Here is a 71,408-nt window from a genome sequence, read left to right as displayed (position 1 = left end):
GCTATCTTTTCGAGTTGTCCAAGGGGTGGGAGGCCTCCTGTTGAGTTCAATTTCTGTCCTGGGGCTTTTCCTCCATGATGCACCTGCGAAGTCAGGCCTCCCTTATTGGTGTTACTTGATCCCGGGAGTTCTCTTTGAATCAGCACAGTGGGATCAGTCCTTATTCGAGCGGATGGGATAATCTGTGTCTTTTTGAATTGCGACACGACTCCCCAGGGTCCTCTCGAGTTTCAAGGGGACATAGGCCTCCTCTTCACATTCAACAGGAACATCGGGATTAATTTCCAGACAAAGAAGGGGAATCGATCCTCACCTCGACATGGCGAGTGGAAAACCGGTCTCTTCTTGAGTTGTGGCAGGAACCTCGCTGCTCCTCTCGAGGTTGGTCGGGTATCTCGGGGAACTCTTTGAGTTGCATATAGGGTGCTGAGTATTCTTTCGAGTTTGAAGAGGGAATGTGGGATTTCTCTTAAGATGTTAAGCAATTAGACTATCCCTGCTGCTAGAGCTGCTGCATCCATTCAACTGTGGAAATGCAGGCTAAAAAAAACCCACATCTTTCCGAGAAGTTCTCCATATGGGTTTAGGAACAACACGTTTGCAAAAAAGAGTTGATGACATGCATGTCCATGGAAACTTGACATCTCTCAACAAATGCACTACACATGATTCCTAGACATACATTCCATGCAAAACGGATCACAAATCCAGAAGGAAATGGATCAGACATTAGACATGAGCTCTGAGTCTTCACACACAATACAGAATGTCACTACACAAAGAGCAACCAGGGAACAGTGAACTTTGTCAAATCCAAGATTTGGACTCTGGGAAAGACCTTCTGAAAAATGCAAATGAGACATCCCACGTTGGGAGACAACTGTTTGCATACACAGAACTTAGGTAGGATTTGGCTCTTAATACACAAAACACATGATCACAAACGAGCCTGAAGGAGGGGTCTGAAGGGACACCAGGCGAAGGAAGGGACACGGAGAGTACACCGAATGATGCCCAGCAATGAGGGCCTGAGAAATACGATCTAGCTGCATTTCCCGAGATGCGTGTTACCCTGGACTAGGCCTGTTCTACCTGGAGGCTCAGAGAGATGGACAGTGAGAAAGGGGAAGAGAAATTCTTGGCATTTCTATCACTCACAGCAAACACTTAGAAGGAGAAGGCAAGTATCAACCCCACCGACGGTGACATTCCCTGAAAGGCAATAGCTAGGAGTCCATCTAACCCAGGAGGGAAGCCCCTGTTCTCAGAGAACTGCAAGAGATGGATGAAAGAAGGTGAAGCCCACCAATCCAGTGGAAAATAAGCTGTGCTCACGGATCAAAAGAATTCCTCCTGGTAAGATGATGTCGGTTCCCCCTCCCCCCGACCCCCACCGTGGGGCAATCCAGAGTTTCCACGCTATTCCTCTCAAAATACCAACAGCTGTTCGCAGGGTAATATAACCAAAGAATTCCAAAATGTCTATGGAAATATTAGGAGTCAAAGGAGTCAATGCAATCTGCCGCAAAGTCGTGAAATGGACATCACAGGCTGCCTGATAGCCAATTAGACTATCACACTAGGATCATCAGGACAGCATGGTACTGGGAAGAAATGAAACATGCAGAACCAGATACATGGAATGGAATTGAGGACCCAGAAATAAACCCAAGCTTCTATGGTCAATTCCTCGATGCCAAAGGAGAGTACACAATACGAATGGGAACATGAGCCTCTGCAACAAAAGACAATGGGAATTGGAGATGGTTCCATCTGAAAAATCACATTGGCTTTTGGTCTCATAACACCTCAGATTCAGTGAAACACATCAACACAAAACTGAAGAGATGAAAGTCCTGGAAATAAACAAGGGACATTGGCTCCTTAATGTCAGGGACTTCTCAACATGTGTGGGGGGTGAAGCAAAATTGGGTGTTTTCAAGTCAAGGGAACAGGAAACCAAAGAACACCAATTGGCTTGCATCCATTTGAACAGCTATGCAACAGAAAAGCTAAGCATTCACAAATCAAAATGGTAACAAACTGAACACAAAAGAATATTTGCAAGCAGAATATCGGAGAAGGGGTTATTATGTAAGAGAATGAGAACTCACACCACTAAGTCTCCTAGAACAAACCCCAGACTTAACCCTTCCCCTAACATCAACTCCAACCCCAAACCTTTACCTCACTCAAAATGAAACCCTAAAGCCTCAGCCTAGGCCAAAAATATACATGTGTACATGCCTTCACAGGCATGCGAGCATCCACAGGAGAGACACAGAGTGGAAGAGACAGACTGAATTTGGAAAGGTCAAGAAAGAGAGGAAACGAGGGAGAGAGACTGAACAATGCAGAGAGGAAATGAGTCGATTTCACAGAATTTGAATGAATCTCTCTTGAATTTGGAAAAAATGACTGTGCCTATTCTCTTGAAAGTGGTAAAATGACCCACGATGATGGGACTCAAAGACAAGGATGCGGGGAGCCACTGTTGGGGAGGCCTCCCCTCCCCTCGAGGCTGAATGGGACACTTGAGTAGGACGAGGAAGGTTGATATCAGAGGGGGCGATGTCTGAATATGACTTTCTGGTCCTCCCAATCCGGGGGTCAAGAAATAGGCAGGAAGGGAACTGCCTTTTCCCAGGTAACATAGCCCATCCAGGCCTGATTCTGCCCTTTTCTGTGTTAAGTCAGCCCTGTGTTGAATCCATCCTTTGGGAAGTCTCAGTGTCCAAGTTCCATGTGAGAGCGGCCCAAAGTTTGAACAGGCACTGGAGCTGTTCATAGGTTGACAGACCTAGGCAGGAAATGGGAGAGTGAGCCCCACTCTGCAGATGGAGAGACAGGAAACCCTGCAGGGCACATTGCTTGCCCAGGGCCACATCCCTTCTGAGAAGAAGAAGCCTGGGTTGAAAGCAGCTGTGTCCTCAGAGCTCAGGCCCTGGCTGCCCCCAGGTCTCCCCAAGGCTGTGGGGTAGGCTCTGTGGGTGTCACTGTGCCTGCACGTGGCCTAAGGAAGTGGGGGAATAGCCAGAAACACAGAGGTTCCCTTCGGGAGCTTTGTGGAAGGGACCTCAGCCACGAACCAGGAAATGACGTCATTTCCTGGCAACAGAACCCAACAGAACCCGCAACCCGTGTATCCAGGCCTGGCCAGTGGAGAGGAGCCCCTGGCCAGATCGCTTGCTGTCAAGATGTTTTGCTGTTTGCCCCTGCCCAGAGGCCGGGTCCTCAGGCGAGCTCATCGGCCAAGTGTGTGGGAATGCAGTCGACACTGGCTCAGGGGTCCCCCGAGAGGCCTCTGGCCTTTGCCCGAAGGGACAGAAAGGTAACAGGGGAGCCCCAGGCCTGGTCCGGCCACCTCTCCCATCTCACTCGGGGAAGCCTGAGGCCTTTCCCTGTGTGTGGATGGGGGTTTCTTGGGGTGTGTCTGCCTCAAGCACACCCAGCAGCATGTGGGTCAGGAGCCCGTGGGATGCTTGTGTCCACACCCCAGGGGAGAGCAGGCTGGGTGGCATGGGCAGAGTCCGGGCAGAGCTGGCTGCCCAGGCTGACTTCACGCCCTCATGGGGGTCTCCGACGTCCCGGGTGGGTATCTGAGACACACGTCTCTCTGGTCTTTCTGGGAGTAGAAGGGCAGGCGGGCAAAAGCAGCAGCCATCCTGGCCAGGCTCAGCTCAAAAATATTGAAGCGGGGCTGCCTGATGGTTACTGTAATTGCAGATCGTCTGAGGGGCACACCACATCCACCTCCCAGAGGGAGGGATCAGAGCACCAGCCCCCTGCCTGGGAGGCCCAGTGCAGGCTCCAGGTGAGCGTGGTCATGGAGGGCTCAGAACACCTGGTGATTAGGAGGAGGCAGGCAAGACTTGCTGCCCAGACGCCACCCAGCACACACCCCGGGGCCCAGTCTCAGGCTGCCATGGAGCTCTGCACAGCCGGCTGTGACCCAGAGCTCCGAGATGCCCTGCCTCGGATGCAGCAGGAAGACCTGGAACTCAATACAGCAGAGCACAGAGGTGAGTTGGCTGGGGCTAATGCCTGTGAGCGTGGGGACGCAGTGCTGAGCCACACAGGGAGGAGTCCCACAGAGCTGGGGCTGGGCCTGGATCAAAGGCTGGTCTCATACCACCCATCTTGGAGACTTCACAGAAGACTCCGATGCTGTGACTTCTTAGCGAATCTCTAGGAAGCTTTTGAGCCCACTTAGGCACATGGCAAGGTTGGCCTGTGGCAAATTTTTCTTCTCCCATGGCTCTAGCTCTGGACATCACACTCAGCCAGCCTCCACGTCCAAGACCTGTCGCTAAGGAGGTGGGAGCTCAAGGAGCAGGACCCAGGGATCCACTGAGGGGAGATCGAGACCTGAGACGTCCCTCCCAATGTCATTGGGCCAGTCAGGTACTGGCCAGCACCCTCAGCACATCCGAAATCTGTGCCTGCACGACCGCCAACCCCAGGCACCGATGTCCCACACCACCTTCCAGAAACTCCACCTCCATGTGCACTTGCACCTACTCGGGCTTTGGTGGCAGAACCCAAGTCAGGGCCTGAGTGACTACTTTCGCAGCGGCAGCCTGACCTGCCTCCTACCAAGGACTGAGACGCCCACCATGACTGTCCCAACCTTGCAGGGAGAACAGGACCCTGCTCTGGAGAGAAGCCCAGAGCCCTTTGGCAACCACAACATCCAGGGGCACGGTTGGCTCTGCAAGCTCCATCCCTGTGTGTTCCCCATGGACACCGTCCACTCCCTCCCCATCCAGGGGAGATTTACATTCCTTACCCTGAGCTGATTTTCATCAGGGTCCTAGGCATTTTTCTCCTCATCCGAAATGCAGTACTTGGATGCAATCTTAAAAACGACAGAATGATTTCTGTTCGTTTCCAAGGCAAACCATTCAATATTACAGTAATCCAGGCCTATGCCCCAACCAGTAACACTGAAGAAGCCGAAGTTGAACGGTTCTATGAAGACCTACAAGACCTTTTAGAACTAACACCCAAAGAAGATGTCCTTTTCATTATAGGGGACTGGAATGCAAAAGTAGGAAGTCAAGAAACACCTGGAGTAACAGGCAAATTTGGCCTTGGAGCATGGAATGAAGCAGGGCAAAGGCTAATAGAGTTTTGTCAAGAGAACGCACTGGCCATAGCAAACACCCTCTTCCAACAACACAAGAGAAGACTCTACACGTGGACATCACCAGATGGTCAACACCGAAATCAGATTGATAACATTCTTTGCAGCCATAGATGGAGAAGCTCTATACAGTTTGCAAAAACAAGACCAGGAGCTGACTGTGGCTCACATCATGAACTCCTTATTGCCAAATTCAGACTTAAATTGAAGAAAGTAGGGAAAACCACTAGACCATTCAGGTATGACTTAAATCAAATCCCTTATGATTGTACAGTGGAAGTGAGAAATAGATTTAAGGGACTAGATCTGATAGATAGAGTGCCTGATGAACTCTGGACGGAGGTTCGTGACATTGTACAGGAGACAGGGACCAAGAGCATCCCCATGGAAAAGAAATGCAAAAAAGCCAAATGGCTGTCTGAGGAGGCCTTACAAATAGCTGTGAAAAGAAGAGCAACAAAAAGCAAAGGAGAAAAGGAAAGATATAAGCTTTAGAATGCAGAATTCCAAAGAATAGCAAGGAGACATAAGAAACCCTTCCTCAGAGATCAATGCAAAGAAATAGAGGAAAACAACAGAATAGGGAAAACAAAGAGATCTCTTCAAGAACATTAGAGATTCCAAGGGAAGATTTCATGCAAAGATGGGCTCGATAAAGGACAGAAATGGTACGGACCCAACAGAAGCAGAAGATATGAAGAAGAGGTGGCAAGTATACACAGAAGAAGTGTACAAAAAAGATCTTCACGAGCAAGATAGTCACGATAATGTGATCACTGACCTAGAGTCAGACATCTTGGAATGTGAAGTCAAGTGGGCCTTAGAAAGCATCACTACGAACAAAGCTAGTGGTGGTGATGGAATTCCAGTTGAGCTATTTCAAATCTTGAAAGATGATGCTGTGAAAGTGCTGCACTCAATATGCCAGAACATTTGGAAAACTCAGCAGTGACCACAGGACTGGAAAAGGTCAGTCTTCATTCCAATCCCAAAGAAAGGCAATGCCAAAGAATTGTCAAACTACTGCACAATTGCACTCATCTCACTCGCTAGTAAAGTCATGCTCAAAATTCTCCAAGCCAGGCCTCAGCAATATGTTATCCGTGAACTCCCAGATGTTCAAGCGGGTTTTAGAAAAGGCAGAGGCACCAGAGATCAAATTGCCAACATCCGCTGGATTATGGAGAAAGCAAGAGAGTTCCAGAAAAACATCTATTTCTGCTTCATTTACTATGCCAAAGCCTTTGACTGTGTGGATCATAATAAACTGTGGAAAATTCTGAAAGAGATGGGAATACCAGACCAACTGACCTGCCTCTTGAGAAACCTGTATGCAGGTCAGGAAGCAACATTCAGAACTGTACATGGAACAACAGACTGGTTCCAAATAGGAAAAGGAGTACGTCAAGGCTGTATATTGTCACCTTGTTTATTTAACTTATATGCAGACCACATCATGAGGAACTTTGGGCTGGAAGAAGTACAAGCTGGAATCAAAATTGCTGGGAGAAATATCAGTAATCTCAGATATGCAGATGACACTACCTTTATGGCAGAAAGTGAAGAGGAACTCAAAAGCCTCTTGATGAAAGTGAAAGAGGAGAGTGAAAAGGTTGGCTTGAAGCTCAACATTCAGAAAACAAAGATCATGGCATCTGGTCCCATCACTTCATGGGAAATAGATGGAAAAACAGTGGAAACAGTGTCAGACTTTATTTTTGGGGCCTCCAAAATCACTGCAGATGCTGAATGCAGCCATGAAATTAAAAGACACTTACTACTTTGAAGGAAAGTTATGACCAACCTTGATAGTATATTGAAAAGCAGAGACATTACTTTGCCAACCAAGGTCCGTCTAGTCAAGGCTATGGTTTTTCCCGTGGTCATGTATGGATGTGAGAGTTGGACTGTGAAGAAAGCTGATCGCCCAAGAATTGATGCTTTTGAACTGTGGTGTTGGAGAAGACTCTTGAGAGTCCCTTGTATCGCACGGAGATCCAACCAGTCCATTCTAAGGGAGATCGATCCTGGGTGTTCATTGGAAGGACTGATGCTAAAGCTGAAACTGCAATAATTTGGCCACCTCATGTGACGAGTTGACTCACTGGAAAAGACTCTGGTGCTGGGAAAGGTTGGGGGCGGAAGGAGAAGGGGACGACTGAGAATGAGATGGCTGGATGGCATCACCGACTCTGTGGACATGAGTTTGAGTGTACTCCGGGAGTTGCTGATGGATAGGGAGGCCTGGCGTGCTGTGATTCATGAGGTCGTGGGGAGTCGGACACGACTGAGCGACTGAACTGAACTGAACTGACTGATAGCTTTCTGTATATTTTGCTCATAAGTGTGTGTCAATAAAATTTTCTTCCTTGATGCCAGTTGGGAATATGAAGGCCTTCACAATGCTGTGTAAGCATCAACATTGTCTACATTTGGACACCCTCATTCTATCCTCCCCCCTCACTTCTAGCAAAGCCTGTATTCATTGCAAGCAGTCCCCGTTCCACTCTCCCCCGCCTGACAACATTGAGTCTTCCTCTCTCTGCATTTCTTCCCATTTTTGGGGGTTCAACAATCAATGCCAATCACTAAAATGAGAGGAAACTGGATTTTGCTCTGACTGAAGGTGAACGTTATAGTCTTTCAGTATTGTTAGTCTTGGCATCCCCATGAATTTTACCATCCATGGAATTCTCTAGGCCAGAATCCGTGAGTTGGTAGCTTTTCCCTCCTCCAGGGGATTGTGCTGACTCCCCACATATTGGAAGACCAAACTGGAGAATTCTGGTTTCTATGTCATTTGAAGGATACTTTGGGTATCTGAAAGGACCGTGTAGGTCCTTTCAAAATGTCATCGGCCAAACGAAGCTCTCTCAGCAAATGTGTTCAGAATCTCCAGGTAGGCATTGCTGTTGTAAGTGGGACACCTCAGGCACAAGAGAAAGGCTGAATTCTTCCGCCGGCACAAACAAACTCACAGCAATAAACCAGGAAGGAGAAATGAAAGATAAACCCACACCAACAAAGGGACAAGTGTTCCTCAGAACACAAGGCCAGAGAAAGACCTACCATCCTTGTGGCCCCCACATGCTCAAGAAAATCAGTGCTTGGGAAGGAAACAGAAGAAACATGCACAAGTCCAATGAGAGGCAATGCACATGGCTAGTATAGCTCAGAGACAGCCTGACGCTTCGCATGTATACACGGGCAAAGGGAAACAGTGCAGGTGGCGGTGGTCATCATCTCAGAGCTAGGTGCTCAGGATGGTGATAACCAGCCTTTGGGACTCAAAGAGGGAGCAGAGGGCCGAGCAGAGCCCACAGACATCTCTCTCACTCTCTAGCAGAAGAGTGTGCCAGACCCATCAAAGTCCCACAGAAGCATCTCTTGATGATCAGTGTCCAACCTCAGGGTGGATCCCACTCCACTTCTGGCACGGTTGTTCCTCTCCTTTGAGATGCTCACCTCTGTCGATCCGAAGCTTCAGGCAAGCTGGGCGCCTGTGGAGACGAAACTCCCTTCAGCTGCTCACACAGACAAGGGCACACAAGGATGCCTGTGGCCTCTGGCTCACGGATGGAAGATCAGTGCCCTGTCAACCGGAAATGGGGATCGGTGCTGAAAGGGAGGCCGCACCAGACTCCCCTTTCACTGGACACAGCGTCCCTGATGCTAGAGCTGCTGAATCCAATCATCTGTGGAAATGCAAGCTGAAAAACACCCATCTTTCCGAGAAGGTCTCCAGAAGAGTTTAGGAACAATGCATTTGGAAACCAGAGGGGATGACATGCATGTCCATGAAAACTTGACACCTCTCAATAATTGCACTTCAAATGATTCCTAGACATATGTTCCATTCCAAACGGTTCACAAATCCAGAAGGAAATGGAGCAGACATTAGACATGAGCTCTTAGTTTTCACACACAATACAGAAAGGCACTACACAAAGAGTAACCGGGGAACACAGTGAAATTTTTAAAATCCAAGATTTGGCCCATTTTTTGATTGGGTCACTTATTTTTCTGGAATTGAGCTGCAGGAGATGATTGTATATTTTGGAGATTAATCCTTTATCAGTTGCATCATTTGCTATTATTTTCTCCCATTTTGAAGGCTGTCTTTTCACCTTGCTTATAGTTTCCTTTGCTGTACAGAAACTTTTGATTTTATTTAAGTCCCATTTGTTTATTTTTGCTTTTATTTCAAATATTCTGGGAGGTGGGTCATGGAGGATCCTGCTGTGATTTATGTTGGAGAGTGTTTTGCCTACGTTCTCCTCTAAGAGTTTTATAGAATCTGGTCTTACATTTAGCTCTCTAATTTATTTGGAGTTTATTTTGTTGTGTGGTGTTAGGAAGTGTTTTAGTTTAATTCTTTTACAAGTGACTGACCTGTTTTCCCAGCACCATTTGTTAAAGAGACTGTCTTTTCTCCATTTTATATTCTTGCCGCCTTTATCAAAGATAAGGTGTCCATAGGTGCGTGGATTTATCTCTGGGCTTTCTATTTTATTCCATTGATTAATGTTTCTGTCTTTATGCCAGTAACATACTGTCTTGATGAATGTGGCTTTATAGTAGAGCCTGAAGTCCAGCAGGTTAATTCCTCCAGTTCCATTCTTCTTCTTCAAGATTGCTTTGGCTATTCGAGGTTTTTTGTAATTCCATACAAATTGTGAGATTATTTGTCTAGTTCTGTGAAAAATATCATTGGTAGCTTGATAGGGATTGCACTGAAAGTATAAATTACTTTGGATATTATACTTATTTTCACAATATTTATTCTTCCAATCCACGAACATGGTATATTTCTCCATTTATTAGTGTCCTCTTTGGTTATGTTCACTAGTGTTTTATAGTTTTCTATGTACAAGTCTTTTGTATCCTTAGGTAGATATATACCTAAGTATTTAATTCTTTTCGTTGCAACAGTGAATGGAATAGTTTCCTTAATTTCTCATTCTATTTTCTTATTATTAGTGTATAGGAATGCAATGGATTTCTCTGTGTTGATTTTATATCCTGCAACGTTACTGTATTCATTGATTAGCTCTAGTAGTTTTCTGGTAGAGTCTTTAGGGTTTTCTGTGTACAGGATCATGTCATCAGCGAACAGTGAAAGTTTTATTTCTTCTTTTCCAATTTGTATTCCTTTTGTGTCTTTTTCTGCTCTGATTGCTGTAGCCAAACCTTCCAGAACTATGTTGAATAGTGGTGGTGAGAGTGGGCACCCTTGTCTTGTTCCTGACTTTAGGGGAAATGTTTTCAGTTTTTCACCGTTGAAGATAATGTTTGCTGTACGTTTGTCATGCATAGCTTTTATTATGCTGAGATATGTCCATTCTATTCCCACTTTCTGGAGTGTTTTTATCATAAATGGATGTTGTATTTTGTCAAAGGCTTTCTCTGCATCTATTGAGATAATCATATGATTTTTATTTTTCAGTTTGCTAATGTGGTGTATTACGTTGATTGATTTGCGGATATTGAAGAACCCTTGCATTCCTGGGATAAAGCCCACTTGGTCATGATGTATGATCTTCTTAATGTGTTGTTGGATTCTGATTTTTAGAATTTTGTTAAGGATTTTTGCATCTATGTTCATCAGTGATATTGGCCTATAGTTTTCTTTTTTTTGTGGGATATTTAGCAGGTTTTGGGATTAGGGTGATGGTGGCCTCATAGAATGAGTTTGGAAGTTTCCCTTCCTCAGCAATTTTCTGGAAGAGTTTGAGTAGAATAGGTGTTAGCTCTTCTCTAAATTTTTGGTAGAACTCAGCCGTGAAGGCGTCTGGACCTGGGCTTTTGTTTGCTGGAAGATTTCTGATTACTTCCTTTAGATCCGTGCTTGTGATGGGTCTGTTCAGATTTGCTATTTCTTCCTGGTTCAGTTTTGGCAAGGTGTACTTTTCTAGGAATTTGTCCGTTACTTACAGGTTATTCATTTTATTGCCATATAATTGCTAATAGTATTCTCTAATAATCCTTTGTATTTCTGTGTTGTCGGTTGTGATCTCTTCATTTTCATTTCTAATTTTATTGATTTTGTTCTTCCTCCTTTGTTTCTTGATGAGTCTGGCTAGTGGTTTGTCAATTTAATTTACCTTCTCAAAGAACCAGCTTTTGGCTTTGTTGATTTTTGCTATGGTCTCTTTTGTTTCTTTTGCATTTATCTCTGCCCTAATTTTTACGATTTCTTTTCTTGTACTAACCCTGGGGTTCTTCATTTCTTCCTTTTCTAGTTGCTTTAGATGTAGAGTTAGGTTATTCAGTTGACTTTTTTCTTGTTTCTTGACGTGTGCCTCTATTACTGTGAACTTCCCCCTTAGCACTGCTTTTGCAGTGTCCCAGAGGTTTGAAGTTGTTGTGTTTTCATTTTCATTCATTTATATGCATATTTTGATTTCTCTTTTGATTTTTTCTATTATTTGTTCATTATTCAGCAGCGTGTTGTTCAGCCTCCATATGTTGGCATTTTTAATAGTTTTTCTCCCGTAATTGAGATCTACTCTTACTGCATTGTGGTCAGAAAAGATGCTTGGAATGATTTCAATTTTTTTGAATTTATCAAGGCTAGATTTATGGTCCAGGATGTGATCTATCCTGGAAAAGGTTCCGTGTGTGCTTGAGAAAAAGATGAAATTCATTGTTTTGGGGTGAAATGTCCTATAGAGACCTATTAGGTCTAACTGGTCTATTGTATCATTTAAAGTTTGTGTTTCCTTGTTAATTTTCTGTTTAGTTGATCTATCCATAGATGTAAGTGGGGTATTAAAGTCTCCCACTATTATTGTGTTATTGTTAATTTCCCCTTTCATACTTGATAGTAATTGTCTTACATTTTGTGGTGTTCCTATGTTGGGTGCATAAATATTTATAATTGTTACATCTTCTTCTTGGATTGATCCTTTGATCATTATGTAGTTTCCTTCTTTGTCTCTTTTCACAGTCTTTGTTTTTAAATCTATTTTATCTGATGTGAGTATTGTAACTCCTGCTTTCTTTTGGTCTAAATTTGTGTGGAATATCTTCCTCCAGCCCTTCACTTTCAGTCTGTATGTGTCCCTCGTTTTGAGGTAGGTCTCTTGTAGACAACATATATGGGGGTCTTGTTTTTGTATCCATTCAGGCAACCTTTGTCTTTGGTTGGGGCATTGAACCCATTTATGTTTAAGGTGATTATTGATAAGTATGATCCCGTTGCCATTTTCTTTATTGTTTTGGATTCTAGTTCATATACCCTTTCTTTGTTTCCTGTCTAGAGAAGATCCTTTAGTATTTGTTGGAGAGCTGGTTTGGTGATGCTGAATTCTCTCAGCTTTTGCTTGTCTGTAAAGCTTTTGATTTCTCCTTCATATTTGAATGAGATCCTTGCTGGGTATAGTAATCTGGGCTGTAAGTTACTTTCTTTCATCACTTTAAGTATGTCTTGCCATTCCCTCCTGGCCTGAAGGGTTTCTGCTGAGAGATCAGCGGTTATCCTTATGGGGATCAACTTGTGTGGTATTTGTTGTTTTTCCCTTGCTGCTTTTAATATTTGTTCAAAGACATAAAGATGGCTAACAAACACATGAAAAAATGCTCAACATCCCTCATAATCAGAGAAATGCAAATCAAAACCACAATGAGATACCATTTCACACCAGTCAGAATGGCTGCTTTCCAAAAGTCTACATGCAATAAATGCTGGTGAGGGTGTGGAGAAAAGGGAACCCTCTTACACTGTTGGTGGGAATGCAAACTACTACAGCCACTATGGAGAACACTGTGGAGATTCCTCAAAAAACTGGAAATAGAACTACCATATGATCCAGCAATTGCACTCCTGGGCATACACATGGAGGAAACCAGAATTGAAAGAAACACATGTACTCCAATTTTCATCGCTGCACTGTTTATAATAGCCAGGACATGGAAGCAACCTAGATGTCCATCTGCAGATGAATGGATAAGAAAGCTTTGGTACATATACACAATGGAATATTTTTCAGCCATCAAAAAGAATGCATTTGAATCAGTTTTAATGAGGTGGATGAAATTGGAGCCTATTATACAGAGTGAAGTAAGCCAGAAAGAAAAACACCAATACAGTATACTAACACATATATATGGAATTTAGAAAGATGGTAACATTAACCCTGTATACGACACTGGAAAAGCGACATAGGTATATAAAACAGTCTTTGGGACTCTATGGGAGAGGGTGAGGTGGGATGATTGGAGAGAACGACATTGCAGCACATATATTATCATATGTGAAATGAATCACCAGTCCAGATTCGACACATGATACAGGATGCTTGGGGATGGTGCATGGGGATGACCTGGAGGGAGGATATGGGGAAGAGGGAAGTGGGAGGGGCTTTCAAGAAAGGGATCACATGTACACCCGGAGCAGATTCGTCTCAATATATGGTGAAACCAACCAATATATTAATGTAAGGCAATTTGCCTCCAATAAAATAAATTAAAAAAAAATAAAATCCAAGATTTGGACTCTGGGAAAGACCTTCTGAAAAACGCAAATGACACATCCCAAGCTGGGAGACAACATTTTACAGACACAGAACTTTGGCAGGATTTGGCTCCTAATACACAAACGACATGAACACAAACGAGCCTGAAGGAGAGGTCTGAACGGACACAAAGCGAAGGTAGGGACACGGAGAGTACACTGAATGATGCCCAGCACTGAGGGCCTTAGAAACACGGTCTAGCTGGACTCCCCGAGCCCCATGGGTCCCTGAACTAGGCCTCTTCTACCTGGAGGCTCAGAGAGATGGACAGTGAGGAAGGGGAAGAGAAATCTTTGGCATTTCTAACACTCAGAGCAAATGCTTTGAAGGAGAAGTCAAGGAACAACCCCACCGACAGTGACATACCGAGAAAAACAATAGCTAGGAGTCCATCTAACCCAGGAAGGAAGTCCCTCGTCTCATAACTGCAAGAGATGGATGAAAGAAAGTGAAGCCCACAAATCCAATGGAAAATAAGCTGTGCTCACGGAGCAGAAGAATTCCTCCTGGTAAGATGATGTCAGTTCCCCACCCCCCTTATCCCCACCGTGGGTCAATCCAGAGGTTCCACACTATTCCTCTCAAAATACCAACTCCTGCTCTCAGGACATTATAACCAAAGAATTCCAAAATGTCTATGGAAACACAAAGGAGACAAAAGGGTCAATGCGATCTGCAGCAAAGCCATGAAATGGACATAGCAGGCTGCCTGATAGCCAATTTGATTATCACACCAGGATAACAGGACAGCATGGTACTGGGAAGAAACGAAACACGCAGAACCAGATCCATGGAATGGAATTGAGGGTCCAGAACTAAACCCAAGCTTCGATGGTCAATTCATTGACGCCAAAGGAGGGGAGGCGATGAGAATGGGAACAAGAGCCTCTTCAACGAAAGGACGTGGGAAATGGAGATGGTTCCATGTAAACAATCACATTGGCTTTTGGTCTCAGAACATGTCAGATTCAGTGAAACACATCAACACAAAGCCTGAAGTGATGAAACTCCTGGAAATAAGCAGGGGCCTTAGGGTCCTCCTTGTCAGGGATTTCTCAACATGTGTGTGTGGGCGGGAAGCAAAATTGGGTCTCTTCAATTCAAGGAAACAGGAAACCAAGGGACACCCACCAGCTTCCATCCACTTGAACAGCTTGGCAACAGAAAAGCTAAGCATTCACAAATCAAAATGGTAACAAACTGAACACACAAGCATATTTGCAAGCAGAATATTGGAGAAGGGGTTATTATGTAAGAGAATGAGAACTCACATCACTAAGTCTCCCAGAACAAACCCCAGACCTAACCCTTCCCCTAACACCAACTCCAACCCCAAACCTTTACCTCACTCAAAATGAAACCCTAAAGCCTCAGCCTAGGCCAAAAATATACATGCGTACATGCCTTCACAGGCATGCGAGCATCCACAGGAGAGACACAGAGTGGAAGAGACAGACTGAATTAGGAAAGGTCAAGAAAGAGAGGAAACGAGGGAGAGAGACTGAACAATGCAGAGAGGAAATGAGTCGATTTCACAGAATTTGCATGAATCTCTCTTGAGGTTGGAAACAGCGACAGTGAATATTCCCCTGCCAGGGGGTAAATGACCCACGATGATGAGACTCAAAGACAAGATTGCGGGCAGCCACTGTTGGGGCAGACTCCCCCAACCCTCGAGGCTGAGTGGGACATTTGAGTAGGACAGGGAAGGTTGATATCAGAGGGGGGGATGTGTGAATATGACCTTCCGGTCCTCCCAAATCGGGGGCCATAAATAGGCAGGAACGGGACTGCCTTTTCCCAGGTCCCAGAGCAAATTCAGGCCTGATTCTGCCCATTGTATGCTATGTCAGCCCTGTGTGGAATCCATCCTTTGGGAAGTCTGTGTCCAAGCTCCAAGTGAAAGCAGCCCAAATTTTGAACAGGCACTGGAGCTCCTCGTAGGCTGAAAGACCTAGTCAGGAGACAGGAGATTGTGACCCACTCTGCAGATGGAGAGACGGGAAACCCTGTGGGGCACATGGCTTGCCCAGGGCCACAACACTTCTGAGAAGAAGGAGCCTGTTCTGAAAGGAGCTGTGTCCTCAGAACTCAGGCCCTGGCTGCACCCAGATCTCCCCAAGGCTGTGGCATGGGCTCTGTGGGTGTCACTGTGCCTGCACGTGGCCTAAGGGCATGGGGAAACAGCCAGAAAACCAGAAGTTCTGTTTGGGAGCTTTGTGGAAGGGACCTCAGCCACGAACCAGGAAATGATGTCACTTCCTGGCAACAGAACCCAACAGAACCCGCAACCTGTGTATCCAGGCCTGGCCAGCAGAGAGGAGACCCTGGCCAGATCACTAGCTGTGAAGATATTCTGCTGTTTGCCCCTGCCCAGAGGACGGGGTCTCAGGCTAGCTAACAGGCAGAATGCGTGGGAACGCGGTTGACACTGGCTCAGGGCCCCCGCCGAGAGACCTCTGGCCCTTTGCTGAAGGAAAAGAAAGGTAACAGGGGAGCCCCAGACTGGGTCCGGCCACCTCTCCTGTCCCACACGGGGAAGCCTGAGGCCTTTCCCTCTGTGTGGATGGGAGTTTCTTGGGGTGTGTCTGCCTCAAGCAAGCCCAGCCGCATTTCAGTCAGGAGCCCATGTGCTTCTTGTGTCCACACCCCAGAGGAGAGCAGGCTGTGTGGCATGGGGAGTGTCCGGGCAGAGCCAGATGCCCAGGCTGACCTCATGCCCTCAGGGGATTCTCCATCCTCCCGGGTGGGTATCTGAGCAGACACTCGTGTCTCTGGTCTTTCTTGGAGCAGAAGGGCAGGCAGGCAGAAGCAGTAGCCATCCTTGCCAAGCTAACCTCAGAAATATCGAAGCAGGGCTGGCTGATGGTCACTGACATTGCAGACCGTCCCACCCGAGGTGGCCTCTGAGGGGCACACCCCATACACCTCCCAAAGGGAGGTTTCAGAGCACCAGCCCCCTGTTCGGGAGGCCCAGTGCAGGCTCCAGGTGAGGGTGGCCATGGAGGGCTCAGCCCAACTGGCGATGAAGAGGAAGTGGGCAAGGTCTGCTGTCCAGACTCCACCCAGCACACACCCTGGGACCCAGTCTCAGGCTGCCACGGAGCTCAGCACAGTCGGCTCTGATGCAGAACTCCGAGAAGCCCTGCCTCGGAGGCAGCAGGAAGACCTGGAGCCCAGCACGGAAGAGCACAGAGGTGAGTTGGCTGGGGCTACTAACTGTGAGTGTGGGGAGGCGGTGCTGAGCAACACAGGGAGGTGTCCCCCAGAGCTGGGGCTGGGCCTGGAACGAAGGCTAGCCTCACACCACCCATCCTGGAGACTGCAGAGAAGACTCTGATGCTGGGCCTTCTTAGAAAATCTCTAGGAAGCTTTCGTGCCCACTTAGGCACATGGCAAGCCTGGCCTGTGGCAAACTTTTCTTCCCCCACAGCTCTAGCTCTGGCCGTCAAACTCAGCCAGCCTCCATGTCTAAGACCTGTCCCTACGGAGGTGGGAGCTCCTGGTGCAGGACTCACGGATCCACTGAGGGGAGATCGAGACCTGAGACGTCCCCTCCCAATGACACGGGACCAGCCGGGTATTGGCCACCACCCTCAGCACATCAGATCTCTGTGCCTGCACAACACCCAGCGCCAGGCCAAGATGTCCCACCCCGCCTTCGAGAAACTCCACCTCCATGTGCACTTGCACCTGCTCAGGCTTTGGCGGCAGAAACCGAGTCAGGGCCTGAGTGACCAACTTAGGAGCAGAAGCCTTCCCTGCCTCTTACCAAGGACTCAGACTCCCACCATGACTATCCAACACTTGAAGGGAGAACAGGACCCTGCTCTGGATAGAAGCCCAGAACCCTTTGGCAACCACATCATCCAGGGGCGCAGTTGGGTCTGCAGCCTCCATCCCTGTGTGTCCCCCGTGGACGCCGTCTACTCCCTCCACACCCAGGGGAGATTGATTTTCCTCCCCCAGAGCTCATTTTCATCAGGCTCCTAGGCATCTTTCTTCTCATCTTTTATGTCTTTTATGTCTTTCTGTATATTTTGCTCGCAAGTGTGTGTCAATAAGTTTTCCTTCCTTCGGAATATGGAGGCCTTTACAATGCTGTGTAAGCGTCACCGCTGTCTACATTCAGACACCCTCATTCTATCCCCCCCACTTCGCAGCAAAGCCTGGATTCATGGCAAGCATTCCCCGTTCCTCTCTCCCCCGCCTCTCAACATTGAGTCCACTTCTCTCTGCATTTCTTCCCATCCTTTCGGGGTTCCCAATCAACGCTATTCACTGAAATGATAGGAAACTGGATTTTGCTCTTATTGAAGGCGAAAGTTATAGTCTCTAAGTATCGTTAGAGTCTTGGCATCCCTGTGAATTCTACAGTCCATGGAATTCTCTAGGCCAGAATCTTGGGTGGGTAGCTTTTCCCTTCTCCAGAGGATTGTTCTGACTTCCCACATATTGGAAGACCAAAGTGTGAAGTAGCCTTTGGGGATCTGAAAGGACTTGTAGGTCCTTTTATAATGTTATCTTCCAAATGAAGCCCTCTCGGCTAATATGCTCAGAATCTCCAGGTAGGCAGTGCTGTTGTAAGTGGGACAGCTCAGGCACAAGGGAAAGTCTGAGTTCTTCTGCCGGCACAAACAAACTCACAAGAATAAACCAGGCAGGAGAAATGGAAAGATATACCCACACCAACAAAGGAACAAGTGTTCCTGAGAACACAAGGCCAGAGAAAGACCCACCATCCTTGTGGTCCCCACATGCTTGAGAAAATCAGTGATCAGGAATTAAAAAGAAGAAACATGTGCAGGTCCAATGAGAGGCAATGCACATGGCTAGTGTAGCTCAGAGATGTCCTGACTCTTCGCATGGTCACATGGGCAAAGGGAAACACAGTGCAGGTGGCGGTGGTCATCATCTCACAGCTAGGTGTACAGGATGATGACAACCAGCCTTCGGGATCCAAAGAGGGAGCGGAGGGCCTAGCAGAGCCCATAGACATCTCTCTCACTCTCTGGCAGAAGAGATTGCCGGACCAATCAAAGTCCCACAGTAGCATCACTTAATGATCAATGCCAACCCTCAAGGTGAATTCCACTTACTTCTGGCACGGTTTCTCCTGTCCTCTTAGATGTTCACCTGTAGCGATCCAAAGCTGCAGACCTGCTGGACGCCTGTGGAGTAGAACCTCACTTCAGCTGCTCACACAGACAAGGGCACACAAGGATGCCTGTGGCCTCTGGCTCACAGATGGAAGATCAAAGCCCTGTCAACCTGAACTGGGGACCAGTGTTGAAAGGGAGGACGCACCCGACTCCCCTTTCACTGGACACAGCGTCCCTGATGCTAGAGCTGCTGAATCCATTCAACTGTGGAAATTCATGCTGAAAAACACCCATCTTTCCGACAAGGTCTCTAAAAGGGTTTACGAACAACGCATTTGGAAACCAGAGGGGATGACATGCATGTCCATGAAAATTGACACCTCTCAACAAATGCATTTCAAATGATTCCTAGACATATGTACCATGCAAAACGGTTCATAAATCCAGAAGTAAATGGAGCATACATTAGACATGAACTCTGAGTCTTTACACACAATACAGAAAGGCACTACACAAAGAGTAACCAGAGAACACAGTGAACTTTGTCAAATCCAAGATTAGGACTCTGGGAAAGACCGTCTGAAAAACGCATAAGGCACCTCCCATGCTGGGAGACAACTCTTTGCATACACAGAGTTTAGGCAAGATTTGGCTCCTAATATGCAAACGACATGAACACAAACTAGCCTGAAGGAGAAGTCTGAAGGGACACCAGGCGAAGGAAGGGACACAGAGAGTATACCGAATGATGCCCAGCACTGAGGTCCTGAGAAACACTGTCTAGCTGCACTCCCCAAGCCCCGTGGGATCCTGGACTAGGCCTCTTCCACCTGGAGGCTCAGAGAGATGGACAGTGAGCAAGGGGAAGAGAAATCCTCAGCATTTCTAACACTCACAGCAAACGCTTAGAAGGAGAAGGCAAGTATCAACCCCACCGACAGTAAATTCCCTGAAAGGCAATAATTAAGAATCCATCTAACCCAGGAGGGGTGCCCCTCTTCTCAGAGAACGGCAAGAGATGGATGAAAGAAGGTGAAGGCCACCAATCCAATGGAAAATAAGCTGTGCTCATGGATCAGAAGAATTACTCATGATAAGATGATGTTACTTCCCCCTTCCCCGGACCCACACCGTGGGGAAATCCAGAGGTTCCACGCTATTCCTCTCAAAATAAAAACGGCTGCTCTCAGGGCATAAAAACCAAAGAATTCCTAAATGTCTATGGAAACACTATGGTGTCAAAAGAGTCAATGCAATCTGCCGCAAAAACCTGAAATGTATATAGCAGGCTGCTGATAGCCAATTAGATTATCACACTAGGATCATCAGGACAGCATGGTACTGGGAAGAAATCAAACATGCAGAACCAGATCCATGGAATGGAATTGAGGGTCCAGACATAAACCCAAACTTCTATGGTCAATTCCTCGATGCCAAAGGAGGGGAGGCGATTATAATGGGAATAAGAGTCTGTGCAACGAAAGACCGTGGAAATTGCAGATGGTTCCACCTGAACAATTACGTTGGCTTTTGGTCTCAGAACACGTCAGATTCAGTGAAACACATCAAAGCAAAGCCTGAAGTGAAGAAACTCCTGGAAAAAAGCACAGGACATAGGCTTTTAATGTCAGGGACTTCTCAACATATGTGGGTGGAAAAGCAAAGTAGGGTCTCTTCAAGTCAAGGAAACAGGAAACGAAAGGACACCCACGAGTTTCCGTCCACTTGAACAGCTTTGCAACAGAAAACCTAAGCATTCACAAATCAAAATGGTAACAAACTGAACACAAAAGTATATTTGCAAACAGAATATCGGAGAAGGGGTTCCTACGTAAAAGAGACTGAGAACTCACACAACTAAGTCTCCCAGAAAAAAACCCAGACCTATCCCTTCCCCTAACACCAACTCCAACCCGATACCATTATCTCACTCGACACGAAACCATAAAGACTCACCGTAGGTCAACACTATACATGTTTACATGCATTCACAGACATGCGAGCATCCAAAGGAGAGACACAGAAAGGAAGATACAGAATGAATTTGGAAAGATCAAGAAAGAGACGGAACGAGGGAGAAAGACTGAACAATATAGAGAGGAAATGAGTCAATTTCACAGAACTTGCATGAATCTCTCTTGAGGATGGAAACAATGACAGTGCCTATTCCCCCTGTAAGGGGGAAAATGACCCAAGTTGATGAGTCTCAAAGACAAGGATTCGGGAAACCACTGTTTGGGCAGCCTCCCCCAGGCCTCGAGGCTGAGTGGGACACTTGAATAGGACGAGGAAGGTTGATATCAGAGGTCGCAATTTGTGAATATGATTTTCCGGTCCTCCCAATGCAGGGGTCAAGAAATAGGCAGAAAGGGGACTGACTTTTCCCAGGTCCCAGAGCCCATCCAGGACTGATTCTGCCCCATTCTGTGCTAGGTCAGCCCTGTGTTGAATCCGTCCTTTGGGAAGTCTCAGTGTCTAAGTTCCATGTGATAGCAGCCGAAAGTCTGAACAGGCACTGGAGCTGTTTGTAGGATGACAGACCTAGGGAGGAGATGGAAGAGTGACCCCCACTCTGCAGATGGAGAGACTGGGGAAACCAAGGGGGGCACATGTCTTGCCCAGGACCACATCACTTCTGAGAACAGGGAACCTGGGCTGAAAGCAGCTGTGTCCTCAGAGCTCAGGCCCTGGCTGCACCCAGGTCTCCCAAAGGCTGTGGGGTGGGCTGAATGTGTTTCACTGTGCCTGCACGTGGCATAAGGGCATGGGAGAACAGCCAGAAACCCAGAGGTTCCCTTGGGGAACTTTGTGGAAGGGACCTAGGCCACGAACAAGGAAATGATGTCATTTCCTGGCAACAGAACCCACAACCCGTGTATCTAGGCCTCCTCAGCGGAGAGGAGCCCCCAGCCAGATCGCTTGCTGTCAAGATATTCTGCTGTTTGCCCCTGCCCAGAGGCCGGGTCCTCAGGCGAGCTCACAGGCAGAGAGCGTGGGAAGGCCGTCGACCCTGGCCCAGGGCCCCTCCGAGAGTCCTCTGGCCCTTTGCCCGAAGGAACAGAAAGGTAACAGGGGAGCCCCAGGCCGGGTCCTCCCACCTCTCCCGTCCCAACTGTGGAAGCCTGAGGCCTTTCGCTGTGTGTGGATGGGGGTTTCTCAGGCTGTGTCTGCCTCAAACAAGCCCAGCCACAGGTGGGTTAGGAGCCCGTGGACCGCTTGTGTCCACCGCCCAGGGGAGAGCACGCTTGGTGGCATGGTGAGCGTCCAGGCAGAGCCGTGTGCCCAGGCTGACCTCAAGCCCTTGGCGGGGGGTCTCCATCCTCCCTGGTGGGTATCTGAGCAGGCATTCATCTCTGTTCTTTCTGGGAGCAGAAGGGCAGACGGGCAGAAACATTAGACATCCTGGCCAGGCTCAGCTCAGAAATATCGAAGCAGGGCTGGCTGATGGTCACTATCATTGCATAGCGACCCACCCGAGGTGGCCTCTGAGGGGCACACCCCATGCACATCCCAGAGGTAGGGTTCAGAGCACCACCCCGTTACCAGGAGGCCCAATGCAGGTTCCAGGTGAGCATGGCCAAGGAGGGCTCAGCCCAACTGGCAATGAAGAGGAGGCAGGCAAGTCCTGCTGTGAGAAACCACCCAGCTCACAAACCGGGGCCCCGTCTAAGGCTGTCACGGAGCTCAGCATAGCTGGCTCTGACACAGAGCTCCAAGAAGCCCTGCCTCAGAGGCAACAGTAGGACCTGGAGCCCAGAACGGCAGAGCTCAGAAGTGAGGCGGCTGGGCTTCTGCATGTGAGTGTGGGGAGGTGGTGCTTAGCCACACATGGAGGAGTCCTACAGAGCTGGGGCTGGACCTGGACCAAAGGCTGGCCTCAAACTACCCATCTTGGAGACTGCAGAGAATATTCCGATGCTAGGCCTTCTTAGCGAATCTCTAGGAAGCTTTCGTGCCCACTTAGGCACATGGCAAGGCTGGCCTGTGGCAAACTTTTCTTCTCCCCCAGCTCTACCTCTGGCCGTCAAACTCAGCCAGCCTCCACGTCTAAGACTTGTCCCTACAGAGGTGGGAACTCCAAGTGCAGGACCCAGGGATACACTGAGGGGAGATGGAGACCTGAGACGTCCCCACCCAAAGATACGGGGCCAGCTATGTACTGGCCAGCACCCTCAGCACATCGGATCTCTGCATGCATGACGCCCAGCCCCAGGCCCTGATGTCGCACCGCGCCTTCCAGAGCCTCTACCTCCACCGGCACTTGCACCTGCTCGGGCTTTGGCGGCAGGACTAAAGTCAGGGCCTGATTGACCACCTGCACAGAGGGAGCCTGTCCTGGCTCCTGCCCAGGACTCAGATGCCCACCATGACTGTTCAACCCCTGCAGGGAGAACAGGCCCCTGTTCTGGACAGAGGCCCAGAGCCCGTTCGGCAAATACCTTATCCAGGGGTGCAGTTGGCTCTGCAGCCACCATCCCTGTGTGTTCCCCATGGACGCATTCCAATTCCTCCCCACCCAGGGGAGATTGACTTCCCTTCACCTGAGCTCATTTTCATCAGGCTTCTAGGCATCTTTCTTCTCATCTTTTATGTCTTTTATGGCTTTGTGTATATTTTTCTCACAAGTGTGTGTCAATAAATTTTCCTTCCTTGATGCCATTGGGAATATGGAGGCCTTCAATGCTGTGTAAGGATCACCACTGTCTACATTCGGACACCCTCATTCTCCCCCCTCCCCAACTTCACAGCAAAGCCTGGATTCATAGCAAGCACTGCCCGTTCCTCTCTCCCCCGGCTGACAACATTGAGTCTATTTCTTTCTTCACTTCTTCCCATTCTTTCGGGGTCCCCAATCAATGCCAATCACTGAAAAGATAGGAAACTTTATTTTGGTCTGACTGAAGGTGAAAGTTATAGTCTCTCAGTATCGTTCGAGTCTTGGCATTCCCATGAATTCTACAGTCCATGGAATTCTCTAGGCCAGAATCCTGGAGTTGGTAGCTTTTCCCTTCTCCAGGCAATTGTTCTGACTCCCTATATGTTGGAAGACCAAACTGGATTATTCTGGTTTCTATTTCATTTGAAGTAGCCTTTGGGTATCTGAAAGGACCATGTAGGTCCTTTCAAGAAGTCATCTGCCTAACGAAGCCCTCTCGGCAAATGTGCTCAGAATCTGCATGGTAGGCAGTGCTGTTTCAGTGGGAAACTGCAGGCATAAGGGAGAGTCTGAGTACTTCCACCGGCACAAACAAGGGCTGACCTAGCACAGAATGGGGCAGAATCAGGCCTAGATGGGCTCTGGGACCTGGGAAAAGGCAGTCCCCTTCCTGCCTATTTCTTGACCCCCTCATTGGGAGGACCGGAAATGTCACATTCAGCCATCACTTCCTCTGATATCAACTTTCATCCTCCTGCTCAAGTGTCCCACTCATCTTCGAGGGGTGGGGGAGGCTGCCGCAAAAGTGTCTCCCCGCATCCTTGTCTTTGAGCCTCATCAACTTGGGTCATTTTCCCCTTTGCAGGGGGAATAGGCATTGTCATTGTTTCATAACTCAAGAGAGATTCATGTACATTTTGTGGAATCGACTCATTTCCTCTCTCCATTGTTCAGTCTCTCGCCCTCCTTCTGTCTTCCTTGAGCTTTCCAAATTCAGTCTGTCTCTTCCTTTCTGTGTCTCTGCTGTGGATGCTCGCGTGCCTGTGAATGAATGTAAGCATGTATATTGTTGACCTAGAGTGAGGCTTCAAGGTTTCCTTTCCAGTGAGGTAAAGGTTTGGGGATGGAGTTGAGGTTAGGGGAAGGGATAGGTCTGGGGTTTGTTCTGTGAGACTTAGTCGTGTGAGTTCTTGTCTTTTTTACTTAGGAATCCCTTCTTCTATATTCTGCTTGCAAATATTCCATTGTGTTCAGTTTGTTACCGTTTTGATTTGTGAATGCTAAGCTTTTCTGTTTCAAAGCTGTTCAAGTGGATGGAAGCTAGTTGATGTTGTTTGGTTTCCTGTTTCCTTGACTTGAAGAGACGCAATTTTGCTTCCGCCACCACACACATGTCGTGAAGTCCCTGACATTAAGGAACCTATGGCCCGAGCTTATTTCCAGGAGTTTCATCACTTCAGGCTTTGCGTTGATGTGTTTCACTGAATCTGAGGTGTTATGAGACCAAAAGCCAATGTGATTATTCAGATGCAACCATCTCCAATACCCACAGCTTTTCGTTGCAGAGGCTCTTGTTCCCATTCATATCGCCTCCCCTCCTTTGGCATCATTGAAGTGACTATAGAAGCTTGGGGTTATTTCTGGACCCTCAATTCCATTCCATGGATCTGGTTCTTCATGTTTGTACCATGCTTTCCTGATGATCCTAGTGTGATAGTCTAATTGGCTATCAGGCAGCCTGCTATGTACATTTCAGGGCTTTGTGGCAGATTGCATTGACTATTTTGACTCCTTTCTGTTTCCATAGACATTTTGGAATTCTTTGGTTATAATGCCCTGAGAACAGCCTTTGGTATTTTGAGAGAAATAGCATGCAACCTCTGGATTGCCCCACGGTGGGGGTTGGGGGGATGGGGAAGTGACATCATCTTACCAGGAGGGATTCTTCTGATCCGGGAGCACAGCTTATTTTCCATTGGATTGGTGGGCTTCACCTTCTTTCATCCATCTCTTGCAGTTCTCTGAGAAGAGGGGCTTCCCTCCTGGGTTAGATGGACTCCAAGCTATTGCCTTTCAGGAAATGTCACTGTCGGTGGGGTGGATCCTTGCCTTCTCCTTCTAAGCGTTTGCTGTAAATGTTAGAAATGCCAAGGATTTCTCTTCCCTTTCTTCACTGTCCATCTCTCTGAGCCTCCAGGTAGAACAGGCCTAGTCCAGGGTCCACAGGGGCTCGGGGAGTGCAGCTAGATCATGTTTCTCAGGTGCTCAGTGCTGGGCATCATTCGGTGTACTCTCCAGGTCCCTTCCTTCGCCTGCTGTCCCTTCAGACCTCTCCCTCAGGCTCCTTTGTGTTCATCTCACTTGTGTATTAGAAGCTAAATCTGCCTAAGCTCTGTGTATGCAAACAGTTGTCTCTCAGCTTGGGATGTGTCGTTTGCTTTTTACAGACCATTTTTCCCAGAGTCCAATTCTTGGTTAGACAAGTTCACTGTGTTCCCTGGTTACTCTTTGTGTAGTGTCTTTCTGTATTGTGTGTGAAGACACAGAGCTCATGTCTAATGTCTGCTTCATTTCCTTCTAGTTTTGTAAACCATTTTCCATGGAACGTATGTCTAGGAATCATTTGAAGTGCATTTGTTGAGAGGTGTCAAGTTTCCGTGGACATGCATGTAATCCCCTCTGGGTTCCAAATTCGTTGCTCCTAAACTTTTTAGGAGAATTTCTTGGAAAGATGGGTGTTTTTCAGCTTGCGTTTTCACAGTTGAATGGATTCAGCAGCTCTAGCAGATGGGGTGCTGACTCCAATGAAGGGAGTCGGGTGCGGCCTCCCTTTTAGCACAAATACCCAGGTCGGATTGTCAGGGGGCAGATCTTCCATCTGTGAGCCACAGGCCACTGGCATCCTTGTGTGCCCTTGGCTGTGTGAGCATCTGAAGGGAGTTTCGTCTCAGCAGGCGCCCAGCAGGCCTGTGGCTTCAGACTGCCAGAGGTAAGCATCTCAGAAGACAGGAGCCACTGTGCCAGAAGTGGAGTGGGATCCACCCTGAGGGTGGGCACTGATAGTCAATAGATGCCCCTATGGGACTTTGATGGGTCCAGCACACTCTTCTCCCAGATAGCGAGAGAGATGTCTATGGGCTCTGTTAGGCCCTCCACTCCCTCTTGTGGTCCCGAAGGCTGGTTGTCACCATGATGAGCACCTAGTTCTAGATGATGACCACTGCCACCTGCATTGTGTTTCCTTTTGACCGCATGTCCACGCAAAGCGTCAGGCTGTCTCTGAGCTACACTAGCCATGTCCATTGCCTCTCATTGGACCTGCATATGTTTGTTCTGTTTCCTTCCCAATCATACATTTTCTCGAGCATGTGGGGACCACAAGGATGGTGGGTCTTTTTCTGGCCTTGTGTTCTGAGGAAGAGTTTTCCCTTTGTTGGTGTGGATTTATCTTTCCATTTCTCCTGCCTGGTTTATTGTTGTGAGTTTGTTTGAGCCGGGAGAAGATCTCAGCATTTCCTTGTGTCTGAGGTGTCCCACTTACAACAGCACTGCCTACCTGGAGATTCTGAGCAGTTATCGAGAGGGCTTCGATGGGCTGATGACATCTTGAAAGGACCTACACTGTCCTTTCATATACCCAAAGGCTCCTTCAAATGACATAGAAACCAGAATTCTCCAGTTTGGTCTTCCAATATGTGGGGACTCAGAACAATCCCCCGGAGAAGGGAAAAGCTACCCACTCCAGGATTCTGGCCTAGAGAATTCCATGCACTGTAGAATTCATGGGTATGTCAAGACTCTAACAATATTGAGAGACTATAACGTTCACCTTCACTCACAGGAAAATCCAGTTTCCTTTCATTTCAGTGATTGCATTGATTGGGGACCCCGAAAGGATGGGAAGAAATGCAGAAAGAAGTAGACTCAATGATGTCAGGCGGGGGAGAGAGGAATGGGCAGTGCTTGCCATGAATCCAGGCTTTGTTGGGAAGTGGGTGGGGGGATAGAGTGAGGGTGTCCGAGTGTAGACAGTGGTGATGCTTACACAGCATTGTGAAGGCCTATATATTCCTAAATGGCATCAAGGAAGGAAAATTTATTGACACACACTTGTGAGCAAAATATACAGAAAGCCATAAAAGACATAAAAGATGAGAAGAAAGATGCCTAGGAGCCTGATGAAAATCAGCTCAGGGGAAAGGAAGTCAGTCTCCCCTGGGTGGGGAGGGAGTGGACGGCATCCACAGGGAACACACAGGGATGGAGCCTGAAGAGCCAAACGCGCCACTGGACGAGGTGTTTGCTGAACGGGCTCTGGGTCTCTGTCCAGAGCAGGGGCCTTTTCTCCCTGCAGGGGTGGGACCGTCATGGTGGGTGTCTGAGTCCTTGGCAGGAGCCAGGGCAGGCTGCCCTTTTGCAGGTGGTCACTCAGACCTTGACTCAGGTTCTGCCACCAACGCCCGAGCAGGTGTAAGTGCACATTGAGGTGGAGGATCTGGAAACGGGGTGGGACATCGGGTCCTGGGGCTATGGGTCGGGCAGGCACAGAGATCCGATGTGCTGAGTGTGCCTGCCAATACCCGGTTGGCCACATGTCTTTGGGAGGGTACGTCTCAGGTCTCTAACCCCCCTCAGTGGATCCCTGGGTCCTGCACCTGGAGCTCCCACCTCCGTAGGGACAGGTGTTGGAGGTGGAGGCTCGCTGAGTTTGACGGCCGGAGCTAGAGCTGGGGGAGAAGAAAAGTTTGCCACAGGCCAGCATTGCCATGTGCCTAAGTGGGCAAGAAAGTTTCCTAGAGATTCGCTAAGAAGGCCCAGGATCGGAGTCTTCTCTGCAGTCTCCAAGATGGGTGGTGTGAGGCTAGCCTTTGGTCCAGGCCCAGCCCCAGCTCTGGGGGACTCCTACCTGTGTGGCTCAGCACCGAATCCCTACACTCATGTTCAGCAGTCCCAGCCGCCTCACGTCTGTGTTATGCCGTTCTGGGTTTCAGGTCCTCCTGCTACCTCAGGTGCAGGGCTTCTCAGAGTTCTGGGTCAGGGCCGGCTTTGCAGAGCTCTGTGGCAGCCTGAGACTGGGCCCCTGGGTGCATGCTGAGTGGTGTCTGGGTAGCAGGCCTTGCCCGCTCTGTCTTCATCTTCAGTTGGGCTGAGCCCTCATTGGCCACGCTCACTTGGAGCCAGCACTGGGCCTCCCGGGCAGGGGCTAGTGCTCTGAGCCCTCCTTCTGGGAGGTGGATGGGGTGTGCCCCTCAGAGGCCAACTCGGGTGGGACGCTCTGCAATGATAGTGACCATCAGCCAGCCCTGCTTCGATATTTCTGGGCTGAGGCTGGCCAGGATGGCTGCTGCCTCTGCCTGTCTTGCCTTCTGCTCACAGATAGAGCAAAGACAAAGATCTGCTCAGCTACCCACCCGGGAGGACAGAGACACCCCTGAGGGTGTGAGGTCAGCCTGGGCACGTGGCTCTGCCTGGACACTCCCCATGCCACCCAGCCTTCTCTCCCCTGGGGTGTGGACACAAGCGACCCATGGTCTCCTGACCCACATGCGGTTGGGCTTGCTTGAGGCAGACACACCCCGAAAAACCCCCACCCACACACAGCGAAAGGCCTCAGGGTTCCCCGGGTGGGACAGGAGAGGTGGCCGGATCTGGCCTGGGGATCCCGTGTTACCTTTCTGTTCCTTCGGGCAAAGGGCCAGAGGACTCTCGGTGGGGGGGTGCTGAGCCAGTGTCAACCGCGTGCCCACACAGTCTGCCTGTGAGCTCGCCTGAGGTCCCGGCATCATCTGGGCAAGGGCAAGCAGCAGAACATCTTGACAGCAAATGATCTGGCTGGGGGCTCCTCTCCGCTGGGGGGGACTGGATACCCGGTTTGTGGGTTCTGTTGGGTTCTGTTGCCAGGAAGAGACATCATTTCCTGGTTCGTGGTCGAGGTCCCTTCCACAAAGCTCCCCAAGGAAACCTCTGGGTTTCTGGCTGTTCCCCCACGTCCTTAGACCACATGCAGGCACAGTGAAACCACACAGCTCACCCCACAGCATTGGGGAGACCTGGGTGCAGCCAGGGCCTGAGCTCTGAGGACACAGATGTTTTCAGCCCAGGACCTTCTTCTCAGAAATAATGTGGCCCTGGGCAAGGCATGTGCTCCGCTGGGTGACACAGTCTCTTGATCTTCAGAGTGAGGAACACTCTCCCATCTGCTGCCTAGGTTTGTCAGCCTACGAACAACTCCAGTTCCTGTTCATACTTTGGGCCTCTTTCACATGGAGTTTGGACACTGAGACTTCCCAAAGGACAGATTTCACACAGGGCTGACCTAGCACAGAATGGGGCAGAATCAGGCCTGGATGGGCTCTGGGACCTGGGAAAAGGCAGTCTGCTTCCTGCCTATTTCTTGACGCCCGCATTGGGAGGACCGGAAGGTCATATTCAGACATCGCCCCCTCTGTTATCAACCTTCCTTGTCCTACTCAAGTGTCCCACTCAGCCTCGAGGAGTGGGGGAGTCTGCCCAAACAGTGGCTCCCCGCATCCTTGTCTTTGAATCTCATCATCTTGTGTCATTTTATCACTTGCAGGGGAAATACGCACTGTCAATGTTTCCAACCTCAAGAGAGATTCATGCAAATTCTGTGAAATCGACTCATTTCCTCTCTTTCTGGTTCAGTCTCTCTTCCCCGTTCCGTTTCTTTCTTGACCTTTCCAAATTCAGTCTGTCTTCCTCTCTGTTTCTCTCCTGTGGATGCTTGAATGCATGTGAATGTATGTAAGCATGTAAACTGTTGACCTAGGGTGAGGCTTTAGTGTTTCGTGTAGAGTGAGTTTAAGGTTTGGGGTTGGAATTGGTGTTAGGGGAAGGGCTAGATCTGGGGTTTGTTCTGGGAGACTTAGTGGTGTGAGTTCTCAGTCTCTTTTACGTAGGAACCCTTCTCCGATATTCTGATTGCTAATATTCTTTTTTGTTCAGTTTGTTACCATTTTGATTAGCAAATTCTTAGCTTTTCTGTTGCAAAGCTGTTCAAGTGGATGGAAGCTGGTGGGTGTCCTTTGGTTTACTGTTTCCTTGACTTGAAGAGACCCAATTTTCTTCCACCCCCACACACATGTTGAGAAGTCCCTGACATTAAGGCGCCTATGGCCCATGCTTATTTCCAAGAGTTTCATCACTTCAGGTTTTGCATTGATGTGTTTCACTGAATCTGACGTGTTCTGAGACCAAAAGCCAATGTGATTGTTTAGATGGAACCATCTCCAATTCCCATGGCCTTTCCTTGCAGAGGTTCTTTTTCCCATTCGTATCACCTCCCCTCCTTTGGCGTCGAGGAATTGACCGTAGAAGCTTGGGTTTACGTCTGGAACCTCAAATCCATTCCATGGATCTGGTTCTGCGTGTTTGATTTCTTCCCAGTACTATGCTGTCCTGATGATCCTTGTCTGAGGGTCTAATTGGCTATCAGTCAGCCTGCTATGTCCATTCCAGAGCTTTACGGCAGATTGCATTGACTCTTTTGAGTTCTTTGTGTTCCCATAGACATTTTGGATTCTTTGGTTATAATGCCCTGAGAAAAGCCGTTGGTATTTTGAGAGAAATAGAGTGGATCCTCTGGATTCCCCCACGGTGGGGGTGCGGGGGAGGGGGAATTGATATCATCTTACCAGGAGGAATTCTTCTGATCCTTGAGCACAGCTATTTTCCATTGGATTTGTGGGATTCACCTTCTTTTATCCATCTCTTGCAGTTCTCAGAGAAGAGGGGCTCCCCTCCTGGTTTAGATGGACTCCTAGCTATTGCCTTTCAGGGAATGAAACTGTCGGTGGGGTTGATAATTGCCGTCTTCTAAGCGTTTGCTGTGAGTGTTATAAATGCCAAGTATTTCTCTTCCCCTTCCTCACTGTCCATCTCTCTGAGCCTCCAGGTAGAACAGGCCTAGTCCAGGGTCCCACCGGCCTCGGGGAGTGCACCTAGACCCTGTGGATCAGACCCTCAGTTCTGGGCATCATTTGGTCTACTCTCTTCGCCTTTGGCGTCCCTTTCTTCGCCTGGTGTCCCTTCAGACCTCCCCTTCAGGCTCCTTTGTGTTCATGTCATTTGTGTATTAACAGCCAAATCCTGCCTAAGCTCAGTGTATGCATACAGGGTCCTGCCACCTATCCCATCCCACTCGGGGAAGCCTGAGGTATTTCCCTGTGTGTGGAAGGGGTTTTCTCGGCGTGTGTCTGACTCAAGCAAGCCCAGCTGCATGTGGGTTTTGAGCCCTTTGACTGCTTGTGTCCAAACCCCAGCGGAGGGCAGGCTGCCTGTCATGGGGAGCGTCCAGTCAGAGCTGGTGGACCAGGCTGACCTCATGCCCTCAGGTGTGTCTCCGTGCTCCTGGGTGGGTATCTCAGCATATCTTTGTCGCTGCTCCTTCTGGGAGCAGAAGGGCAGACGGGCAGAAGCAGCAGCCATACTGGCCAGTCTCAGCTCACAAATATCAAAGCAGGGCTGGCTGATGGTCTCTATCATTGCAGAGCAACCCACCCGAGGTGGCCCCTGAGGGGCACACCCCATTCACCTCCAAGAGGGAGGGCTTAGAACACCAGCCCCCTGCCCGGGAGGCCCAGTCCAGGCTCCAGGTGAGCGTGGCCACGGAGGGCTCAGCCCAACTGGCAATGAAGACGGAGCAGGCCAGGCCTGCTACACAGACACCACCCAGCACGCACCCCGGGGCCCAGTCTCAGGCTGCCACGGAACTCAGCAGAGCCTGCCCTGACCCAGAGCTCTGAGAAGTCCTGCCTTGGAGGTAGCAGTAGGACCTGGAACCCAGGAGGGCAGAGCAAATAGATGAGGCGTTTGTGGCTGCTGCATGTGAGTGTGGGGAGGTAGTGCTGAACCACACAGGGAGGTGTCCCCCAGAGCTGGGGCTGGTCCGGGACCAATGCCTGGCCTCACACCACACATGTTGGAGACTGCAGAGAAGACTCCGATGCTAGGCCTTCTTATAGAATCTCTAGGAAGCTTTCGTACCCACTTAGGCACATGGCAAGGCTGTCCTGTGGCAAACTCTTCTTCTCCACCAGCTCTAGCTCTGACCGTCAAACTCAGCCAGCCTCCAAGTCCAAAACGAGTCCCTACAGAGGTTGGAGCTCCAGGTGCAGCACCCAGGGATCCACTGAGGGGAGATTGAGACCTGAGACGTCCCCTCCCAAAGAAATGGGGCGAGCCGGGTACTGGCTAGCACCGTTAGCACATCCGAACTCTGTGCCTGCACGAACCAGAGCCCCAGGCTCCGATGTCCTACCCCGTTTTCCAGAACCTCCACCTCCACGTGAACTTACACCTGCTCAGGCTTTGGTGGCAGAACCCGAGTCAGGGCCTGAGTGACCACCTGCAGAGGGGCAGCCTGCCGTGTCTCCTGCCAAGGACTCAGACGCCCAACATGCCTGTCCCACCCCTGCAGGGAGAACAGGCCCATGCTCTGGACAGAGATCCAGAGCCCTTTCATCAAAAACCTCGTCCAGGGACGCGGTTGACTCTGCAGCCTCCATCCCTGCGTGTTGTCCTTGGCAGCCGTCCACTCGCTCCCCACCCAGGGGACTTCCCTTCCCCTGAGCTGATTTTCATCAGGCTCCCAGGCATCTTTCTTTTCATCTTTTACGTCTTTTATGGCTTTCTGTATATTTTGCTCGCAACTGTGTGTCAATAAATTTTCCTTCCTTGATGCCATTTGGGAATATGGAGGCCTTGACAATGCTGTGTAAACATCACCACTGTCTACATTTGGACACCCTCATTCTATCCCCCCCAGTTCCCAGCAAAGCCTGGATTCATGGCAAGCACTCCCCGTTTTTCTTTCCCCGCCTGACAACATTGAGCCTACTTCTCTCTGCATTTCTTCCCATCCTTTCGAGGTCCCCAATCAATGCCAATCACTGAAATAAAAGGAAACTGTATTTTGCTCTGACTGAAGCCGAAAGTTATAGTCTCTCGGCATTGTTAGAGTCTTGGCATCCCCATGAATTCTAAAATCCATGCAATTCTCTAGGTCAGAATCCTGGAGTCGGTAGCTTTTCCCTTCTCAGTGGATTGTTCTGACTCCCCACATATTGGAAGACCAAACTGGAGAATTCTGGTCCCTTTGTCATTTGACGTAGCCTTTGGGTATCTGAAAGTACCATGTAGGTCTTTTCAAGATGTTATCTGCCAAACGAAGCTCTCTCGGCAAATGTGCTCAGAATATGCAGGTAGGCAATGCTATTGTAAGTGGGACACCTCAGGCACAAGGGAAATGTTAAGTTCTTCCGCTGGCACAAACAAACTCACAACAATAAACCAGGCAGGAGAAATGGAATGATAAACCCAAACCAACAAAGGGAGAAGTGTTTCACAGAACACAAGGTGAGATCCACCATCCTCGTAGTCCTCACATGCTCGAAAAAATCAGTGATCGGGAATGAAACAGAAGTAACATGTGCAACTCCAATGTGAGGAAATGCACATGGCTAGTGTAGCTCAGAGATGGCCTGATGCTTCGCATGGACACGCGGGCAAAGGGAAACACAGTGCAGGTGGCGGTTCTCATAATCTCAGAGCTAGGTGCTCAAGTTGGTGTCAACCAGCCTTTGGGACCACAAGAGGGAATGGAGGGCCAGCAGAGCCCATAGACATCTGTCTCGCTCTCTGCCAGAAGAATGTGCTGGACCCATCAAAGCCCCACTGGAACATCTCTTGGCGATCAGTGCCCACCCTCAAGGTGGATCCCATTCCACTTCTTGCACGGTTGATCCTGTCTTCTGAGATGCTCACCTCTGGTGGTCCAAAGCCACAGGCTTGCTTGGTGCCTGGGCAGACGAAACTCCCTTAAGCCGCTCACACGTCCAAGGGCACACAAGGATGCCTGTGTCTTCAGGCTCAATGATGGAAGATCAGAGCCCTCTCAACCAGACTTGGGGATCAGTGCTGAAAGGGAGGCCGCACTTTACTCCCCCTTTCACTGGACAAAGTGTTCTTGTTTCTAGAGCTGCTGAATCCATTAAACTGTGGAAATGCAAGCTGAAAAACACCCATTTTTCCGAGAAGGTCTCCAAAAGAGTTTAGGAGTGACACATTGGAAACCAGAGGGTATGACATGAATGTCCATGGAAAATTAACACCTCTCAACAAATGCACTTCAAATAAGTCCTAGACATACGTTCCATGCAAAATGGTTCACAAATCCAGAAGGAAATGGAGCAGACATTAGACATGAGCTCTGAGTTTTCACACACAATACCAAAAGGCACTACACAAAGAGTAACCAGGGAACACAGTGAACTTTGTCAAATCCAAGATTTGGGCTCTGGGAAAGACCGTCTGAAAAACACAAACAACATATCCCAAGCGGGAAGACAACTGTTTGCATACACGGAACGTAGGCAGAATTTGGCTCCTAATACACAAACGACATGAACACAAGCTTGAAGGAGAGGTCTGCAGGGAAACCAGGCGAAGGAAGGGACATGGAGAGTATATCGAATGATGCCCAACTATGAAGGCCTGAGAAACACGGTCTAGCTGCCCTCCCCAATAGCCGTGGGACCCTAGACTAGGCCTGTTCAAACTGGAGGCTCAGAGAGATGGACAGTAAGGAAGGGGAAGAGAAGTCGTTGGCATTTCTAATACTAACAGCAAATGCTTAGAAGGAGACGGCAGGTATCAACCCCATCGACAGTGACATTTCCTGAAAGCCAATAGCTAGGGGTCCATCTAACCCAGGAGGGAAGCCCCTCTTCTAAAAGAACTGAAAGAGATGGATGAAAGAAGGAGAAGCCCACCAATCCAATGGAAAATAAACTGTGCTCCAGTATCAGAAGAATTTCTCCTGGTAAGAAAATGTCACTTCCCCCTGCCCCCGACCCCCAACTTGGGGCAGTCCAGAGGTCGCATGCTATTCCTCTCAAAATACCAATGGCTACACAAATACAAAGGATTATTAGAGAATACTATCAGCAATTATATGGCAATAAAATGAATAACCTGGAAGAAATTGAAAAATTCCAAGAAAAATACAACTTTACAAAACTGAAGCAGGAAGAAATAGAAAATCTGAATAGAGCCATAACAAGCTCCGAACTCGAGGCTATAATAAAAAAACTTCCAGTAAACAAAAGCCCTGGTCCAGACGGCTTCATGGCTGAGTTCTACCAAAAATTTAGAGAAGAGCTAACACCTAATCTACTCAAACTCTTCCATAAAATTGCTGAGGAAGGGAAACTTCCAAACTCATTCTATGAGGCCACCATCACCCTAATCCCAAAACCTCGTAAAGATCCCACAAAAAAGAAAACTACAGGCCAATATCACTGATGAACATAGATGCAAAAATCCTTAACAAAATTCTAGCAATCAGAATCCAACAACACATTCAGAAGATCATACATCATGACCAAGTGGGCTTATCCCAGGAATGCAAGGATTCTTCAATATCCACAAATCAATCAACGTAATACACCACATTCAGTTCAGTTCAGTTCAGTCGCTCAGTCGTGTCCGACTCTCCGCGACCCCATGAATCACAGCACGCCAGGCCTCCCTGTCCATCACCAACTCCCGGAGTTCACTCAAACTCATGTCCACAGAGTCGGTGATGCCATCCAGCCATCTCATTCTCCGTCGTCCCCTCCTCCTCCCGCCCCCAACCTTTCCCAGCATCAGAGTCTTTTCCAGTGAGTCAACTCGTCGCATGAGGTGGCCAAAGTATTGGAGTTTCAGCTTTAGCATCAGTCCCTCCAATGAACACCCAGGATTGATCTCCTTTAGAATGGACTGGTTGGATCTCCTTGCAGTATAAGAGACTCTCAAGAGTCTTCTCCAACACCACAGTTCAAAAGCATCGATTCTTCGGCGATCAGCTTTCTTCACAGTCCAACTCTCACATCCATACATGACCACGGGAAAAACCATTGCCTTGACTAGACGGACCTTGGTTGGCAAATTAATGTCTCTGCTTTTTAATATACTATCAAGTTTGGTCATAACTTTCTTTCCAAGGAGCAAGCGTCTTTTAATTCCATGGCTGAAATCACCACATTAACAAACTGAAAAATAAAAATCATATGATTATCTCAATAGATGCAGAGAAAGCCTTTGACAAAATACAGCATCCATTTATGATAAAAACCCTCCAGAAAGTGGGAATAGAAGGGACATATCTCAGCATAATAAAAGCTATATATGACAAACCCACAGCAAACGTTATCCTCAACGATGAAAAACTGAAAGCATTTCCCCTAATGTCAGGAATAAGACAAGGGTGCCCATTCGCACCACTACTATTCAACATAGTTCTGGAAGTTTTGGCTACAGCAATCAGAGCAGAAAAAGACATAAAAGAAATACAAATTGGAAAAGAATTAAAACTTTCACTGTTCACTGATGATGTGATCCTCTACACAGAAATCCCTAAAGAATCTACCAGAAAACTGCTAGAGCTAATCAATGAATACAGTACAGTTTCAGGATATAAAGTCAACACACAGAAATCACTTGCATTCCTTTACACTAATAATGAGAAAATAGAATGAGAAATTAAGGAAACTATTCCATTCTCTGTTGCAACGAAAAGATTTAAATACTTAAGAATGTATTTACCTAAGGAAACAAAAGACTTGTACACAGAAAACTATAAAACACTAGTGAACATAATCAAAGAGTACACTAATAGATGGAGAAATATACCATGTTCGTGTATTGGAAGAATAAATATTGTTAAAATGAGTATAATATCTAAAGTAACTTATACGTTCAATGCAATCCCTGTCCAGCTACCAACGATGTTTTTCAAGGAACTAGAACAAATAATCTCACAATTTGTATGGAATTACAAAAATTCTCGAATAGCCAAAGCAATCTTGAGGAAGAAAAATGTAACTGGGGGACTTAGCCTGCCGGACTTCAGGCTCTACTACAAAGCCACAGTCATCAAGACAGTATGGTACGGGCATAAATACAGAAACATAGATCAATGGAACAAAATAGAAAGCCCAGCGATAAATCCACGCACCTATGGATACCTTATCTTTGACAAAGGAGGCAAGAATATAAAATGGAGAAAAGACAGTCTCTTTAACAAGTGGTTCTGAGAAAACTGGTCAGCCACTTGTAAAAGAATAAAACTAGAATACTTCCTAACACCATATACCAAAATTAACTCAAAATAGTCTAGAGAGATAAACGTAAAACCAAAAACTATAAAACTCCTAGAGGAGAATGTAGGCGAAACACTCTCTGACATAAATCACAGCAGGATCCTCCAAGACCCACCTCCCAGAATATTGGAAATAAAAGCAAAAATAAACAAATGGGACCTAATTAAAATCAAAAGCTCCTGGACAGCAAAGGAAACTATAAGCAAGGGGAAAAGACAGTCTTCAGAATGGGGGAAAATAATAGCAAATGAAACAACTGATAAAGGATTAATCTCTAAAATATACAAGCAGCTCCTGAAGCTCAATTCCAGAAAAATAAATGAGCCAATCAAAAAATGGGCCAAAGAATTAAACAGATATTTCTCTAAAGAATTCATAAAGATGGCTAACAAACACATGAAAAAATGCTCAACATCTCTCATAATCAGAGAAATGCAAATCAAAACCATAATGAGATACCATGTCACACCAGTCAGAATGGCTGCTATCCAAAAGTCTACATGCAATAAATGCTAGAGAGGTTGTGGAAAAATGGGAACCTTCTTACACTGTTGGTGGGAATGCAAACTAGTACAGCCACTCTGGAGAACAGTGTGGAGATTCCTCAAAAAACTGGAAATAGAAATGCCATATGATCCAGCAATCACACTCCTGGGCATACACACCGAGGAAACCAGAATTGAAAGAGACACATGTACTCCAATGTTCATCGCAGCACTGTTTACAATAGCCAGGACATGGAAGCAACCTACATGTCCATCTGCAGACGAATGGATAATAAAGCTTTGGTACATATACACAATGGAGTATTACTCAGCCGTTAAACAGAATGCATTTGAATCAGTTCTAATGAGGTGGATGAAATTGGAGCCTATTATACAGAGTGAAGTAAGCCAGAAAGAAAAACACCAATACAATATACTAACGCATATATATGGAATTTAGAAAGATGCAAATAATAACCCCATATACGAGACAGCAAAAGAGAAACAGATGTATAAAACAGTCGTAGGGATTCTGTGGGAGAGGGTGAGGATGGGATGGTTTGGGAGAATGGCACTGAAACATGTATATTATCATATGTGAAACGAATCCCCAGTTCAGGGTCGAGGCATGTTACAGGATGTTCAGGGCTGGTATGACCCAGAGGGAAAATAAAGGAAGGAGTGAGGTGGGAGGGGGGTTCGGGATAGGGACCTCATGTACACCCGAGGCGGATTAATGTCAATGTATGGCAAAACCAACCAATATAATATTGTAAAATAATTAGCCTCCAATTAAAAAAAAAAAAAACGGCTGTTCTCATGGCATTATAACCAATGAATTCCAAAATGTCTATGGAAACACAAAGGAGTCAAAAGAGTCAATGCAATCTGCCACAAAGCCCTGAAATGGACATAGCAGGCTGCTTGACAGCCAATTAGACTATCGCACAAGGATCATCAGGACAGCATGGTACTGGGAAGAAATCAAACACGCAGAACCAGATCCATGGAATGGAATTGAGGGTCCAGACATAAACCCAAGCTTCTACCGTCAATTCCTCGACACCAAAGGAGGGGAGGTGATACGAATGAGAACAAGAGCCTCTGCAATGAAAGGCCGTGGGAATTGGAGATGGTTCCATCTAAACAATCACATTGGCTTTTGGTCTCAGAACACGTCAGATTCAGTGAAACACATCAACGCAAAACCTGAAGTGATGAAACTCCTGGAAATAAGCACAGGCCATGGGCTCCTTCATGTCATGGACTTCTCAACATGTGTGTGTGGGGGGGGAAGAAAATTAGGTCCCTTCAAGTCAAGGAAACAGTAAACCAAAGGATACCCACGGGCTTCCATCCACTTGAACAGATTTGCATCAGAAAAGCTGAGCATTCACAAATCAAAATGGTAACAAACTGAACAAAAAAGAATATTAGCAAGCAGAATATCGGGGTTCCTACTCATCTCCCAGAACAAACTCCAGACCTATCCCTTCCCCTAACACCAAATCCAACGACAAACCTTTAACTCACTCGACACGAAACCCTAAAGCCTCAAACAAGTTCAACAACATACATGCGTCCATGCATTCACATGCATGCGAGCATTCAGAGGAGAGACACAGAGAGGAAGAGACAGACTGAATTTGGAAAGGTCAAGAAAGAGAGGGAACGAGGGAGAGAGACTGAACACTGGAGAGAGGAAATGATTCGATTTCATAGAATTTGCATGAATCTCTCTTGTGGTTGGAAACAATGACTGTGCTTTTCCCCCAAGGGGGAAAATGACTCAAGATGATGAGACTCAAGGACAAGGATGCGGGGAGCCACTGTTGGGGCAGACTCCCCCAGCCTTCGAGGCCAAGTGGGGCAATTGAGGAGGATGGGGAAGGTTGATATCAGAGGGGGTAATGTCTGAATATGACTTTCCGGACCTCCAAATGCAGGGGTCAAGAAATAGGCAGAAAGGGGACTGCCTTTTCCCAGGTCCCAAAGCCCATCCAGGCCTGATTCTGCCCCATTCTGTGTTAGGTCAGCCCTGTGTGGAATCCATCCTTTGGGAAGTCTCAGTGTCCAAGCTCCATGTGATAGCGGCCCAATGTTTGAACAGGCACTGGAGCTGTTCGTAGGCTGACAGACCTAGGCAGGAAATGGGAGAGTGACCCCCACTCTGCAGATGGAGAGACTGGGGAAAACCTGCAGGGCACATGCCTTGCCCAGGGCCACTTCACTTCTGAGAAGGAGCCTGGGCTGAAAGCAGCTGTGTCCTCAGAGCTCAGGCCCTGGCTGCACCCAGGTCTCCCCAATGCTGTGGGGTGGGCTGTGTGTGTCACTGTGCCTGCACGTGGCCTAAGGGCATGGGGAAACAGCCAGAAACCCAGAGGTTCCCTTGGGGAGCTTTGTGGAAGGGACCTCGGCCATGAACCAGGAAATGATGTCACTTCCTGGCAACAGAACCCAACAGAACCGGCAACCCTGGTATCCAGGCCTCCTCAGTGGAGAGGAGTCCCCAGCCAGATCACTTGCTTTCAAGATGTTCTGTTGTTTGCCCCTGCCCAGAGGCCGGGGCCTCAGGCGAACTCACAGGCAGAGAATGTGGGAACGTGGATGACGCTGGCTCAGGGACCCCAGAGAGGCCTCTGGCCCTTTGCCCTAAGGAACAGAAAGGTAACAGGGAGGCCCAGGTCGGGTCCGGCCACCTCTCCCGTCCCACATGGGGAAGCCTGAGGCCTTTGCCTGTGTGTTGATGGCGGTTTCTCGGGGTGTGTCTGCCTTAAGCAAGCCCAGCCGCATATTGGTCAGGATCTCGTGGGTGGCTTTTGTCCACACCACAGGGGAGAGCAGGCTGGTGGCATGGGAAGCATCCGGGCAGAGCTGGCTGCCCAGGCTGACCTCACTCCCTCAGGGGTATCTCTGTCCTCCCGATTGCGTATCTGAGCAGACACTCATCTCTGCGCTTTCTGGGAGCAGAAGGGCAGATGGGCAGAGGCAGCAGCCAACCTGGCCAGGCACAGCTCAGGAATATCGAAATAGTTCTGCTGATGGTCACTGTCATTGTAGAGCGTCCCACCCGAATTGGCCCCTGAGGGGAACACCCCTACCACCACCCTGAGGGAGGGTTCAGAGCACCAGCCCCCTGCCCAGGAAGCCCAGTACAGGCTCCAGGTGAGCATGGCCACGGAGGGCTCAGGAAAACTGGCGAAGAAGAGGAAGCAGGCAAGGCCTGCTGCACAGACACCACCAAGCACACACTCCGGGGCCCAGTCTCAGGCTGCCACGGAGCTCAGCACACCCGGCTCTGACCCAGAGCTCCGAGAAGCCCTTCCTTGGAGGCAGCAGGAGAGCCTGGAGCCCAGCAGTGCAGAGCACAGAGTTGAGGCTCCTGGGGCTGCTGCATGTGAGTGTGGGGAGGCGGTGCTTAGCCACACAGGCAGGAGTCCCCCAGAGTGGGGCTGGGCCTGGACCAAAGGCTGGCCTCACACCACCCATCTTGGAGACTGCAGAGAAGACTCCGAAGCAGGGCCTTCTTAGCGAATCTCTAGGAAGCCTTCATGTCCCCTTAGGCTCATGGCAAGGCTGGCATTTGGCAAACTCTTCTTCTCTCCCAGCTCTAGCTCTGCCCATGAAACTCAGCCAGCCTCCACGTACATGACCGGTCCCTACAGAGGTGGGAGCTCCAGGTGCAGGACGCAGGGATCCAATGAGAGGAGATCGAGACCTAAGACAACCCTCCCAAAGCTACGGGGCGAACCGGGTACTTGACAGTCCCTTGAGCACATCGGAACTCTGTACCTGCACGACTCCCAGCCCCAGGCCCCGATGTCTCACCATGCCTTCCAGAACCTCCACCTTCACATGTACATGCACCTGCTTGGGCTTTGGCGGCAGAACCCGAGTCAGGGGCTGAGTGACCACCTGCACAAGGGCAGCCTGCCCTGGCTGCTGCCAAAGACTCAGACGATCACCATGACTGTCCCACCCCTGCAGGGAGAACAGGTCCCTGCTCTGGACAGACTTCCAGAGCCCTTTCAGCAAACACATCGTCCAGGGGCGCGGTTGGCTCTGCAGCCTCCATCCCTGTGTGTTCCCGGTGGACGCCGTCCACTCCCTCCCCACCCAGGGGAGATTGACTTCCCTTCCCCTGAGCTGATTTTCATCAGGCTTCTAGGCATCTTTCTTCTCATCTTTTATGTCTTTTATGGCTTTCTGTATATTTTGCTCACAAGTGTGTGTCAATAAATTTTCCTTCTTTGATGCCATTTGCGAAGATGGAGGCCTTCACAATGCTGTGTAAGCATCACCACTCTCTACATTCTGAAACACACATTCTATCCCCCTCCCACTTCCCAGCAAAGCCTGGATTCATGGCAAGCACTCCCCGTTCCTCTCTCCCCCACCTGAAAACATTGAGTCTACTTCTCTCTGCATTTCTTCCCATCGTTTCGGGGTCCCCAATCAATGCCAATCACTAAAATGAGAGGAAACTGGATTTTGGTCTGACTGAAGGTGAAAGTAATAGTCTCTCAGTATTGTTAGAGTCTTGGCATCCCCATGAATTCTACAGTCCATGGAATTCTCTAGGCAAGAATCCTGGAGTTGGTAGCTTTTCCCTTCTCCAGGGGATTGTTCTGACTCCCCACATATTAGAAGACCAAACTGGAGAATTCTTGCTTCTGTGTCATTTGAAGGAGACTTTGGATATCTGAATGGACTGTGTAGGTCCTTTCAAGATATCATCTGCCAAATGAAGTCATCACAGCAAATGTGCTCAGAATCTCCAGGTAGGTCGTCCTGTTGTAAGTGGGACGCATCAGGCACAAGTGAAAGGCTGAGTTCTTCCGCCGATACAAACAAACTCGCAACAATAAACCATGCAGGATAAAAGGAAAGACAAACCCACACCAACAATGGGAGAAGTGTTCCTCAGAACACAAGGCCAGAGAAAGACAAACCATGCTTGAGGTACCCACATGCTCGAGAAAATCATTTAACAGGAAGGAAACAGAAGAAACATGTGCAGGTCCAATGACAGGCAAAGCACATGGCTAGTGTAGCTCAGAGATGGCCTGACACTTTGCATGGACACGTGGGAAAAGGGACATACATTGTAGGGGGAGGTGGCCATCATCTCAGAGCTAGGTGCTCAGGATGCTGACAACCAGCCTTCGGGACCACAAGAGGGAGGGGAGGGCCTAGCAGATCCCATAGACATCTCTCTCGCTATATGGGAGAAGAGTGTGGTGGACCCATCATAGTCAAACAGGAACATCACTTGACGATCAGTGCCCAACCTCAGGGTGGAATCCACTCCACTTCTGGCACGGTGGCTCCTGTCCTCTGAGATGCTCACCTCTGGCGGTCTGAAGCTGCAGGCCTGCTGGGCGCCTTCGGAGACGAAACTCCCTTCAGCTGCTCACACAGCCAAGGGCACACAAGGATGCCTGTGGAATCTGGATCACAGATGGAAGTTCAGAGCCCTGTCAACCTGAACTTGGGATTGGTGCTGAAAGGGAGGCCGCACCCAACTCCCTTTTCACTGGACACAGCGTCCCTGAGCTAGAACTGCTGAATCCATTCTTCTGTGGAAATGCAAGCTGAAAAACACCCATCTTTCCGAGAAGATATCCAAAAGAGTTTAGGAGCAACACATTTGGAAACCAGAGGGGATGACATGCATGTCCATGGAAACTTGACACCTCTCAACAAATGCACTTGAAATGATTCCTAGACATATGTTCCATGCAAAACGGTTCACAAATCCAGAAGGAAATGGAGCAGAGATTAGCATGAGTTCTGTGTCTTCACACACAATACAGAAAGGCACTACACAAAGAGTAACAAGGGAACACAGTGAACTTTCTCAAATCCAAGGTTTGGACTCTGGGAAAAACAGTCTGAAAAGTGCAAATGGCACATCCCAAGCTGGGAGAAATCTGTTTGCATACACAGAGCTTAGGCAGGATTTGGCTGTTAATACACAAATGACATGAACACAAATGGGCCTGAAGGAGACACCAGGAGAAGGAAGGGACAGGGAGAGTACACCGGATGATGCCCAGCACTGAGGCCTGAGAAATACGGTCTAGCTGCATTCCCTGAGCCCCGTGGGACCCTGGAATAGGCCTGTTCTACCTGGAGGCTCAGAGAAATGGACAGTGAGGAAGGGGAAGAAAAATCCTTGGCATTTCTAACACTTCCAGCAAACGCTTAGAAGAAGGCAATTATCAAGCCCACCGACAGTGACATTCCCTGAAAGACAATAGCTAGGAGTCCATTTAACCCAGGAGGAAAGCCCTTCTTCTCAGAGAACTGCAAGAGATAGATGAAAGAAGGTGAAGCCCAACAATCCAATGGAAAATAAGCTGTGCACACGGATCAGAGGAATTCCTCCTGGTAAGATGATATCACTTCCCCCTCCCCCCAACCCCCACCTTGGGGCAATCCAGAGTTTCCACGCTATTCCTCTCAAAATACCAACGGGTGTTCTCAGGTCATTATAACCAAAGAATTCCAGAATACCTATGGAAAAACAAAGGAGTAAAAATAGTCAATGCAATCTGCCCCAAAGCCCTGAAATGTACATAACAGGCTGCCTGATAGCCAATTAGACTATCACACTAGGATCATCAGGGCAGCATGGTACTGGGAAGAAATCAAACACGCAGAACCAGATACATGGCATGGAATTGAGGTTCCAGAAATAAACCCAAGCATCAACGGTCAATTCCTCAATGCCAAAGGAGGGGAGGCGATACGAATGGGAACTAGAGCCTCTGCAAGGAAAGGCCGTGGGAATTGGAGATGGTTCCATCTGAACAATCACATTAGCTATTGTTCTCATAACATTTCAGATTTAGGGAAAAACGTCATTACAAACCTGAAGTGATGAAACTCCTGGAAAGAAACAAGGGCCATTGGCTCCTGAATGTCAGGGACTTCTCAACACGTGTGTGGGAGGGGGAAGAAAATTGGGTCTCTTCAAGTCAAGGAAACAGGAAACCAAAAGACACCAACTTGCTTCCATTCACTGAACAGCTTTGCATCAGAAAAGCTAAACATTCACTTATCAAAATGGTAACAATCTGAACACAAAAGAATATTTGCAAGCAGAATATCGGAGAAGGGGTTCCTTCATAAAAGAGACTGAGAACTCACACCACTAAGTCTCCCAGAACAAACCCCAGACATATCCTTTCCCCTAACACGAACTCCCACCCGAAACCTTTACTTCACTTGAAATGAAACCATAAAGCCTCAACCTAGGTCAACAATTCCCCAGCAATCAATGCAAAGAAATAGAGGAAAACAACAGAATAGTAAAAACAAGAGATCTTTTCAAGAAAATTAGAGATATCAAGGGAACATTTCATGCAAAGATGGGCTCGATAAAGGACAGAAATGTTATGGACCTAACAGAAGCAGAAGATATTAAAAAGAGGTGGCAAGAATACACAGAAGAACTGTACAAAAAAGATCTTCAAGACCAAGATAATCACAATGGCGTGATCACTCACCTGGAGCCAGACATCTTGGAATGTGAAGTCAAGTGGGCCTTAGAGAGCATCACTACAAACAAAGCAAGTGGATGTGATGGAATTCCAATTGAGCTTTTCCAAATCCTAAAAGATGATGCTGTGAAAGTGCTGCACTCAATATGCCAGCAAATTTGGAAAACTCAGCAATGGCCACAGGATTGGAAAAGATCAGTCTTCATTCCAATCACAAAGAAAGGCAATGCCAAAGAATGCTCAAACTACAGCACAATTGCACTCATCTCACACACTAGTAAAGTCATGCTCAAAATTCTCCAAGCTAGGCTTCAGCAATATGTGAATCAAGAACTTCCAGATGTTCAAGCAGGTTTTAGAAAAGGCAGAGGCACCAGAGATCAAATTGCCAACATCCGCTGGATTATGGAGAAAGCAAGAGAGTTCCAGGAAAACATCTATTTCTGCTTCATTGACTATACCAAGGACTTTGACTGTGTGGATCACAATAAAATGTGGAAAATTCTGAAAGAGATGGGAATCCCAGACCACCTCACCTGCCTCTGGAGAAACCTGTATGCAGGTCAGGAAGCAACAGTTAGAACTGGACATGGAACAACAGACTGGTTCCAAATAGGAAAAGGACTACGTCATTGTTGTATATTGTCACCCTGCTTATTTAATTTCTATGCAGAGTACATCATGAGGAACTCTGGGCTGGAAGAAGCACAAGTTGGAATCAAGATTGCTGGGAGAAATATCAATAACCTCAGATATGCAGATGACACCACCCTTATGGCAGAAAGTGAAGAGGAACTCAAAGGCCTATTGATGAAAGTGAAAGCGGAGAGTGAAAAGGTTGTCTTGAAGCTTACCATTCAGAAAACAAAGATCATGGCATCTGGTCCCATCACTTCTTGGGAAATAGATGGAGAAACAGTCGAAACAGTGTCAGACTTTATTTTTGGGGGCTCCAAAATCACTGCGGATGCTGATAGCAGCCATGAAATTAAAGGACGCTTACTCCTTGGAAGGAAAGTTATGACCAGCCTAGATAGCATATTAAAAAGCAGAGACATTACTTTGCCAACCAAGGTCCGTCTAGTCAAGGCTATGGTTTTTCCCGTGGTCATGTATGGATGTGAGAGTTGGACTGTGAAGAAAGCTGATCACCGAAGAATCGATGCTTTTGAACTGTGGTGCTGGAGAAGACTTTTGAGAGTCCCTTGGACTGCAGGGAGATCCAACCAGTCCATTCTAGAGGGGATCAATCCTGGGTGTTCATTGGAAGGACTTATGCTAAAGCTGAAACTCCAACACTTTGGCCACCTCATGTGACGAGTTGCCTCACTGGAAAAGACTCTGATTCTGGGAGCGATTGGGGGTAGGAGGAGACAGGGACGACAGAGAATGAGGTGGCTGGATGGCATTACCGACTCGATGGACATGAGTTTGAGTGAACTCCGTGAGTTGGTGATGGACAGGGAGGCCTGGCGTGCTGTGGTTCATGGGGTTGCTAAGAGTCGGATACGACTAAGCGACTGAACTGAACTGAACTGAAGGTCAACAATATACATGTGTACATGCATTTCTCAGGCATGCAAGCATCCAGAGGAGAAACACAGAGCGGAAGAGACAGACTGAATTTGGAAAGTTCAAGAAAGAGACGGAACGAGGGAGAGAGACTGAACAATGCAGAGAGAAAATGAGTCGATTTCACAGTATTTGCATGAATCTCACTTGAGTTTGGGAAAAGTAACAGTGCCAATTCCCCCTGAAAGGGGGAAAATGACCCAAAATGATGAGACTCAAAAACAAGTATGCGGGGAGCCACTGTTGGTGCAGGCTCCACCACGCCTCGAGGCAGAGTTCGACATTTGAGTAGGACGAGGAATGTTGATATCAGAGGCGGCGATGTCTGAATATTATCTTGCGGTCCTCCCAATGCTGGGGTCAAGAAATAGGCAGGAAGTGGACTTCATCTTTGAAGGTCCCAGAGCCCATCTAGGCCTGATTCTGCCCCATTCTGTGCTAGGTCAGCCCTGTGTGGAATCCATCCATTGGGACGTCTCAGTGTCGTAGCTCCATGTGAGAGCGGCCCAAAGTTTGAACAGGCACTGGAGCTGTTCGTAGGTTGACAGACCTAGGCAGGAAATGGGAAAGTGATCCCCACTCTGCAGATGGAGAGACTGTGGAAACCCTGCGGGGCACATGGCTTGCCCAGGGCCACATCACTTCTGAGAAGAAGGAGCCTGGCCTGAAAGCACCTATGTCCTCAGAGCTCAGGCCCTGGCTGCACCCTGGTCTATTAAGGCTGTGGGTTGTGCTGTGTGAGTGTCAATTTGCCTGCACATGTCCTGAGGGCATGGGGGAACAACCAGAAACACAGAGGTTCCCTTGGGGAACTTTGTGGAATGGACCTTGGCCACAAAAGCAGGAAATGATATCACTTCCGGGAAACAGAACCCAACAGAACCCGAAACCCGGATTTCCAGGCCTCCCCAGCAGAGAGGAGCCCCCAGCCAGATCGCTTGCTTTCAAGATGTTCTGCTGTTTGCCCCTGCCCAGAGGCCAGGGCCTCAGGCAAGCTCACAGGCAGCGTGTGTGGGAACGCGGTTGATGCTGGCTCAGGGCCCCCAGAGAGGCCTCTGATCCTTTGCCCGAAGGAACAGAAAGGTAACAGGGGAGACCCAGGCGAGGTCAGGCCACCTCTCTCGTCCCATATGGGGAAGCCTGAGGCCTTTCCTTGTGTGTGGATGGGGGTTTCTTGGGGTGTGTCTGCCTCAGGCAAGACAGGCCGCATATGGGTCAGGAGCCCGTGGGTCGCTTGTGTCCACACCCCAGGGGAGAGCATGCTGAGTGGCATGGGGAGTGTCCGGGCTGAGCCGTGTGCCCAGGCTGACCTCACACCCTCATGGGGGTTCTCCGTCCTACCCGGTGGGTACTGAGCCGACACCCGAATCTGTTCTTTTTGGGAGCAGAAAGGCAGACGGGTAGAAACTTTAGACATCTTGTCCAGGCTCAGCTCAGAAATATTGAAGCAGGGCTGGCTGGTGGTCACTATCATTGCATAGCGTCCCACCCGAGGTGGCCCCTGAGGTGCACACCCCATCAACCTCCAAGAGGGAGGTTTCAGAGCACCACCCCCTGCCCTGGAGGCCCAGTGCAGGCTCCAGGTGAGCGTGACCACGGAGGGCTCAGGCGAACTGGCGATGAAGAGGAAGCGGGCAAGGCCTGCTGCTCAGACACCACCCAGCACACACCCAGGTACCCAGTCTCAGGCTGCCACTGAGCTCAGCACAGCCAGCTCTAAACCAGAGCGCTGAGAAGCCCTGCCTCGGAGGCAGCAGGAGGACCTGGAACCCAACACAGCAGAGCACAGAGGTGAGGCGGCTGGGGATGCTGCATGTGAGTATGGGGAGGCGGTGCTGAGCCACACAGGGATGAGTCCTCAAGAGCTGAGGCTGGGCCTGGACCAAAGGCTGGACTCAAACCACCCATCTTGGAGACTGCAGAGAAGACACCAATGCTGGGCCTTCTTAATGCATCTCTAGGAAGCTTTCATGCCCACTTAGGCACATGGCAAGGCTGGCCTGTGGCAAACTCTTCTTTTCCCCAAGCTCTAGCTCTGACCGTCAAACTGATCCAGCCTCCACTAACAAGACCTTTACCTACAGAGGTGGGAGCTCCAGGTGCAGGACCCAGGGATCCAATGAGGGGAGATCGAGACCTGAGACGTCCCCACCCAAAGACACGGGGCAAGCCGGGTACTGGCCAGCACCCTCACCACATTGGATCTCTGTGCCTGCAGGACCCCAAGCCCCAGGCCCTGATATCCTACCGCACCTTCCAGAACCTCCACTTCCCCGTGCACTTGCACCTGCTTGGGCTTTGGCGGCAGAACCCTAGTCAGGGCCTGAGTGACCACCTGGGCAGGGGCAGCCTGCTCTGGCTCCTGCCAAAGACTCAGACGCACACCGTTTCTGTCCCTCCCCTGCAGGGAGAACAGGCCCTAGTTCTGGACATAGACTCAGAGCCCTTTTGGCAAATACCTGGTCCAAGGGTGCGGTTGGCTCTGCAGCCTCCATCCCTGTGTGTTCCCCGTGGATGCCGTCCACTCTCTCCCCACCCAGGGGAGATTGAATTCCCTTGCCCTGAGCTGATTTTCATCAGGCTCCTAGGCATCTTTCTTCTCATCTTTTATGTTTTTTGTGGCTTTATGTATATTTTGCTCATAAGTCTGTATCAATAAATTTTCCTCCCTTGAAGCCATCTGGGAATATGGAGGCCTTCACAATGCTCTGTAAGCATCACCACTGTCTACATTCAGACACCCTCATTCCATTTCCCCCACTTCCCAGCAAAGCCTAGATTCATGGCAAACACTCCCCATTCCTCTCTCCCCCTCCTGACAACATTGAGTCTACTTTTCTCTGCATTTCTTCCCATCCTTTTGAGGCCACAATCAATGCCAATCACTGAAATGAAAGGAAACTGGATTTTCCTCTGACTGAAGTTGAAAGTTGCAGTCTCTCAGTATTGTTAGAATCTTGGCATCCCCATGAATTCTACAGTCCGTGGAATTCTCTAGAGCAGAATCCTGGAGTGGGTAGCTTTTCCCTTCTCCAGGGGAGTTTCTGACTCCCCACATATTGGAAGACCAAACTTTAGAATTCTCGTTTCTATGTCATTTGAAGTAGCCTTTGGGTATCTGAAAGGACAGTGTAGGTCCTTTCAAGATGTCATCTGCCAAACGAAGCCTCTTGGCAAATGTGCTCAAAATCTCCAGGTAGGCAGTGCTGTGGTAATTGGGACTCCTCAGGCACAAGGGAAATGCTGAGTTCTTCTGCCGGAACAAACAAACTAACAACAATAAACCAGGCAGGAGAAATGGAAAGATAAACCCACAGCAACTAAGGGAGAAATGTTCCTCAGAGCACAAAGCCAGAGAAAGACCCACCATCCTTTTGGCCCCCATATCCTCGAGAAAATCAGTGATCGGGAAGGAAAGAGAAGAAACATATGCAGGTCCAATGAGAGGAAATGCACATGTCTCGTGTAGGGCAGAGATGGCCTGACACTTCGCATGGACACGCGGGCAAAGGGAAACACAGTGCAGGTGGCAGTGGTCATCATCTCAGTGCTAGGTGCTCCAGATGGTGACAACCAGCCTTCGGGACCACAAGAGGGAGCCGAGGGCCTAGCAGAGCCCATAGACATCTCTCTCGCTCTCTGGGAGAAGAGTGTGCAGGACCCATCAAAGTCCCACAGGAGCATCTCTTGGCGATCAGTGCCCACCCTCAGGGTGGATCCCACTCCACTTCTGGCACGGTTGTGTCTGTCTGCTGAGATGCTCACCTCTGGCGGTCCAAAGCCACAGGCTTGCTGGGCGCCTGCCGAGACTAAACTCCCTTCAGCTGCTCACACAGCCAAGGCCAAACGAGGATACCTGTGGCCTGCGGCTCACAGATGGAAGATCAGAACCCTATCAACCCAACCTGGGGATCAGTGCTGAAAGGGAGGCTGCACCCGAGTCCCTTTCCACTGGAAACAGAGAAAGTCTGATTGGTTATTGTTCATCGGGAACATCCAGAAAGTTTAATTAGTGGATAGGGGCGACCTGTACGTGGAGTGCAGAATTTCATGGTTTTTCTCGAATTGCGGCTTGAAGCTTCGAGGTCTTCTCGAGTTACGACGGGAACCACTGTGACTCGCTAGTTTTGCCTCATGGAAGTCAGGTCTTCTGTCATGTTGTAAGTGGAACTTCGTGATTCCTTTCGAGTCATTGCAGGGCATGAGGGTCACATTTAGTCTTGAGAGGGTAAACTCAGTTTTCCTCTCCAGTGGCCACAGGGATCTTGGGGTTGCTATGAAATTTCCCCTGGGGAGTCAGACCTAGTCTTCGTTGAGGAGGGAACTAAGATTTCCCCCCAAGTTGTAAAAGGATTATCAGGCCCGCTATCTGTTTGAGCGGGAAATTTGGGCTTTTTCCAGAGGCTAAGCGGGGGATTAATGCCTCCGATCACGTTAGGAGTTGATACTCCGTGTTCCACTGGAGCTGCTGCAAACACAACATGACTCATCTCTAGTTGAGTGTGAACTCGGAGTTCCTTGACCTTGCTGCAGTATCTATTGGGTTGCCCTCGAGTGTCAATAGATGTGACAGGACTCATCAAGTGGTGTGAGTGGAAGTTGGGATTCCTCTTCATTTGTAAGTGGAAGGTCCCATTATCTTCAGCTGAGGTGTGATCACAGGCCTTCTCTTAAATTGTGGTGGGGAAATTCAGTTTTCTTCTCTCATCAGGATGGGTATCTCTGGGCGACCCTTAAGTTGCATCAAGGAAGTCAAGCCTCATATCGAATTTGGAAAAGGAACTCGGGACTTCTGTCTATGTGTTTCAGGAAAAAAAGATTACCTCATCTTGCTTTGAAAGAGGAATCTCGAGGTTTTGCTCGAGTTGCTATGGGAAGTTTGGTGATCCACTCGAGTAACGACGGGAATATCAGGGAGCCTCCCGTGTTGTCTCTGGGAAGTCAGAACTCCTTTCCATTTGCAAGAGGAAAATTAGGATTCCTTGGCATTGCTGCAAAGAAAGAGGTCTGCATCTAGATTCGCGTTGGTTTAACTCAGCATTCCTCTCCAGTAGCAACAGAGTTCTTAGGATTGCTCTCAAATTTCACCTGGGGTGTCAGGCCTCCTCTCGTTTTCAGACTTGGAACTCCGCTTCCTTCTCGATTTGTAAAAGGGGTGTTAGGCCACAGTGGAGTTGAATTTGTACCTGGAGATTGTATTGAGAATGCTCGGGGAGTCAGGTCTCCACTCGTCTTGTGAGTTGAACCTCGAGGATACATTTGAATCTGTTCAGTGGAATCAGACAATATCTCGAGTGGGTGGGGACACCGGTACCTTTTCCAATTGTGTTTTGAAACCCTGTGGATATTCCCGAGTTTCAAGGTGGTACTGGCCTCCTTGTAATGTGCCACGGGAATGTCCGGATTCCATTCCAGACATAGCAGTGGGATCGACTGTCATCTGGGAAAGAGAACTGGAAACAGGGCACTTTGTCAGTTGTGGCAGGAAACTCGGTGTTCTTCTTGATTGGGATGGGGTAGGTCGGTGTAATTTTTCAGTCACATAAAGGATGTTAAGAACCTTCTGGAGTTTCCAACGGGAATGTGGGACTGCCCTTGAGAATCTGAAACGGAAATGCTCCTTATCTCGCCTTTAGGGCAAAATCTTGTTGTTTCTCTCGAGTTGCGGAGGGAAGCTTGGTATCTCTCTCCAGTTGCGAAGGGAACCTAGGAAATCGCTCATGTTGCTTCAGGGAATTCAGGTCTCCTGTCATCTTGGAAGCGGTACTTCGGGATTACTCTTGAGACGTGGAATGGGAATAGGGCCTCCTCTGCTGTTGAGTCGGAAAAACGTGTGCTCCTCTCCAGTGGGGACAGCTATGTCGGGTAGTTTTTGAGTCGCATAAAGGGTGTTACGTACCCATTCGAATTTCAAGCGGGAATGTGGGATTTCTCTTGAGACTCTGCAATGAAAAATTTCCTCATCTGGCATTGAAGGGATAATCTTGTGGTTTTTCTCGAGTTGCGGTTGGAAGCTTGGGGTTCTTCTCGAGTTGTGACGGAGACCTCAGGAACTCTCTCGTGTTGTCCCATAGAAGTCAGGTCTCCTATCATGTTGGAAGGGAAACCTCGGGATTCCTCTCTAGGCACAGCAGAGGAATAGGGCCGCATCGAGCGTTGAGTCGGTCAACTCTGTGTTCCTCTCCAGTGGCGACAGGGATCTCGGAGTTGCTACGAAGGTTTTACTGGGGGGTCAGGTTTCGTTTCGATTTGAGGCATGGAATTCTGCTTTCCTTTCGAGTTATAAAAGAGGAATCTGTCCTCGTGTCGTGATCAGGCCGTCCATTAGGGCTTTTTCTATAGCCTCATCATGGGTGTCAGGTATCCTGTCCTCTTGTGATGTCATGGTCGGTTTTACCTTGGAGCTTTGCTAGATCCTCAGGACCTACCTCGCTTGGAGGGGGAACTCATAGCAGTGGGTAGCTTGTAGTCTCTCTCGAGTTATGACAGAGACCTCAGGAACTCGCTCGTTTTGCTTCTTAGAAGTCAGGTCTCCTTTCGTGTTGCAAGGAAAGCTTCGGGATTACCCTCGATGTGTGGAATGGGAATAGGGCCTCATCTAAGAATGAGTCTGTATATTGTGTTCTCTTCTCCTGTGGGGACTGCTATGTCAGGGAATTTTGTGTCGCATAAAGGGTGTCAAGTACCCCAACGAGTTTCAAGCGGGAATGTGGGATTTCTCTAGAGACTCTGCAGCAGAAAATTTCCTCATCTCGCATTGATGGGCGAATTTTTTGGTTTTTGTCCAGCTGAGGCTGGTAGCTTGTAGTTTCTCTTGAGTTGCGACGGGGATCTCAGGATATTGCCGGTGTTGTCCCAGGGAAGTCTGGCCTGCTTTCGTGTTGGAACAGAAACCGCAGTATTCTTCCCATGGCGCACCAGAGAAATAGGGCCAAATCTAGCATTGTGTAAGTAAATTGTGTGCTCTTCCTCAGTGGGGCCGGTTATGTTGGGGAAGTTTTGAGTCCCATAAAGGGTGTCAAGTACCCTTTCGAGTTTCAAGCGGGAATGTGGAATTTTAATGAGACTCTGCATTGGAAAAGTTCCTCATCTCGCCTTGAGGGCTGAATCTTTTGGTTTCTCTCGAGTTGTGGCGGGAAGACTGTGGTCCCACTCGAGTTTCAACAGGGACCTCAGGAACTCACTCGTGGTCTTCAGGGACATCAGTTCTCCTTTCGTGTTGCAAGGACAGCTTCGGGATTACTGTCGAGGAGTGGAAATGGAACAGGGCATGACCTAAGTTTGAGTCCGGAAATTGTGTGCGCCTCAGTACTGGGGACAGCTATGTCAGGGAACGTTTTGGGTCGCATAAAGAGTGTCAAGTACCCGTACGAGTTTCAAGCAGAAATGTGGGATATCTCTTGAGACTCTGCAGCAGAAAAGTCCCTCATCATGCCTTGAGGGCAGAATGTTGTGGTTTTTCTTGAGTTGCGGCGGGAACCTTGGAGTCCCTCTCGAATTGGGACGGGGACCTCAGGAACTCGCTCCCATGGACCCTGGAAAGTCAAGTCTCCTTTCGTGTTGGAAGGGCAACTTAGAGATTCCTGTCGAGGCGTGGAATGGGAATTGGGCTTCATCTAGAGATGAGTCCGTTAATTGTGTGCTCCTCTCCTGCGGGGACGGCTTAATTTTTGTGTCGCAGAAAGGGTGTCAAGTATCCGTTCGAATTTAAACCGGGAATATGGGGTTTCTCTTGAGACTCTGCAGCAGAAATATTCCTCATCTCGCATTGGTGGGGAATCTTTTGATTTTTCTCGCTTTGCAGCGGGAAGCATGTGGTCTCTCTCGAGTTACGTTGGGGACCTCAGGAACTCGCTCGTGTTGCTTCAGGGAGGTCAGGTCTTCTTTTGTGTTGCAAGAGAGGTTCTGGATTACTCTGGAGGCGTGGAATGAGAATAGGGCCTCATCTAAGAATGAGTCTGTAAATTATGTTCTCCTCTCCATGCGGGCAGCTTTATCACGGAACGTTTTGAGTTGCATAAAGGGTGTCAAGTAGCTGTAAGAGTTTCAAGCGGAAATGTGGGGTTTCTCTTGAGACTCTGCAGCGGAAAATTTTCTCATCTCACATTGAGGGTAGAATCTTGTGGTTTTTCTCGAGTTGTGCCGGGAAGCTTGGGGTCCCTCTCTAGTTGCGCCGGGGACCTCAGGAATTCGCTTTTGTTGCTTCAGCGAAGTCAGGTCTCCTTTCTTTTTGCAAGAAGAGCTTCGGGATTACTCTCGAAGCGTGGAATGGGAATAGGGCCTCATATAACATTGAGTCCGTAAATTGTGTGCTCCACAGCACTGGAGACTGCTATGTCAGGGAACTTTTTGAGTCACCTAAACGGTGTCAAGTACCCATTCGAGTTTCAATCGGGAATGTGGGATTTCTCCTGAGACTCTGCAGCAGAAAATTTCCTCATCTCACATTAATGGGGAAGTTTTGTGGCTTTTCTCGAGTTGCGGCAGGAAGCTTGGGGTTCTTCTCGAGTTATCACGGGGACCTCAGGAAATCACTCTTGTTGCCCCAGTGAAGGAAGGTCTCCTATAATGTTGGAAGGGGAACCTCGGGATTCCTCTCCAAATGCAGCAGATGAATAGGGCCATATCTAGTGTTGATTTTGTCAACTGTGTATTCCTCTCCAGTGGGGATATGCATCGTGGAGTTGCTCTCAACATTCAACTGGGGCTCTTCTCGTGTTCAGGCATGGAACTCTACTTTCTTCTCGAATTGTAAAAGGGGTGTTAGACCACAGTCGAGTTGATTTTGTAACTGGAGACTGTATGGAGAATCCTCGGGGAGTCAGGTCTCCATTCTTCTTGTGAGTTGATACTCGAGGATACATTTGTATCTGTGCCGTGGAATCATACAATATCTCTAGTGGGTGGGGACATCGGTTCCTTTACCAATTGTGTTTTGAAACCGTGTGGATCCTCCCTAGGTTCAAGGTGGTCCTGGCTTCCTTCTAGGGTGCGATGGAACCGCCGGATTCCATTCCAGACAAAGCAGGTGAATCGACTGTCATCTGGAAAACAAGACTGTATAACAGGGCATTTTGTCAGTTGTGGCAAGAAACTCAGTGTTCCTCTCAACTGGGGCAGGGTATGTCGGTGTAATTTTTGAGTCGCATAAAGGATGTAAAGTTACCTGTCATGTCGGAAGCTGGAATGTGGGATTTCTTTTGAGAATCTGCAACGGAAATGTTCCTCATCACGCTTTGAGGGCAGAATTTTCTGGTTTTCCTTGAGTTGTGGTGGGAAGCTTCGGGTCCCTCTCAAATTGTGATGGAGAACAGAGGAACTCGCTTGTGTTTCCCCAGGAAAGCCAGGTCTCCTTTCGTGATGGAAGAGGACTTTCAGGATTCCTCTGGAGGCGTGGAATGGGAATTGGGCTTCATATAGAGATGAGTTCGTTATTGTGTGCTATTCCCCTGTGGGTTCAGCTTAATTAGGAAGCTTTTTGTGTCACAGAAAGGGTGTCAAGTAGCAGTTCGAGTTTCAAGCGAGAATGTGGGATTTCTCTTGAGACTCTGCAGCAGAAAAGTTCCTCATGTCACATTGATGGGGGAATCTTGTGATTTCTCTCAAGTTGTGGTGGGAAGCTTGTAGTCTATCACAAGTTATGACCGGGACCTCAGGAACTCGTTCATATTGCTTCAGGGAAGTCAGGTCTCCTTTCGTGTTGCTAGGAGAGCTTCGGGATTACTCTCCAGGCGTGGAATGGGAATAGGGCCTCATCTAAGAATGAGTCTGTATATTGTGTTCTCCTCTCCAGTGGGGACAGCTATGTCTGGGAACTTTTTGAGTCGCATAAAGGGTGTCAGGTACTCCTACGAGTTTCAAGCGGCATTGTGGGATTTCTCTTGAGACTCTGCAGTAGAACACCTCCTTATCGCTCATTGATGGGGAATCCTGTGGTTTATTTCGAGTTACGTTGGGAAGCTCCGGGTTCCTCTGGAGTTGCTACGGGGACCTCAGGAACTCTCTCGTGTTGTCCCAGGGAAGTCTGGTCTCCATTCGTGTTGGAAGGGGAACCACAGTATTCTTCCCGTGGTGCAGCAGAGTAATAGCGCCGAATCTAGCATTATGTAGGTAAATTGTGTGCTCTTCCTGAGTGGGGCCAGTTATATCATGGAAGTTTTGAGTCGCATAAATGGTGTCAAGTCCTCCTACGAGTTTCAAGGGGGAATGTGGCAGTTCTCTTGAGACATTGTAGCAGAAAATTTCCTCATCTCGCATTGATGGCCGAATCTTTTGTTTTTTTTTTCCAGTTGCGGTGGGGAGTCTGTAGTCTCTCTCGAGTTACGACGGGGATCTCAGGATATTGCTGGTGTTGTCCGTGGGAAGTAGGGTCTCCTTTTGCATTGGAACGGAACCACGGTATTCTTCCCATGGCGCAGCAGAGGAGTAGGGCCGAATCTAGCGTTGTGTAGGTAAATTTTGTGCTCTTCCTCAGTGGGGCCGGTTATGTTGGGGAAGTTTTGAGTCGCATAAAGGGTGTCAAGTACCCTTTCGAGGTTCAAGCGGGAATGTGGAATTTTAATAAGACTCTGCATTGGAAAAGATCCTCATCTCTCCTTGAGGGTTGAATCTATTGGTTTTTCTCAAGTTGTGGCAGGAAGCTTGTGGTCCCTCTCGAGTTGCGATGGGGACCTCAGGAACTCACTCGTGGTCTTCAGGGACATCAGTTCTCCTTTCGTGTTGCAAGGACAGCTTCGGGATTACTGTCGAAGAGTGGAATGGGAACAGGGCATGACCTAAGTTTGAGTCCGGAAATTGTGTGCTCCTCAGTACTGGGGACAGCTATGTCAGGGAACGTTTTGGGTCGCATAAAGAGTGTCAAGTACCCGTATGAGTTTCAAGCGGAAATGTGGGATTTCTCTTGAGATGCTGCAGGGAAAATTTTCCTCACCTCATCTTGAGTAGAGAATATTGTGTTTTTTCTCGAGTTTCGGCGGGAATCTTGGTGTCCTTCTCGAGTTGCGACACAGACCTCAGGAACTCGCTCTTGTGTTCCTCGGAACTCTGCTCTTCCTTCGTTTTGTTAGGGGAACATCAGGATTACTCTCGAGGCGTGGAATGAGAATAGGGCCTCATCTAAAGTTGATTCCATAAACTGTGTTCTCCTCTCAAGTGGGGACAGGTATGTCAGGGAATATTTTGAGTCTCATATACGGTGTCAAAAATCCGTTCTCGTTTCAAGCGGGAATGTGGGATTTCTCTTGAGACTCTGCAGGGGATCTTTTCCTCATCTCACCTTGAGTACAGAATTTTGTGGTTTTTCTCGAGGTGCGGCTGGAAGCTTGGGGTCTTTCTCGAGTTGCGACAGGACCTCAGGAACACGCTCGTGTTGTCACTGGGAAGTCAGTTCTCCTTTTTTTTAATTAGAAGAACATCAGGATTACTGTAGAGGCTGGGAATGGGAATAGGGCCTCATCTAGAGTGGAGTCCATAAACTCTGTTCTCCTCTCAAGTGGCAAGAGCTATGTCAGGGAAAGTCTTCAGTAGCATAAAGGGTGTCAAGTGATGATTCGCGTTTCAAGCGGGAATGTTGGATTACTCTTGAGATTCTGCATGGGAAATTTTCCTCATCACACCTTTACTGCCGAATCTTGTGATTTTTATCGAGTTGGGGCGGGAATATTAGGGTCTTTCTGGAGTTCCGACAGGGAACTCAGGAACTCGCTGGTGTAGTCCCTGGGAAGTCAGGTCTCCTTTCATTTTGGTAGGGGACCATCGGGATTACACTCGAGGCGTGGAATGGGAATAGGGCCTCATCTATGCTTGAGTCCATAAATTATGTTTTCCTCTTAAGTGGGGATAGCTATGACAGGGAATGTCTTTAGTCGCATAAAGGGTGTTACGTACCCGTTCGCGTTTCAAGCAAATATGTGGGATGTCTCTTGAGACTCTGCAGGGGAAATTTTCCTCATCTCACCTTGAGTGCAGAATCTTGTGGTTTTTCTCAAGTTGCTGTGGGAAGCTTGGGTCCCTTCTCGAGTTGCGACAGGGACCTCAGTACCTCGCTCTGTAGTCCCTGGGAAGTCAGGTCTCCTTTCGTTTTAGTAGGGGAATTCGGGATTACTAGCGAGGCCTAGAAGGGGAATAGGGCTTCATTACTGTTGAGTCCATAATTTGTGTTCTACTCTCAAGTACGGACAGCTATGTCAGGGAATGTCTTGAGTGGCATAAAGGGTGTCTAGTACCCGTTCGCGTTTCATCAGGGAATGTGGGATTTCTCCTGAGACTCTGCATTGGAAATTATCCGCATCGCACCTTGAGTGCAGAATCTTGTGTTTTTTCTCGAATTGCGGCGAGTAGATTGGGGTCCTTCTCGATTTGCGACAGGGACCTCTTGAACTCGCTCATGTAGTCCCTGTGAAGTCACGTCTCCTCTTGTTTTGGTAGGTGAACATACGGATTACTTTTGAGGCATGGAATGGGAATAGGGCCTCATCTAAAGTTGAGCCCATAAATTGTGTTCTCCTCTCAAGTGGGAACAGCTATGTCAGGGAATGTCTTGAGTCGCATAAAATGTGTCCAGTACCCGTTCGCATTTCAAGAGGGAATGTGGGATTTCTCCTGAGACTCTGCATTGGAAATTTTCCCCATCTCGAGTACAGAATCTTGTGGGTTTTCTCGAGTTGCGGCGGGAAGCTTGAGGTCCTTCTAGAGTTGCCACAGGTACCTCAAGAACTCGATCGTGTAGTTTCTGGGAAGTCAGGTCTCCTTTCGTGTTGGTAGGGGAATATTGGTATTACTATTGAGGCGTGGAATGGGAATAGTGCCTCATCTTTGTTGGCCCATAAATTGTGTTCTCCTTTCAATTAAGGACAGCTATGTCAGGGAATGTCTTGATTCGCATAAAGTGTGTCAAGTACCCGCTAGCGTTTCAAGAGGAAATGTGGATTTTCTCTTGAGATTGCAGGGGGAATTTTCCTCATTTCACCTTGAGTGCAGAATCTTGTGGTTTTTCTCGAGTTACGGTGGGAAGCTTGGGTACCTTTTTGAGTTCTGATAGGGACCTCAGGAACTCGCTCCTGTAGTCCCTTGGAAGTCAGGTCTTTCGTTTGGTAAGGGAACATCGGGATTACTCTAGAGGCATAGAATGGGGATAGGGCCTCATCTCAAATTGAGTCCATAAATTGCATTCTCCTCTCATTTGGGGACAGCAATATCAGGGAATGACTTGAGTTGCATTAAGGGTGTCAAGTACCCATTAGCGTTTCAAGCGGGAATTAGGGATTTCTCTTGACTCTGCTGCGGGAAATTTCATCATCTCACCTTCAGTGCAGAATCTTGTGGGTTATCTCGAGTTGTGGCGGGAAGTTTGGGGACCTTCTCGAGTTGCGAAACAACCCCAGGAACTCGCTCGTGTAGTACCTGGGAAGTCAGGTCTCCTTTCGTTTTGGTAGGGGAACATGGGGATACAAGAGAGGCGTGGAAGGGGAATAGGGTCTCATTAAAATTGAGTCCATCAATTGTGTTCTCCTCTCAAGTACGGACAGCTATGTCAGGGAATGTCTTGCGTCGCATAAAACGTGTCAATTACCCGTTCGTGTTTCAAGTGGGAATGTGGGATTTCTCTTGAGACTCTGCAGGGGAGATTTTCCTCATGTCACCTTGAGTGCAGAATCTTGTGGTTTCTCTCTTGTTGCGGCGGGAAGCTTGGGGTCCTTCTCGAATGTGACAGCGACGTCCGGAACTCGCTCAAGTAGTCCCTGGGAAGTCAGGTCTCCTTTCTTTTTGGTAGGGGAACATCGGGAATGCTCTCGAGGCGTGGAATGGGAATAGGGCCTCATCTAAATTTGAGTCCAAAAATTGTTTTCTCCTCTCCAGTATGGACAGCTATGTCAGGGAATGTCTTGAGTGGCATAAAGGGTGTCAAGTACCCATTCGCGGGAATGTTGGATTTCTCTTGAGTCTCTCCAGGGGAAATTTTCCCCATCTCATCTTGAGTGCAGAAACTTGTGGTTTTTTTCTTGTTTTGGCGGGAAGCTTCGGTCCTTTCTCGAGTTGTGACAGGGACCTCAGGAACTCGCTCGAGTAGTCCCTGGGCTGTCAGGTCTCCTTTCGTTTTGGTAGGGGAACATCGGGATTACTCTTGCGGCATGGAATGGAAATAGGTCTCTTCTCAATTTGAGTCCATAAACTGTGTCCTCCTCTCAAGTAGGGACAGCAATGTCAGGGATTGTCTTGAGTCGCATAAAGGGTGTCAATTCCCCTTTCCTGTGTCAAGCGGGAATGAGGGATTTCACTTAGACTTTAAATGGGAAATTTTCCTCATGTCACCTTGAGTGCAGAATCTTGTGGTTTTTCTTCTGTTGCTGCTGCAAACTTGGTGCCCTTCTCGATTTGCAACAGGGACCCCAGGAACTCGCTCGTGTAGTCCCTGGAATCAAGTCTCCTTTCGTTTTTGTAGGGGAACATCGGGATTAATCTCATAGTGTGTAATGGGAATAGGGCCTCATCTAAAGTTGACTACATAAATTGTGTTCTCTCAAGTGGGGAAGCTATATCGGGGAATCTCTTGAGTCGCATAAATGGAGTCAAGCACCCGTTCGAGTTTCAAGCGGATATATGCGGTTTCTTTTGAGACTCTGCAGGGTTAAATTTCCTCATTTCACCTTGAGTGCAGACTCTTGTGAAGTCTCTAGAGTTGTGGCTGGAAGCTTGGTGTCCTTCTCGAGTTACGAAAGGGACCTCAAGTACATCCTCTTGTAGTCCCTGGGAAGTCAAGTCTCCTTTCGTTTTGGTAGGGGAACATCGGGATTTCTATCAAGCCGTGGAATGGGAATAGGGCCTCATCTAAAGTTGAGGCCATAAATTGTGTTTTCCTCTCACGTGTGGACAGCTATGTCATGGAATGTCTTTAGTCGCAAAAAAGGGTGTCAAGTACCCGTTCACGTTTCAAGCGGGGATATGGGATTTCTCTTGAGAGTCTACCGGGGGAATTTTCCTCATCTCACCTTGAGTGCAGAATCTTCTGATTTTTCTCGATTTGAGGCGGGAAGCTTGGGGTCCTACTCGAGTTGCGCCAGGGACCTCAGGAACTCGCTGGTGTAGTACCTGGGAAGTCAGTTCGCCTCTCCTTTTGGTAGGGGAACATCGGGATTACTCTCGAGGCGTGGATTGGGAATACGGCCTCATCTCAAATTGAGTGCATAAATTGTGTTTTCCTCTCAAGTGTGGACAGCTATGTGAGGGAATGTCTTGAGTCGCATAAAGGGTGTCAAGTACCCGTTCGCGTTTCAAACGGGGATGTGCGATTTCTCTTTAGACTTTGCAGGGGAAATTTTCCTCTTCTCACCTTTAAGGCAGAATCTTGTGTTTTTTTCTCGAGTTGCGGCGGGTTGCTTGGGGTCCTTCTCGATTTGCAACAGGGACCTCTGGAACTCACTCGTGGAGTCTCAGGGAAGTCAGGTCTCCTTTCGTTTTGGTAGGGGAACATTGGTATTACTCTGGAGGTGTGGCATGGGAATAGGGCCTCATCTATTTTGAGTCCATAAATTTCGTTATCTTTTCAAGTGGGGACAGCTATGTCAGGGAATGTCTTGAGTCACATAAATGGTGTCAAATACCCGTTCGCGTTTCAACAGGGAATGTGGGATTTCTCCTGAGACTCTGCATTTGAAATTTTCCTCATCTCACCTTGAGTGCAGAATCTTGTGGTTTTTCTCGTGTTTGCTTGGTAAGCTAGGCGTCCTTCTCAAGTTGCGACAGGGATCTCAGTAAATCGTTCCTGTAGTCCCTGGGAAGTCAGGTCTCGTTTCGTTTTGGTAGGGGAACTTCGGGATTACTCTCGAGGCGTGGAATGGGAATAGGGCCTCATCTAAAGATGAGTCAGTAAATTGTGGTGTCCTCTGAAATTGGGACAGCTATGTCAAGGAATGTCTTGAGACGCATAAAGGGTGTCAATTACTTGTTGGCGTTTCAAGCGGGAATGTTGGATATCTCTTGACTCTGCCAGGGGAATTTTCCTCATCTAACGTTGAGTTCAGAATCTTTGGTTTTTCTCCGAGCTGTGGCGGGAAGCTTGGGGTCTTTCTCGAGTCGTGACACAGACCTCAGGAACTCACTCGTGTAGACCCTGGGAATTCAGGTCCCCTTTCCTTATGGTAGTGGAACATCGGGATTACTCTCGAGGTGTGGAATGGGAATAATGCCTCATGTAAAGTTGAGTCCATGAATTGTGTTTTCCTCTCAAGTTGGGACAGCTATGTCAGAGAATGTCTTGAGTCGCTTAAAGGGTGTCAAGAAACTTTTCGCATTTCAAGCGGGAATGTGGGATTTCTCTGGATATTCTGCAGGGGAAATTTTCCACATCTCACCTTGAGTTCAGAATATTGTGGTTTTTCTCGAGTTTAGGCGGGAAGCTAGGGGTCCTTCTCAAGTTGCTACAGGGACCTCAGGAACTCGCTGGTGTATTCTCTGGGAAGTCATGACTCATTTCGTTTTGGGAGGGGAACATCGGTATTACTAACGAGGTGAGGAATGCGAATCGGGCCTCATCTAACGTTTGTCCATAAATTTTGTTCTCCTCTCAAGTGGGGACAGCTATCGGGGAATGTCTTGAGTCGCATAAAGGGTGTCAAGTACCCGTTCAAGTTTCAAGCAGAAATGTGCGATTTCTCTTGAGATTCAAAGGGGAAATTTTCCTCATCTCACTTTGAGTGCAGGATCTTGTGGTTCTTCTCGAGTTGCGGCGGGAAGATTGGGGTCCTTCTCGAGTTACGACAGGGACCTCAGGAACTCGCTCGTACAGTCCCTGGGACGTAATGTCTCCTTTCGTTTGGTAGGGGAACATCGGGATTACTCTTGAGGCGTGAAATGGAAATAGGTCCTCATCTAAAGTTCAGTCCATAAATTGTGTTCTCCTCTCAAGTGGGGGCAGCTATGTCAGGGAATGTCTTGAGTCGCATAAAGGGTGTCAAGTGTCTGTTCGAATTTCAAGCGCGAATATAGGATTTCCCTGGAGACTCTGCAGGGGAAATTTTCCTCATCTCGCTTTGAGTACAAAATCTTGTGTTTTTTCTCGAGTTGCAGCGGGAAGCTTGGGGTCCTTCTCGAGTTGCGACGGGGAACTCAGTTACTTGCTGATCATGCCCCAGGGAAGTCAGGTCTCCTTGTGTTTTGGAAGGGAAATCTCGGGATCATTCTCGAGGCGTGGAATGGCAATTGGACGTCATCTAGAGATGAGTCCATAAATTGTGTGCTCCTCTCCAGCAGGGACGGCTTAGTCAAGGAACTTTTATGGTTTCAGAAAGGGTGTCAAGGTCCTGTTCGAATTTCAAGCGGTAATGTGGGTTTTCCCTTGAGACACTGCAGCAGAAAATTCCATCATCTCGCATTGATTTGGGAATCTCGTGGTTTTTATCGAGTTGCTGCGGGAAGCTTGTAGTCCCTCTCAAGTTGACACAGTGACCTCAGAACCTAGCTCCTTTTACTTCAGGGAGATCAGGTCACTTTTCTTTTTGCAAGGAGATCTTCGGGATTACACTCAAGGAGTAGAATGGGAATACAGCCTCATCTAAAATTGAGTCCAAAAAATAAAAAATAAATAAAATAAAATTGAGTCCATTAATTGTGTTCTTCTCTCAAGTGGGGACAGCTATGTCAACGAATGTCTTGGGTCGCATATAGTGTGTCAAGTCCTGGTTCGAGTTTCAAGCAGGAATATGGGATTTCTCTTCATTCTAAGCATGGGAAAATTTTCCTCATCTCACCTTGAGTGCAGAATCTTGTGTTATTTCTCAAGTTGAGGCGGAAGCTTGGGGTCCTTTTCGACTTAAAACGGGCACCCAAGGAACACGCTAGTGTTATCCCTGGGAAGTCAGGTCTCCTTGCCTCTGGTAGGGGAAATTTGGGATTACTCTGGAGACGTGGAATGGGAATAGGGCCTCATCTAAAGTTGAGTCCAGAAATTCTGTTCTCCTCTCAAGTGGGGACAGCTATGTCAGGGAATGTCTTGAGTCGCATAAAGGGTGTCAAGGACCCGTTCGCCTTTCAAGCGGGAATGTGGGATTTCTCTTGAGACTCTGCAGGCGAGATTTTCCTCATCTCACCTTGAGTGCAGAATCTTGTGGGTTTTTTTCGTGTTGTGGCGAGAAGCTTTTGGCCCTTCTCAATTTGTAACAGGGACTTCAGAAACTCGCTAGTGTCGTCCCTGGGAAGTCAGGTGTGCTTTCGTTTTGGTAGGGGAACATCGGGATTACTCTTGAGGCGTGGAATGGAAATAGGTCTCTTCTCAATTTGAGTCCATAAACTGTGTCCTCCTCTCAAGTAGGGACAGCGATGTCAGGGATTGTCTTGAGTCGCATAAAGGGTGTCAATTCCCCTTTCCCGTGTCAAGCGGGAATGTGGGATTTCACTTAGATTCTACATGGGAAATTTTCCTCATGTCACCTTGAGTGCAGAATATTGTGGTTTTTCTTCTGTTGCTGCGGCAAATGTGGTGCCCTTCTCGATTTGCAACAGGGACCCCAGGAACTCGCTCGTGTAGTCCCTGGAATCAGGTCTCCTTTCGTTTTTGTAGGGGAACATCGGGATTAATCTAATGGTGTGTAATGGGAATAGGGCCTCATCTAAAGTTGAGTCCATAAATTGTGTTCTCCTCTCATTTGGGGACACCTATGTCAGGGAATGACTTGAGTCGCATAAAGGGTGTCAAGTACCCATTAGCCTTTCAAGCGGGAATTTGGAATTTCTCTTGACTCTGCTGGGGGAAATTTCATCATCTCAACTTGAGTGCAGAATCTTGTGGGTTATCTCGAGTTTCGGCTGGAAGCTTGGGGTCCCTCTCCAGTTGCGAAACAGACCTCAGGAAATCGCTCGTGTAGTCCCTGGGAAGTCATGTCTCCTTTCATTTTGGTAGGGGAACCTCGGGATTTCTCTCAATGCATGGAATGGGAATAGGGCCTCATCTAATGTTGAGTCCATAAATTGTGTTTTCCTCTCAAGTTGGGACAGCTATGTCATGGAATGTCTTTAGTCGCGAAAAAGGGTTTCAAGTATCCGTTCACGTTTCAAGCGGCGATATGGGATTTCTCTTGAGAGTCTACAGGGGGAATTTTCCTCATCTCACCTTGCGTGCAGAATCTTGTGGTTTTTCTCGATTTGCGGCGGGAAGCTTGGGGTCCTACTCGAGTTGCGCCAGGGACCTCAGGAACTCGCTGGTGTAGTACCTGGGAAGTCAGGTCGTCTCTCCTTTTGGTAGGGGAACAACGGGATTACTCTCGAAGCGTGGATTGGGAATAGGGCCTCATCTCAAGTTGAGTGCATAAATTGTGTTTTCCTCTCAAGTGTGGACAGCTATGTCAGGGAATGTCTTGAGTCGCATAAAGGGTGTCAAGTACCCGTTCGCGTTTCAAGCGGGGATGTGCGATTTCTCTTTAGACTTTGCAGGGGAAATTTTCCTCTTCTCACCTTTAAGGCAGAATCTTGTGTTTTTTTTTCTCAAGTTGCGGCGGGTAGCTTGGGGTCCTTCTCGATTTGCGTCAGAGACCTCTGGAACTCACTGGTGGAGTCCCAGGGAATTCAGGTCTCCTTTCGTTTTGGCAGGGGAACATTGGGATTACTCTCGAGGCGTGGAATGGGGATAGGGCCTCATCTAAAGATGAGTCAGTAAATTGTGGTGTCCTCTGAAATTGGGACAGCTATGTCAAGGAATGTCTTGTGACGCATAAAAAGTGTCAATTACTTGTTGGCATTTCAAGCGGGAATGTTGGATATCTCTTGACTCTGCCAGGGGAATTTTCCTCATCTCACCTTGAGTTCAGAATCTTTGGTTTTTCTCCGAGCTGTGGCGGGAAGCTTGGGGTCTTTCTTGAGTCCTGACACAGACCTCAGGAACTCACTCGTGTAGACCCTGGGAATTCAGGTCCCCTTTCCTTACGGTAGTGGAACATCGGGATTACTCTCGAGGTGTGGAATGGGAATAATGCCTCATGTAAAGTTGAGTCCATGAATTGTGTTTTCCTCTCAAGTGGGGACAGCTATGTCCAGGAATGTCTTGAGTCGCTTAAAGGGTGTCAAGAAACTTTTCGCGTTTCAAGCGGGAATGTGGGATTTCTCTGGATATTCTTTAGAGGAGATTTTCCACATCTCACCTTGAGTGCAGAATATTGTGGTTTTTCTCGAGTTTAGGCGGGAAGCTAGGGGTCCTTCTCAAGTTGCTACAGGGACCTCAGGAACTCGCTGGTGTATTCCCTGGGAAGTCATGACTCATTTCGTTTTGGGAGGGGAACATCGGTATTACTAACGAGGTGAGGAATGCAAATTGGGCCTCATCTAACGTTTGTCCATAAATTTTGTTCTCCTCTCAAGTGGGGACAGCTATCAGGGAATGTCTTGAGTCGCATAAAGGGTGTCAAGTACCCGTTCAAGTTTCAAGCAGAAATGTGCGATTTCTCTTGAGATTCAAAGGGGAAATTTTCCTCATCTCACTTTGAGTGAAGGATCTTATGGTTCTTCTCGAGTTGTGGCGGGAAGATTGGGGTCCTTCTCGAGTTGCAACAGGGACCTCAGGAACTCGCTCGTGTAATCCCTGGGACGTAATGTCTCCTTTCGTTTGGTAGGGGAACATCGGGATTACTCTTGAGGCATGAAATGGGAATAGGTCCTCATCTAAAGTTCAGTCCATAAATTGTGTTCTCCTCTCAAGTGGGGGCAGCTATGTCAGGGAATGTCTTGAGTCGCATAAAGGGTTTCAAATACCGGTTCAAGTTTCAAGCGGGAATGTGGGATTTCTCTTGAGACTCTGCAGAGGGAATTTTCCTCATCCACCTTTGAGTGCAGAATCTTGTGTTTTTTCTCGAGTTGCGGGGGAAGCATGGTGTCCTTCTCGAGTGGCGACAGAGACCTCAGAAACTCGCTCGTGTAGTCCCTGGGAACTCAGATCTCCGTTAGTTTTGCTAGGGGAACATTGGGTTACTCTCTAGGCGTGGAATGTTAATAGGGCCTCATCTAAATTTGAGTCCATAAATTGTGTTCTCCTCTCAAGTGGGGACAGCTATGTCAGGGAATGTCTTCAGTCACATAAACGGTGTCAATACACGTTCGCGTTTCTTGTGGGATGGTGGGATTTCTCTTGAGATTCAGCAGTGGAAATTTTCCTCATCTCGCCTTGAGTGCAGATCTTGTTTTTTTCTCGAGTTGTGGCGGGAAGCTTGGGGTCCTTCTTGAGTTGCGTCACGGACCTCAGTAACTCGGTCGTGTAGTCTTTGGGAAGTCAGGTCTCCTTTCGTTTGGTAGGGGAACATCGAGATTACTCTCAAGGCGTGGAATGGGAATAGGGCCTAATCTCATGTTGAGTCCATAAATTGTGGTCTCCTATAAAGTGGGGACTGCTATGTCAGGGAATGTCTTGCGTCGCATAAGCGGTGTCAATTACCCATTCTCATTTCAAATGGGAATGTAGGATTTCTCTTGAGACTCCGCAGGGGGAATTTTCCTCATCTCACCTTGAGTGCAGAATCTTGTGATTTTTCTCGAGTTGCATCGGGAAACTTGGGGTCCTTCTCGATTTGAGACAGTGAACTCACAGTTTGTTTATGCAGTCCCTGGTAATTCAGGTTTCCTTTCGTTTTGGTAGGGGAATATCGGGATTACTCTTGAGGCGTGGAATGGGAATAGGGCTTCATCTAAAGTTGAGTCCATAAATTGTGTTTTCCTGTGAAGTGGGGACAGCTATTTCAGGGAATGTCTTGAGTCATATAAAGGGTGTCAATTACCAGTTCAAGTTTCAACGGGAATGTGCAATTTTTCTTGAGATTCAAAGGGGAAATTTTCCTCATCTCACATTGAGTGCAAAATCTTGTGGTTTTTCTCGAGTTGCCACGGGAAGCTTGGGGTCCTTCTCGAGTTGTGACAGGGGCCTCAGGAGCTCGCTCTTGTAGTCCCTGGGAAGTCAGGTCTCCTTTCGTTGTGGTAGGGAACATTGGGATTACTCTCGAGGCGTGGAATGGGAATAGGGGATCATCTAAAGAGAGTCCATAAATTGTGTTCTCCTCTCAAGTGGGAACAGCTATGTGAGGGAATGTGTTGAATCCCATAAAGGGCATCAAGTACCCATTCGCGTTTCAAGCGGGAATATGGGATTTCTCTTGAGAATCTGCAGGGGAAAATTTCCTCATCTTACCTTGAGTGCAGAATCTTGTGGTTTTTCTCGAGTTGAGGTGGGAAGCTTGGGGTCCATCGTTAGTTGCGACAGGGACCTCAGCAACTCGCTCGTGTATTCCCTGGGAAGTCAGGTCTCCTTTCATTTTGGTAGGGGAACATCAGCATTACACTCGTGGCGTGAAATGGGTATAGAGCCTCATCTAAAGTTGAGTCCATAAATTGTGTTCTCCTCTCAAGTGGGGACAGCTATGTCAGGAAAAGTCTTAAGTCGCATAAAGGGTGTCAATTATCCATCCGTTTAAGTTCCAAGCGGGAATGGGTGATTTCTCTTGAGACTCTGCAGGGGAAATTTTCCTCATCTTTCCTTGAGTGCAGAATCTTGTGGTTTTTCTCGAGCTGCAGCGGGAAACTTTGGGTTGTTCTCGAGTTGCGACGGGGAACGCAGTTCCTCGCTGGTCATGACCCAGGGAAGTCAGGTCTCCTTACGTGTTGGAAGGGAAACTTCGGGATTATTCTCCAGGCGAGGAATGGCAATTGGAAGTCATCTAAAGATGAGTCGTTAAATTGTGTGTTCCTCTCCAGTAGGGACGGCTTAGTCAGGGAACTTTTATGGGTGCAGAAAGGGTGTCAAGTACCCTTTCGAATTTCAAGCGGTAATGTGGGTTTTCCCTTGAGACTCTGCAGCAGAATATTCCTTATCCTGCATTGATGTGGGAATCTCATGGTTTTTATCAAGTTGATGCGGGAAACTTGTAGTCCCTCTCGAGTTGAGACGGTGCCCTCAGAAACTAGCTCTGTTTACCTCAGGGAGGTCAGGTCACTTTTCTTTTTGCAAGGAGAGCTTCGGGATTACCCTCGAGGTGTAGAATGGGAATACGGCCTCATCTAAAATTGAGTCCATAAATTGTGTTCTTCTCTCCAGTGGGGACAGCTGTGTCAAGGAATGTCTTGGGTCGCTTATAGTGTCTCAAGTCCTGGTTCGAGTTTCAAGCGGGAATGTGGGATTTCTCTTGAGACTCAGCATGGGAAAATTTTCCTCATCACACCTTGAGTGCACAATCTTGTGGTTTGTCTCGAGTTGCGTCGGAAGCTTGGGGTCCTCTTCGACTTACAACGGGCACCTAAGGGACACGCTCGTGTTGTCCCTGGGAAGTCAGGTCTCCTTTCCTCTGGTAGGGGACTTCGGGATTACTCTTGAAGCGTGGAGTGGGAAAAAGGCCTCAGCTAAAGTTGAGTCCAGAAATTGTGTTCTCCTCTCAAGTGGGGACAGCTATGTCAGGGAATGTCTTGATTCGCATAAAGGGTGTCAAGTGTCCGTTCGAATTTCAAGCGCGAATATAGGATTTCCCTTGAGACTCTGCAGGGGAAATTTTCCTCATCTCGCTTTGAGTACAGAATCTTGTGTTTTTTCTCGAGTTGCAGCGGGAAGCTTTGGGTCCTTCTCGAGTTGCGACGGGGAACTCACTTACTTGCTGGTCATGCCCCAGGGAAGTCAGGTCTCCTTGTGTTTTGGAAGGGAAATCTCGGGATCATTCTCGAGGCGTGGAATGGTAATTGGACGTCATCTAGCGATGAGTCCATAAATTGTGCGCTCCTCTCCAGCAGGGACGGCTTAGTCAAGGAACTCTTATGGTTTCAGGAAGGGTGTCAAGGTCCTGTTCGAATTTCAAGCGGTAATGTGGGTTTTCCCTTGAGACACTGCAGCAGAAAATTCCTCAACTCGCATTGATTTGGGAATCTCGTGGTTTTTATCGAGTTGCTGCGGGAAGCTTGTAGTCCCTCTCAAGTTGACACAGTGACGTCAGAACCTAGCTCCTTTTACTTCAGGGAGGTCAGGTCACTTTTCTTTTTGCAAGGAGATCTTCGGGATTACACTCCAGGATTAGAAAGGGAATACAGTCTCATCTAAAATTGAGTCCATTAATTGTGTTCTTCTCTCAAGTGGGGACAGATATGTCAAGGAATGTCTTGGGTCGCATATAGTGTGTCAAGTCCTGGTTCGAGTTTCAAACGGGAATGTAGGATTTCTCTTCATTCTAAGCATGGGAAAATTTTCCTCATCACACCTTGAGTGCACAATCTTGTGGTTTATTTCGAGTTGCGGCTCGAAGCTTATGGTC

The 71,408-nt window shown here is 48.2% G+C and overlaps 1 protein-coding gene across 1 annotated transcript; it reads left to right on the top strand.

Annotated features, from left to right (window-relative positions):
- Positions 1-15,911: 15,911 nt before the first annotated feature.
- LOC148777777 (uncharacterized) lies at positions 15,912-50,964 on the top strand. The gene is made up of 6 exons (XM_088836651.1): positions 15,912-15,966; positions 21,648-21,829; positions 41,132-41,403; positions 48,902-48,942; positions 49,179-49,325; positions 50,933-50,964. Exons 1-6 carry the CDS (start codon positions 15,912-15,914, stop codon positions 50,962-50,964), a joined length of 729 nt encoding a protein of 242 aa, XP_088692777.1.
- Positions 50,965-71,408: the final 20,444 nt, after the last annotated feature.

The sequence above is a fragment of the Moschus berezovskii genome, chromosome 5, assembly GCF_049115385.1.
Source record: "Moschus berezovskii isolate FMDL1 chromosome 5, NW_MosBer_1.0, whole genome shotgun sequence".
NCBI classification, from domain to species: Eukaryota; Metazoa; Chordata; class Mammalia; order Artiodactyla; family Moschidae; genus Moschus; species Moschus berezovskii.
The sequence above is the reverse complement of the archived record's forward strand: the minus strand, read 5'-3'. Positions and strand labels throughout refer to the sequence as shown.

Coding starts and splice junctions, on each gene's coding strand:
- LOC148777777 (XM_088836651.1), top strand. CDS start 15,912: ATGATGTCACTTCCTGGCAACAGAACCCAACAGAACCCGCAACCTGTG. Junction 21,830..41,131: donor TTGCCCGAAGGAACAGAAAG/GTAACAGGGGAG, acceptor CTGTCATTGTAG/AGCGTCCCACCCGAATTGGC. Junction 41,404..48,901: donor CGAGAAGCCCTTCCTTGGAG/GCAGCAGGAGAG, acceptor CCTGCCTCGGAG/GCAGCAGGAGGACCTGGAAC.